Source organism: Lipotes vexillifer, unplaced genomic scaffold (genome assembly GCF_000442215.2).
Source record: "Lipotes vexillifer unplaced genomic scaffold, Lipotes_vexillifer_v1.1 scaffold40, whole genome shotgun sequence".
Lineage (NCBI taxonomy): Eukaryota > Metazoa > Chordata > Mammalia > Artiodactyla > Lipotidae > Lipotes > Lipotes vexillifer.
In genome coordinates this window covers 4,266,197-4,335,696 of record NW_006771578.1, presented here as the reverse complement: position 1 = coordinate 4,335,696, position 69,500 = coordinate 4,266,197, and the positions used below count along the sequence as shown (strand labels likewise).

The window sequence follows — 69,500 nt, the reverse complement described above, 5'->3', positions numbered from 1 at the left end:
CGTACCGAAAAAAAAAAAAAAAAAAGGCAGAAAGAACTGAATGCATATTTCAGCTCCTGCCCATCATAGAATAGACAGAGTTTGGAGTTTGAGTGCAACCAAGAAAACTCCTTCCTAAAATGAAAATCACCAATCTTTGGAGGAAAATAAGAAAATCTAGAGTTTCAATCATGTGTCATCCATAAAGTTCAGTATACAATTATATCTTACCAGACAATATGAGGAAACAGGAAAATGTGAACCATAGCTAAGAAAAAAACAATCAGTCAGTATCATCTGACTCTGAGATGACACTGGAATTACCAATTAAGGACTTTAAAGCCACTATTATATTTTCAAACACTTAAAGGTAAATATAAAAATAGATGGACAGAGGAGGATCCTCTGCAGAGAAATGGAAACTATGTAAAAGAACCAAATAGAAAATTAAAAACTAAAAAGTATAATATCTGACATGAAACTTTTCTGGATAGGCTTAACGGCAAATTGGGAATAGCAGAAGAAAGAGTCATTGAAGTTGAAAGAGATCAGTATCAGTTTTCCAATGTGAAGAGCATGGAGAACAAGGAATTTTTTTTAATGAAAGGGTCACAGTGTCCTATGGGACAATAACAAGCAAATGCAGTCCCAGAAGGAGAGGAGACGGACAATGGGGAAGAAAAGGACATTTGAAAAACTGATGGCAGAATTTTTTTCAAATTTGGTTAACATAAATTTGTAGATCCCGAGGCTCAGAGAAACCAAAACAAAACAAATACTAAGAAAATCAGAGCTAGGCATGCCATGGTCAAACGGCTGAATTCCAAAGATAGGTGAAAATCTCAAAAGCAGTCACAGAAAACAACACACTAGATTAAGGGGAAAAATATATGAATAATGGCCAGTTCTCTTTAAAAACAACCAAGATCAAAGTACAAAAAAGTGGTATCTTTAAAGTGCTGAAAGGAAAAATTCAGAATTCTATAGCCTGTGGAAAATATTCCCCCCCAAAATAAAAGTGAACAAAGACATTTTTAGATAAATTAAGATTGAGAACATTTGCTGTCATGAGAATAATACTTCAAGAAATGCTAAATGAGGTTCTTCAGACTAAAAGGAGCTGATATCAGATAGAAATTCAAATCTACACAGAAAGGCTGAAGAGAACTGAAGTAAAGATGTGTGTAAATACAAGATATTATACAAATCTTAATTTCTTTAAAAGGCACATGACTAAAACAAAAAATATAACACTGTTTTGCAGGCTTTTAACATGTGTAAATATAATATATAAGAATAGGACTTCCCTGGTGGCACAGTGGTTGAGAGTCCGCCTACCGATGCAGGGGACACGGGTTCGTGCCCCGGTCCAGGAGGATCCCACATGCCGCGGAGTGGCTGGGCCTGTGAGCCATGGGCTCTGAGCATGCGCATCCGGAGCCTGTGCTCTGCAACGGGAGAGGCCACAACAGTGAGAGGCCCGTGTCCCACAAAAAAAAAAAAAAAAAAAAAAGAATAGCACAAAGGACTGGGGGTAAAATAGAACAAAACTGTTATAATAATCTTACTAAAGAAGTTAAGTATAATACCAAAAACTGTTTGATTAATCCAAAAAAAGATAAGAAAGAGAGAACAAAGGATAAAAACAACAGATGGGGCAAATAGAAAACAATAAGATACTATAATTAAATCCAACTTCAATAATTGCATTAAATATAAATGGACTAAGAAAATACAACAAACTAGTGAATATAACAAAAAAGAAGCAGCCTCAAAAATATAGAGAACAAACTAGTGGTTACCAGTGGGAAAGGGAAGGAGGGAGGGGCTATATAGGGTTAAAGGATTAAGAGGTACAAACTATTAGGTATAAAATAAGCTACAAGGATATATTGTACAGCACAGGGAATATAGCAAATATTTTATAATAACTATAAATGGAGTATAACCTTTAAAATTGTGCATCACTATATTGTATGCCTGTAACTTATATAACATTAAACATCAACTATACCTCAATTTTTAAAAAGTCAGAGGTTGTCAGACTGAATAAAAATGCAAGAACCAACTATATGCTGTCAACATGAGATGAACTTTAAATATAAAGGAAAAATAAGTTAAAAGCAAAAAAATACTCCATCAAATACTCCATCAAATACATAAATACAAACATTTAAAAATTGGTGGTTAATTAATATGATGGAATCATATTTTTAAAAATACCTATTACAGGGAGCTCCCTGGTGGCGCACTGGTTAAGAATTCACCTGCCAATGCAGGGGACACAGGTTTGAGCCCTTGTCCGGGAAGATCGCACGTGCCGCGGAGCAACTAAGCCTGTGAGCCACAACCAATGAGCCTGCGGGTTGCAACTACTGAAGCCCGCGTGCCTAGAGCCTGTGCTCAGCAGCGAGAGAAGCCACCGCAATGAGGAGGCCGCGCACGGCAACAAAGAGTAGCCCCCGCTCACCGCGCAGCTAGAGAAAGCCCACACGCGGCAACAAAGACCCAACACAGCCAAAAATAAAAATAAATAAATAAATATACCTATTGCAGAAAAAAGAGAGCTAAAAGAACCAATTCATTAGGCACTAATATATATGTATGTGCCTAATATCTGAGCTTCCAAAATAAAGCAAAATCTGACAGAAGTAAAGAAATAAATAGATAAAACCACAATTATAGTTGGAAATTTTCAACACACCTCTCTGAGTAATTTATAGAAGAACTAGTCAAAAAAATCACTAAAAATACAGATGATAAGAACATTATCAAGTGCCTTGGACTAATGAATATTTATAGACAACTGAAGAATGAACATGGGATGTTCTCCAATCTAGACCATATGTTGGATCATATAAGGCTTAAGACATTTCAAAAAATTGAAATCTTACAGAGTACATTCTTGACCACCATACAATAAAAAATAAGAATAGAAATGAATAAAATTGAAAACAAATACTAAGTAACATCAATAAAACCAAGGTTTTTTTATTAATAAATTAAAAAATCCCTAGTAAGAATGACAAGAAAAAATAGAAACAAATACAAAATACCAATTTCAGAAGTTGAAGCACAAACATCACTACAAATCTTGTAAATACTAAATAATAAGAGATTATGAATACTATGCCAATATATTCAACAAGTTAAAAAAAATAGATAAGTTCCTTTAGAAACACAACCTACCAAAACTGACAAGACTTAATATATAATATGAATAGCCCTGTAACTATTAGAGACATTGAATCTGTAGTAAAAAAAAAAAAAAAAAAAAAAAAAAAAATTTCCTGCAATGAAAACTCATAGGACAGATGGTCTCATTTGTGAATTAAGAACATTTTTAAAAATACCATTTGATTGTCTCAATAAAAGCAGAAAATTATTTGATAAAGTAACATCCATTAATAATTTTAAAACTATGAACAGAAGGAACTTATGAAAGGAATATAATTTAAAAGCTACAATCAATATCAATAAAACTACAGTCAGCATCACTCTCAAGGGTAAAAGATAGAATACTTTTCCCCTATGATTGGGAACAAAGCAAGCATGTCCACTATCACCACCTCTGTTCAGCATTGTACTGGAATTCTCAGCCATTGCAATAAGTAAGAAAAAATATGAAAAGGAAAAAGTAAAGTATTTATGCACAGATGACATGATTGTGTAGAAAATCTTAAGAAATCTACAATGAAATTATTAGGATTAATAAGTGAATTTAGCAAGTTCATAGCATACGAATTCAATACTCTAAAATCAAGTTCAGCAGAAAACAAATGGAAAATGAAATTTAAATTTTCAGTTACAGTGCAGTCAACAAACTTATTCTTTCAGGAATAAAGTTAACATAAGACGTGAATACCATCTCCATTTTAATGGCTCCATTATTTTAATGGAAATAATGGGATCTGGAAATAGCAGAGAGACCAGGTGGTAGAAATTAATCACCAGGAACAAGGTTGGTGTAACCAACATGCTGAGAAACTTAGATACAGTGGCTATCAAAGTTTTGACTCCATGGGACTTCGGGCAATGGATAATTGATCACAGCATCCCTCGGACTGAAAAAGGTTGACAACCTACTGAAGAATTAATGTATCTAGATAGCTGCAAGTACTCTAGGTTGGGCAGGATGAAGCATGATGAATCAACTCACAGAAGGTTAGAGCCTACATTGATTCAGAGACAGTGGCTAAAGGTTTGGCTATAAGGTCAGTGTTTGGAAAGAAAAGAATTGGTGACCAGGAAGTCTGGAGGGAAAGTGTGTGGATGGACCTCTAAAAATGGACATAACATCTGGATATGTGTATCTATCTGATTGCTCATTCAAAGGAGGTTGTTATTATCAGGGTGACAAAATAGAACCTGTTGATGTCAGTCAACCTCTTGCCCCAGTCACTGCAGTGCTTTCTCAACGAGCCCCTGAATGTAGTGACAGGGATGGAGACTATACGTGAGCTCAAAATGGACCTCCCCCACCAATTCTAACCTGCCTAACCACTGCTGAGTGGTGACCTGCCAATAGCAGAGATCAATGCTGGAAGCCCAACCTGGCACCACTCCCTGGGGAGCCATCCAGTCACCTGGTGGTACAGTGATTACCGTGCCACCCTTCCATCCTAGAGGAGCAACAGTGTAACTTCACTGAAATCGGTCCTACTGAGCGCACAGCCATCCGTGAACTTAAATGTTTATTCACTGTCTCATTACCCCTCACAACACTGTTTCTGACCAAATAACTCATTTTCACGGCAAAAGAAGTATAGCACTGGCTCACACTCATGGAATTCCAACCCATCCTACCACCTACCCCATCACCTAGAAGCAACTGGACTCATAGAATCAGAGAACAGCCTTCTGAAGACTCAGCACAGAGCCAGTTGGGAAACAATACCTTGCAAGATTGGGGTACTCTCCTAAAGGATGTTTTTGAACCTATATTCAATATATGGTAGTTTTCCCTAGAGCTAGTGTACATGTGTCTGAGAATCACAAGGTGAAAATAGGAGTAGCCCTTCTCATGATTACACCTGACAATCCACTTGCAGAATTTTTACTTGCTGTCTCTATACCTTTGGGCTCTACTAGTTTTACAAGTCTTAGATCCAAGAGGGAAGTCTTGCCACTGGATGACTTGACACTGGAAGTCCTTTGAATTGAAAGTCAAGATTGAGAGCTGGTCAAGTTGGACTCTGCGTGCTAGTCATCCAACAAGCAAAGAAGTGGATTACTCTTCTGCCTGGGATGATTAATCCTAACTGTTGAGGGGAAATTTGGTTGCTACAGGGAGTGTTGATGCCTGGAACCCAACTACTGAACCCTTTCTACCCAGTGAAGACAGGATTCGCCGGGCTGGCAAGGATTCAGATTGTTCAAGTAAATGACATTGACCAGTTACTGTTAAGCTAACTCAGGGCTGTCATAAAATGAGAGTTCTGAATAATAAGGCTAATGTTCCCTGTCATATAATTAGCACAAGAGAAATATGAGATTTTGAATGTAGCTTGGAGCTAATACAAATTAAATAGGTTGTTTACTTAATCCATTCAAGAAATTACTTATTTTCCTGTGGAATTCAAAAATCTTTTACTGAAAATTAAGCATGTGAATATGTCATAGAAAAAAAAAATGTGTCTACCATTTGGGAGTATAAATGTCCCCCAAATTGATTAATGAATAAAAATCAACCAAAATGATTTCATAAGAAGAAAGTAATACATTGAAGAACCTTGTTCCCAACCCTGAGATATAGCTCCTGTCTTAGTCCATTCACACTGCCACGGGCAGAGTGGATTAAACAAAAAAATTTATCTTGTCACAGTTCTGGAGGCTGGGAAGTTCAAGATCAAGGTACAGATTTGGGATCTGGTGAGGACCCATTCCTGGTTTATCAATGGAAGTCTTCTTGCTGGGTCCCCGCATGGCAGAAGGGGCAAAGAATTCTTTGGGTCTCTTTTTTTTTTTTTTTTTTTGCGGTACGCGGGCCTCTCACTGTTGTGGCCTCTCCCGTTGTGGAGCGCAGGCTCCAGACGCGCAGGCTCAGCGGACATGGCTTACGAGCCTAGCCACTCCGCGGCATGTGGGATCTTCCCGGACCAGGGCATGAACCCATGTACCCTGCATCGGCAGGCGGACTCTCAACCACTGCACCACCAGGGAAGCCCTGGGTCTCTTCATTAAGGCCACTAATCCCGCTCATGAGAGCTCCACTCTCATGATCTAATCACCTCCCAAAGACCCCATTTCCAAATACCATCCCACTGGAGATTAGGTTTCCACACATGAACTTTGGCAGGCACACAAATATTCAGTCTTGAGCAGTTCCAGACTGACTCTGTTTCCTTGAGTCTTACTGCATATTGACTCAAGAGCTTCCCAAGAACTAGGGATCTCCCAAACTGAACTGAAATGGGCTTCCTCAGGCAGAAGGAAGAAGCTTCCCAACACCAGAGAAGTGCGAGGAGAGGCTGAGGGTGCATGCGTCGAGGTTGTTGGTGGAGTGTTGCTGTATCAACAGTGTCTGGAGCAGATGACCGTCAGGTCTGTTCCAATCCTGCTGGTATGACCCTCTTATCAGATGCTCGAGCCAGCTGCCAGACCTCTTCTGCTCCCAAAATGTGCTAACTGCTAGTAAGATTTAGTACTGAGACAAACAGGTAGTAGGTTGTGGTCTGGAAACCAAAGATCCATCTAATACCTTGGTTTGAAGCAGGTGCATGGAAATAGCTTTCCTTATCCCAAACCGTCATATTAGTTTTATTTACCACAGCCTTGCTGCTTATGGACAGCAGGCTCTAGAAAATCCTAATAGTGATTTCTCACATGCCAGACATGGTGAGAGACCCTGCAGCATCTCACTGATATATAAAAATGACCCATAAATTGGGTCCTCCTATGGTATCCTTCCCATTTCACAGATGAACAAACAGCAACTTTGAGAAAGTGATTTTATCCAAAGCCACATAGCTAATTAGTAACCACACTGAAACTTGAACCCAACCAGACTGACTCCAAAGCCCCCAAACTGGAGTGTGCTGAGGCTGCTGGTCCAAGGACTACACTTGGCCTTCAAGTCACATCTCTATTCTGCCTCCCAATAGAGTGGATCACTATTTAGCACCTACTAGAGCCAGGCATGGTGGACGATGCCCTATAGCCTTTACTCCCTTAATTCCCACAACCGGCCTACGAGGTAGATATTATAATTCCCATTTAACCAAAGAGAAAAATGAGGCATCGAGAACTAAAGTGCTTACCCCAAGTAAGACAGATCTAAGAGGCAGACAGAACGCACACCCAGATCTGGCGAACCCCAAAATTATCCTCTTTACCCTTCACCAGGTTACTCTGATCCACTTGTCCCCATGGGAACTGGCAGGTTTATTTACAGTGCAGTAGTTCGTGGATCAAGAAATGAAATATTCTCCCAGAAAATTAGGAGGCCACAGCCAACAATGACTCCAGAAGAAATATTACTACAAACTGTGGTACAATCCTGTGCTTTTGACAATTCTCTGAAGAGAAGATGCATTATGTTAGTTTATCACTTTAAATAAATTCTCAACAAGCTATTTACCTGCCAGTTTGTATCTGTGGAGACTGTTTTTGTAACATCAGATAAATGAGCAATTAGAGACTTTAAAAGGCTCTTAAATGCGGTGGAGCTTATAAACCTGAACTTCCAGGGACGGTAAATGTCACATCAAATGTCTTCAGCGCTCATTTCCTGTCTACCCTTTGTTTCAACAGCTGTGATATGGCACTCCTTACCCTAGTCTGAGGACACCTGCCTTCCAGCAAGATGTAATGGGAAAATTGGGGACCTGGGATATAGGTCGCTTGGATTCTAGACTCAGCTGTTCTTGGATGACCTCGACCAAGTCAACATTTCTCTCAGTTATTTGTAAATAAAACGAGAGGGTTGAAACTAGAATATTGTTACGAGCTCTCCAGGCTCCAGCATGAATGACTTCACGAATCTATGACTATGAATAGATTCATTCTTTATAATCCTAGGCAGGATCCTAAACACTGGCAAGTTTAGCCCTCAATTAATATTAGTTATCATTGTCATCATCATTATTATTTGATGAAGTAAAAAAATCTATTTGTAGCAAAACAAGCAGAACCATGATCTAAAATTCCATGGTTAGAGATTCATTTCTTTGGAGTTAGAGGGTTTTAAAATATCTCAGACAGGAGAAATGCTGTAAGACAATGCGTTATTTTTAAGAAGCAGGAATCTTCTTGCTTTTAAATAAAACTCTTTAATGATCCCCTCTATACAAACCATAGATATTTAATTTTCTGGAAAAGTGGGCAATGAAGCAGAGGCAGGGAGGAATGGGTGGGAATACCTGAGAGTTCCTCCATTTAGGATTTCCTGCACCCTCACATGGCCCCAAGGCACTGCCTCCAAAACCTAGGATTCATTGGACAACCATTCAAAACATTTGTTTAAGCCACTACCAGCTCACATTCTTTTTTTTTTTTTTGCGATATGTGGCCTTTCCCATTGCCGGACGCGCAAGCTCAGCGGCCATGGCTCACGGGCCCAGCCGCTCTGCGGCATGTGGGATCCTCCCGGACCGGGGCACGAACCTGTATCCCCTGCATCGGCAGGCAGACTCTCAACCACCGCGCCACCAGGGAGGCCCCCAGCTCACATTCTTTAAGGATTAAAGAACCAATAGAGATTAAGATGAGTGATGGGGAATGGAGAACAGTGGGGTGGGTGTAGAGGATGCCAGTCTTATCTCAGTCATCTCCCACCTGGGTCACAGCCACGACTTCCTAACCACTTCCCCACCCATTCACAGTGTCCTATCAACATAGCCACTCTGCCCAGAACCACCGATAGATATGCTCTGATAAAAGCCAAAGTCCTTCACGGGCCTCCAAGGGCTGCATGACCTGGGCCTGATCCCATCTGACTTCATCTCCTGGTTCACTTCACATACTCTCTGCTGCAGCCATGCTGCCTTCCTGCTGCTACTGGAAAATCTCAAGCACATTCCTGCCAAGGTGCCTTTGCACTGGTTGCCCCCTCTACTTGGGACACCTTCTTTTCTCCAGATATCTACATGGCTCACTCCCTACCTCCTTCAAACCTTCTCTCCAGTGTCCCCTTCTCAACAAGTTTCCTATTTAACACTGCAGGCTGCTCAACCCCTTGGACACTTCAATCTCCCTTCCTGTTCTGTAAATCCATGTTAAAGTACCAACCCCCAATAACTCCAAATCTGACCTTATTTGGAAATAAGGTCATTGTCAGTGTAATTAGTTAAGATGAGGTCATACTGGAGTAGGGTGGCCTCCAGTCTAATATGACTGGTCTCCTTATAGACAGGTAAAATTTGGACATTGAGACACACATGCAGAGAGGGAGAATGTCATGTGAAGACTGAAGTTAAGATGCCACAGGAATTACCAGGGAACTACCAGAAGCTAGGAGAGGTGCCTGGTACAAATCCTCCCCTAGAGCCTGCAGGGGAGCCTGGTCTTGAACCCAGACCTCCAGCCCCCAGACCTATGGGGCCCCCAGCCCCCAGACCTGTGAGACAATACATTTCTACTGTTTATGCCACCCAGTCTGTGATATTTTGTTACAGCAGCCCTAGCTAACTAATACACTTCCCCTGCTCTGCTTTTCCTCTTTCCCACAGAACTTTAATGTATCACAGATTTACTCATTTATTCCTTTTAATGTCTATTGTCTGTCTCCCCTTTTTGGATTATTACCTCTGAAGGGGCACAGATCTTGGTCTATTTTGTTCACTGCTGTATAAGGTAGTAAGCATGAAGTGAATGCTTTCAAGTGAAGGATAAATGCACACATTTGGCTCCTTTTTTCTGTGTTCTCAAGAAACCATCATACAGTTCTACCTCACTCTTCTGTCTTAGCTCTCTGCCTTTCCCTGACCGAAGCCCCTGCCCCACCTTACCCACTTTCAGTGTCCATCTTCCCGCCCTTGGAGGAGATATCAGCAGGTTGCAGAAGACTGTGGCCCAAGATGGTGCAGTGAGACTCATGTTGCATGTATTTAAACCTCAGAGTTACCCTGTGAAGCAGATGTTGTAACTCATTTTATGGATAAGGAAACTGAGGTTCATAAAAGTTAAGCAATATGCCCATTGCACCCTGTGCAACTTATACATGTCAACCTTTCTCCTTCCCTCATTAGCATGGCAGCTTCCAAGGGACAGGAACTGCATCTTTACTGCCGTATCACCAGCTCCTAGGCCAGCCAGGCACACAGGAGGTGCTACATGAGCACTGTTGAACTCTCCACGGTGACACCACTGGTAAGGGGCAAAGCTGAACCGGAATGCAGCCTGATCCCACAACCCATGCTCGTGCTATAGAGCCCACCAGCCAGTGACAGGGGCCACGTCATAGCTTCCTCATATTTTTACCAGCGTTTTTCAGCAGCCTCATCTCTCCACCATCCACCGAAAACACTTTCCCACTTCCCCGACCCCAAGGAACCCACGTCAACACCCCTCTGGACTCCCTCTCATATACACATAGTACACAAAAATGCACAGGTAGAGTTTTTGTCTTTATTTTTTTTAAATAATGAGGGTTTTTTTTTTTTTAAATAACGACCCAACAATGTCTGGTGGTCTCTGTTTGGCTCTATTAGTAGTCCCTGGGTCGTTGGGTCTCTGTTGCTGTGCAAGGGCTTTCTCTATTTGCGGCGGGCAGGGGTTACTCTTCATTGTGTTTCGCGGGCATCTCATTGCAGTGCCTTTTGTTGCGGAGCATGGGCTCTAAGTGCATGGGCTTCAGTAGTTGTGACACACGGGCTCGGTAGTTGTGGCTCACGGGCTTTGTTGCTCCGCGGCATGTGGGATCTTCCCGAACCAGGGCTAGAACCCGTGTCCCCTGCATTGACAGGTGGACTCCCAACCACTGCGCCACCAGGGAAGCCCGAATTCATAGGTTTTTAAATGTGAATGAAGGGTTAACAAACTCTTTCTCTTTCTCTATGAAAAAAATGACCTTGAGTTAACTTCCTAGCTCTGTTCCCCTGGAAACATAATAAAGGTGGAAGTCATCTATGTTACCAGGCAACCTTGCTTACAAAATGACTTCTAGTAGTAAACTACACCTTGCCTAGAGGACTATGAATTAACTATAAATAAATACCTAGGGGAAATCCATAGTTTGAGCTTCTCTGAATGCAGTGCATTCTTGTAACTGTGCATGCCCCTTGCGAGGACCCCTGGAAGTTATTCCCCTGGGAGGAAATTAAACATATTGGCTTATATGGGAGTGGGGCTTATGAGCCAGTATGGCTCCCATACCCATCTCCTGGGCCAGGTTCCCCAAGAAACAAACTACTAGATGGAGATTTATGCACAAGAGGTTTATTGGGGAGGGTTCTTAGGGAGTGAAGAAAACAGGATTGTGCAGCGGGAAGAGCTAAACTATAATATAGTTACAACCAGAATCCTCAGCCATTCCAATAGGACTTCCTCAGTCGCTGGGATGGCCCTTTAAAGTGGTCCCAATTTAGGCAGGACTGCTCCCTGAATAGGTGTGTAATCTTTGGTAAGGCAGCTCTCCCCCACTGAAAGCAATTTCCAGAGAAAGATTCAGGCGTGCGCTGCGAGCAGCCAACACTGCAGACAACAAGAGGAGTGAGTATCTCAGACTTAACAAGGATACCTGGATGGTGCACTACAGCATCACTATACCCACTCATTTGGTCTCATTCCTTTATACCTGAGCTGTCACGCCTTCCCCTGCCCTGCTGGCATGCTGTTCTTCTTGTCCTATATTCTCTAGCAAAGCTAAAAGAACTAGTGCCAAAAGGGACCTGTGGAATTTTGTAAAATGTAGATCTAAACCCACATTTGTCTTGTACATTTCCTGCCCCAGACCTGGGATCACCCATTTCTCCAAAGAGCCCCGGTTGGTTTTGCTGAAATTCAGAGACCACAAGGGGGTTCATTATTAGTGGATAAGTCGTAGTTTCTTGACCTTTTCAGTGGCCAGAGTTAAGAATTTTTTTTTTTTCAGGTAAAATACATCGTGAGTTGATATTGGTATTTTTAATTGAAATCAGGACTACTGATTTTCTTAACTTCAGCAGTCACCCATCTGTATGTTTTCTCCCATGCCAAAAATTGTGATTCTCATTGACATCAACAAAATTTCTCATTTATTTTATTGAAAAATACACACACAACCCTTTCAGAATAACAATACCAACACTACCATTAACAATATGATTACTGAAAGAACATAAGATTTCTCTTTGTTTTGTTTTGCTTCTAATTAGGGATAAACCCCACTGGGAACGTGCAATCAAATTACCGTGTTTTAAACTAACTTAGAGAATGGACTTGAGGACACGAGGAGGGGGAAGGATAAGCTGGGACGAAGTGAGAGAGTGGCATGGACTTATATATACTACCAAACATAAAATAGCTAGTGGGAAGCAGCCACATAGCACAGGGAGATCATCTCGGTGCTTTGTGACCACCTCGAGGGCTGGGATAGGGAGGGTGGGAGGGAGACGCAAGAGGGAGGAAATATGGGGATACATGTATATGTATAGCTGATTCACTTTGTTAGAAAGCAGAAACTAACACACCATTGTAAAGCAATTATACTCCAGTAAAGATGTTAAAAAAATTTTTTAATAAAAAAATAAACTAACTTAAGATAATTCCTCTTTGTATGGCTATGCCACCAACTCAAGTCACAGGCTCATTTTTTCATTTTGCTTTTAGTATTAGGGTTACTCTTTTTAGTTTAATTTTGTGCTATAATTATTTAAAATATTTAAGTGGTTTCTAAATCAATTCTGTAAATTAAGATATATTTGCCCCTCAACCTTATTCTTGCACTCCCTCATAAATCTAAATTTTTGGTTTATCCTTCTATCTCATATGTCAGGATAAACCAATGACTTAAGACCTTTTCTGAGATGAATGGTAGGATATTATACGTACATTTCTACACCTTTTTGCATTGAGAAAAATACCTTGGAAATCATTATCAAACAGTCAACAGAGGTCTTTTCTCATTCTTTTATATAACTGCATTAGATACCACTGTGTGGATGTACCTCAGTTTATCAATTCCTCGATGATGGACATTTGGATTGTTTCTAGTCTTGGGCTATTACAAATAGTGCTGTAATAAATAACACCACAAACGAATCTTTACTGTATTTTTGTCAGTATATCTTTGGGAGAAAGTCTTAGAACTGGAATTGCTGAGTTAACAGGTAGAAGAGATTTCGAGAATTATGTCAAATTCCCCTCCCTAGTGTTTGTGCCATTTGTAACATTCTCACCAATAATATGTGAGAACTTCCATTCATCTAGAGCTTTGCCAAGAGAGTATATTCTCAATTTTTTGCAATTTTGGTAACCTGATGGGTGGAAAATGGTATCTCAGTGTTGATTTATTTTGCATTTCACTTATGATGAACAAAGGTAAGAACCTTTCTATTGATTAAAGGCTAATAACACTTTTTCTATAAACTTCATATTTTTAGCTCATTTTTCTGAAGGAAACCTGATCTCTTCCATCTACAATATTTAGAAGCTCCTTAGAGGTTAAAGATATCAAATCTTTGCCCATAGTTTACACATTGTTTTCAATTTTTCATTGTCTTTCTACTTTGTTAATGGTGGGTGGGTTTGGTACTTTTGTGAGGGTTTTGTTTCACTTTTTTTGTTGTGTTTTCTGTCCTTTAAAATATTTTTAGTTATGTAATCAATCAATCTTCTCCTTTATTGCTTTTGCATTTTTGTCATAATTAGGAAGGTTTTCCCCATGCCCAAGTTATAAAGCCATTAATCCATGTTTCCTGTTATTATTTGTATGAATTAATTTTTTTTTTTTTTTTTTTTTTTTGTGGTACGTGGGCCTCTCACTGCCGTGGCCTCTCCCGTTGCGGAGCACGCGCAGGCTCAGCGGCCATGGCCCACGGGCCCAGCCGCTCCGCGACACGTGGGATCTTCCCGGACCGGGGCACGAACCCGTATCCCCTGCATCGGCAGGCGGACTCTCAACCACTGCGCCACCAGGGAAGCCCTGATTTAATTTTTCACCACATTTAAATCTCTTATCCATTCAGCATTTATCTTGGTGTGAAGAATGGATTAAATTTTATTTTTTTACAGAAGACTATCTAATTCTCCAAACCACATAGCTTAAATACCTTGTCTTTTCCCCACTGACCTGAGATGCTGCCTTTATATACATATTAAATTTCCATATGCAATTTGGTCTATTTGGATTTTTCTATTTCTCTTTCATTGTCAGTCTATTTCTTCACCAACACCAATGCTGTTTAATTATAGAGACATTAAATTTTAAAAAAATATTTAGTACAAGTACACCCCTTATTTCTATTCCCCATCAGAATTTCCCTGACTATTCTTGCTTATCTGTTTTTTAAGTAAACATTATAAGCAACATTTCTAGCTTCAGAAAAAAATTCTATTTTTATCAGAATTGCATTGAATGTGTTAATTTAGGGAGACTGACATCTTTAAGATGTTGAGTTTTCCTATCCATAAATATGGTACATATTTCCATTTGCTCAAGTCTCCATTTAAGTTTTTCAAGGGCGTTTTAGAGCTTTCCTGATATAGATTTTGAACTTTTCTGGTCAAGTTTATATCTATATACTTTGTTTTTTGCTTTTGTTTTTTTTTTGAATGTAAATGGGTATTTTTTTCTTTTACCTCTTCTGTTTTTGTTTGTATATATGAAGGTCATTGATTTTGGTATGTTGATTTTTTTTCCCCAGCTTTACTAAGGAATAATTAAGAGGTAAAATTGTATATATTTAAAGTATACAACTTGATGACTTGATATACATATAAACTGTGAAACGATTACTACAATCAAGTTAATTAATACAGCCATAACCTTTGGTATGATGAGAATGCTTAAGATCTACTCTCTTAGCGAATTTCAAGTCTATAATATTAACTCTATTCACCATGCTGTACATAAGATCCCTAGAACTTATACACCTTATAAATGGAGGTTGTACCCCCTAACCAACATCTGTCCATATCCCCCCACCGCTACGGAAACCACCATTCTACTCTCTGTTTCTATGAGTTTGACTTTTTTTTTCCAATTCCACATATAAGTGAGATCATACAGTAATTGTCTTTCTCTGTCTGACTTATTTCACATAGCATAATATCCTGCAGGCTCATCCATGCTGTCACACAAATGGCAGGATTTCCTTTTTTATGACTGAATATTCCAGTACGAGTGTGTGTGTGCGGATCACATTTTCTTTTCCAACTCACCTGTCAGTGAACACTTAAGTTGTTTCCATATCTTGACTATTGTGACTGATGCTGCAATGAACATAGAAGGGCAGACATCTCTTCAAGACACTGATTTCTTTTCCTTTAGCTATATAACCAGAAGTGGGATTTCTGGATCATATGTTAGTTCTATTTTTAATTTTTTGACAAACTGCCATACTGTTTCGACAGTGGCTATATCATTTTACAGTCCCACCAACAGTGCACAAGGCTTCCCTTTTCTCCACTTCCTGAGGTGATATCTCATTGTGGATTTAATTGGCATTTCCCTGATGATCAGTGATGTTGAGCACCTTTTTATGTACCTGTTGACTGTCTGTATGTCTTCTTTGGAAAAAGAATGTTCATTAGGGTCTTCTGCCCACTTTTTAGTTGGACAATCTGGGTCTTATTTTTTTTGGTTCTTGAGTTGTATGAGTTCTTCATATATTTTAGAAATTAACCCCTTATCAAATATATGGTTTGCAAATATTTTCTCCCATTTCATAGGTTGCCTCTTCACGCTATTGATTATTTCCTTTGCTGTGCAGAAGTTTTTAGTTTGATGTAGTCCCACTCATCTATTTTTGATTTTGTTGCCTATGCTTTTGGTGTCATATTCAAAAACATCATTTAAAAGTATCTCTATTCACAGATGGCATGAAGTTTAAAAAAATTTTTTTAATGTTTTTAAAGATTAGAGCTAATAATGAATTCATCAACATTGTGGGATACAAGACCAATATAGAAAAATCAGTTATATTTCTATGCACTAAAAATGAAACAATCAGTTATATTTCTATGCACTAACAATTAAGAAACAATTTCATTTACGGTAGTATCCAAAAAAGATACTTAGGAATAAACTTAACCATATAAGTGCCAGATTTGTACACTGAAAACTAAAAAATATTGTTGACAGAAATCTTAAAAGACCTAAATAAATGGAAGAGCATCCTGTGTTCAAGGATTGGAAAACTTAATATTGTTAAGATGGCAGTACTCCCCAGAGTCATCTAAAGATTAAATGCAATCCCTGTCAAGATTCTAATGGCCTTTTGTGAAAAATAGAAAAGCTGATCCTAAAATTTATACTGAAATACATGAGGTTCAGAATATCCAAGATAATCTTTACAATAAAAAAAAATGTGGAGAGCTCACATTTCCCAATTTTAAAACTTACTACAAAGCTGCAATGTCAAAACAGTGTGGTCGACATAAGGATAGACATATAGATCAAAGGAATAGAGTCCAGTAGTAAACTGTACATCTATGGTCAATGGATTTTCTCAAATCAAATTAAAAAATTAATTCAAAATGGATCAAAGATCTAAGTGTAATAGCTCAAACTATAAAATGTTAAGAGAGAACATAGGTGTTAATCTTCATGATCTTGCATTAGGCAAAGGTTTCGTAAATGACACCAAAAGAGCAAGCAATAACAACAAAAATATAGATAAATTAGACTTCATCAGAATTAAAGCTTTTGCCCGTCAAAGGACACTATGAACTTGCTGTACACCTGAAACTAACACAATATTGTAAATCAACTATACTCCAATGAAAATTTTTTTTGGCTTCGCTGGTGGTACGGTGGTTGGGAGTCCGCCTGTAGCTGCAGGGGACATGGGTTCATGCCCCGGTCTGGGAGGATCCCACATGCCGTGGAGCGGCTGGGCCTGTGAGCCATGGCCACCAAGCCTGCGCGTCCAGAGCCTGTGCTCTGGAGAGGCCACAACAGTGAGAGGCCTGCGTACCACAAAAAAAGAAAATAAATTTTTAAAAGGACACTGTGAAAAAAAGTGAAAAGACTAAAAACAGAATGGAAAAAAATATTTACAAATTATATATCTGGTAATAGTGTAGTATCTATATTATTCAAAGAACTCTGTTACAACCCAACAATAAAAAAGACAACTCAATTTTAAAATGGGCAAAGGGGGACTTCGCTCGTGGCAAAGTGGTTAAGAATCTGCCTGCCTGTGCAGGGGACACAGGTTCGAGCCCTGGTCAGGGAAGATCCCACATGCCACGGAGCAAATAAGCCCATGCACCACAACTATGGAGCCTGTGCCCTAGAGCCCACGAGCCACAACTACTGAAGCCCACGTGCCTAGAGCCCATGCTCCACAACAAGACAAGCCACTGCAATGAGAAGCCCATGCACTGCAACGAAATAGAGCCCGCTCACCGCAACTAGAGAAAGCCCATGTGCAGCAACGAAGACCCAATGCAGCCAAAAATTAATTAATTAATTAATTAATTAAAATAAAATGGACAAAGGATTTGAGTAGACATTTCTCCAAAGAAGATCTACAAATGGCCAATAAGCACATCAAAATGTTCTCAACATCATTAGTCATCAGGGAAATTCAAGTCTAAACCACAATGAGATTCTACTTAATACCCACCATGATGGCTATAATAATTATTATTTTTAAAAAATGATAACAAGTTTTGGTAAGGATGTAGAGGAATTGTAACCCTCATAATATTGTTGGTGGGAATGTAAGATGGTGCAGCTGTTTTGGAAAGAGTTTGGAATTTCCTCAAAAAGTTAAACATAGAGTCACCATATAACCCAGCAATTCCACTGCTAGGTATATACTCAAGAGAAATGAAAACACATGTTCATACAAAAACTTGTATACAAGTGTTCACAGTAACATTATTCGTATTGGCCAAAAAGTGGAAACAGTCCAATGTCCAACAATTGATAACGGGTAAACAAAATGAGGTATATCCATACAATATTATTCAGTCATAAAAAAGGGAAATACCGATACATGCATGAACCTTGAAAACATTATGTTAAGTGAAAGAAACCAGATTCAAACGACCACATGTTATACGATTCCATTTATATGAAATGTCCAAAATAGACAAATCTATAGACACAGAAAGTAGATTAACATCTGCCAGAGGCTGTGGGGATCGGGAGTAGAGAATGATATCTAATGAGTACAGTGTGTCGTTTTGGGGTGATAAAAATGTCCTGGAAATAAATCATGGTGATAGTTACACAAGCTTGTGAATATATTAAAAACCATTGAACTGTTCACTTTAAAACAGTGGGTTTAATAGTCAATGAATTATGGGACTTCCCTGGTGGTGCAGTGGTTAAGAATCCACCTGCCAATGCAGGGGACACGGGTTCAAGCCCTGGTCCAGGAAGATCCCACATACCGCGGAGCAGCTAAGCCTGTGTGCCACAGCTACTGAGCCTGCGCTCTGGAGCCCGAGAGCCACAGCTACTGAAGCCCACAAGCTCTGCAACAAGAGAAGCCACCGCAATGAGAAGCCTGTGCATCGCAACAAAGAGTATCCCCGCTCGCTGCAACTAGAGAAAAGCTCTCGTGCAACAACGAAGACACAACGCAGCCAAAAATTTAAAAATTAATTAATTAAAATAAATAAATTTTTTAAAATAGTGAATTATATCTTAATAAAAATTTTGGGCTTCCCTGGTGGCGCAGTGGTCCGCCTGCCGATGCAGGGGACGCGGGTTCATGCCCCGGTCTGGGAGGATCCCGCGTGCCGCGGATGGCCAATAAGCACATCAAAATGTTCTCAACATCATTAGTCATCAGGGAAATTCAAGTCTAAACCACAATGAGATTCTACTTAATACCCACCATGATGGCTATAATAATTATTATTTTTAAAAAATGATAACAAGTTTTGGTAAGGATGTAGAGGAATTGTAACCCTCATAATATTGTTGGTGGGAATGTAAGATGGTGCAGCTGTTTTGGAAAGAGTTTGGAATTTCCTCAAAAAGTTAAACATAGAGTCACCATATAACCCAGCAATTCCACTGCTAGGTATATACTCAAGAGAAATGAAAACACATGTTCATACAAAAACTTGTATACAAGTGTTCACAGTAACATTATTCGTATTGGCCAAAAAGTGGAAACAGTCCAATGTCCAACAATTGATAACGGGTAAACAAAATGAGGTATATCCATACAATATTATTCAGTCATAAAAAAGGGAAATACCGATACATGCATGAACCTTGAAAACATTATGTTAAGTGAAAGAAACCAGATTCAAACGACCACATGTTATACGATTCCATTTATATGAAATGTCCAAAATAGACAAATCTATAGACACAGAAAGTAGATTAACATCTGCCAGAGGCTGTGGGGATCGGGAGTAGAGAATGATATCTAATGAGTACAGTGTGTCGTTTTGGGGTGATAAAAATGTCCTGGAAATAAATCATGGTGATAGTTACACAAGCTTGTGAATATATTAAAGACCATTGAACTGTTCACTTTAAAACAGTGGGTTTAATAGTCAATGAATTATGGGACTTCCCTGGTGGTGCAGTGGTTAAGAATCCACCTGCCAATGCAGGGGACACGGGTTCAAGCCCTGGTCCAGGAAGATCCCACATACCGCGGAGCAGCTAAGCCTGTGTGCCACAGCTACTGAGCCTGCGCTCTGGAGCCCGAGAGCCACAGCTACTGAAGCCCACAAGCTCTGCAACAAGAGAAGCCACCGCAATGAGAAGCCTGTGCATCGCAACAAAGAGTATCCCCGCTCGCTGCAACTAGAGAAAAGCTCTCGTGCAACAACGAAGACACAACGCAGCCAAAAATTTAAAAATTAATTAATTAAAATAAATAAATTTTTTAAAATAGTGAATTATATCTTAATAAAAATTTTGGGCTTCCCTGGTGGCGCAGTGGTCCGCCTGCCGATGCAGGGGACGCGGGTTCATGCCCCGGTCTGGGAGGATCCCGCGTGCCGCGGAGCGGCTGGGCCCGTGAGCCATGGCTGCTGAGCCTGCGCGTCCGGAGCCTGTGCTCCGCAACGGGAGAGGCCACGACAGTGAGAGGCCCGCGTACTGCAAAAAAAAAAAAAAAAAATTTTATTTTTCTTTTTAAAAAGAGGAAGTCTTGCACAGACCAATGATGAAAATAAATTCAGGAGTGAAACTCAAACCTCTGTGTCTAGAGAACAGATAGGAATATTGATAAAATTCTGTTTGAGAAAGCATGTGTGGAAAAAGTGTCTCTCATACACCACTGCTGTCAGTATGAACTGTCACATTCATTTAAGTAAGCAATTTAGTAATTATAAATAAATACATAAATAAAGTACATAGCCTATGATCCAAAATTTTCATCTGTAGGAATCTAAAATCAAAGTGTGGCTGGAACAGTTAGCACTCAGTGAATGTTCTTTCTTATTTTAAAGGTGATAATCATAGAAAGAGAGAATATATTATGCAATAAATTCCTACAGCCGAATTCAGCTCCCACCTCTGCTTCTTTCTGGAAAAAAATAAGACAGTGTTCATATCATATATATGGTATGATAATGAAATTTCTGCTCTTTCAATCTTTGCAAGCTGCATAAAGTGGAAAGCAAAATTCTCTCCTAAAATAGACGGTCATTTCTAGAGATGCTGGGCATATACTAAAAGAAGAGATACAGAGTTTCGTGTATAGTTCCAGCCTCTTGATAAAAGGGATACAGTGAGATAGGACTGGGGAAGAGTGCAGGGGCGTAGGAAACAGAGCTTGAGTCTCAGCCTAACCCCATGAGGCTGCAAAAAACGCCAAGAAATATTCACAGTGACTAACGCCTGAAGCCTCATAAAAATCAGCAGTGACTATGCAGCAGGTGACAAACTCAATCACTACTGACAGAAGTGCCTTAAAGAACCTATATCTGTTTTTCCTTTAATTCTTTCTCCAAATGGTGATTCCCTTGATATACGGCATTATTGTTTGTAAACTCTGCACTTTGTTCATCAAATAAAGAGTTCTATCAATACAAAAAAAAAAAAAAAGCCCAAGAAGAGGAATATCATGTCAGTCTGTATTTTCCAATGCATCATACCCAGGCTTTCAGCCCATGAAGACATACCCTGAAGTCAACTTGCCCAAGTTGCAGGAAAAGGACCAAGCAGAGAGAAATAGCTTCGGAAATCCAGCCAATAACCCAAAGTGTGTTACAGGACAGGATGCTCTTTTCATTGACACTCCTCTGGAGCTGGTCCTCTGGAAGCAGGGAGTATCTGTCAGCCCACCTGCCACTACCCCCCAGATCCCACCCTCCCTCCTATCCTGTGTGGTGAGATATGGTGGGGAGACAGGGATTGTGACATAAGCAAATGGCCTGGAACTGATCTATGTAAATGCCAGCCGTGAGCTTCCTAGCAGAGACACCGCCTGTGAAGGCCTCACAACAGCCAACTTCTTGAAACCTCCAAGCTGACTCCTTCATCCAGGGGAGGAGGGACCCCTCCACGGGAGAACTGACAGCAGGACCCTGGTAGAGGAGGCACCAAGAGCTCCAGGGAGCGGGTGGCAATCGTGTAGGCGCCATGGAGACTGCCATGTGTGTTTGCTCTCCATGTTGTACATGGCACAGGTGTCCCCGCTTATGCTCCTGTCTGTGCTGCAAGTTCCTCTTCACCTCGGAGCGGAACTGCACCTGCTTTCCCTGCCCTTACAAGGATGAGCGCGACTGCCAATGCTGCCACTGCACCTGCTCCGAGAGCCCCAACTGCCACTTCTGCTGCTGCTCCTGGGCCAATGACCCTGACTGTAAGTGCTGCTGTACAGCCAGCAGCAACCTCAAGTGCCACTACTACGAGAGCCGCTGCTGCCGCAATGTCACCATCACGTTCCGCAGGAGCCGCCTCCAGAGCATCCGTAACTTGTAAGTGCCGCGCGGGGGGGCCCCCCCACCAGTTTTCCTGAGCCCCGGCACCCCCTGCCAGCTGTGGGAACAGGGCAGGTCAGAAGCCCCACCCCAATTCCACCTCTTTATCTGAAAAAAGGAGGCCAGGAACTTGGGAGCAATTAACTCTAGTTGCAATATGTCTTGGTGCAAATATATTATATAGTCATTGTATGGTGAGAGTTGGTAACTAGACATCGTGATGATCTTTTTGAAATGTATAGAAATAGCAACTCACTACGTTGTGTAACAGGAACTAACACAGTGTTGTAGGTCAATTACTCTTCAAAAACAAACAAACTCATAGGAAAAGATCAGATGTGTGATTACCAGAGGCAGGGGGTAGGGGTGGGGCATTGGATGAGGGCAGCCAAAAGGTACAGACTTCCAGTTATGATAGATAGGTTACTAGAGATGTGATGTACCACAGGATATATATAATGAACGCTGCTGTCAGTTATATATGAAAGTTAAGAGAATAAATCCTTATTATAATTTATTTCTTAGCCCAAGAAAAAAAATTTTAATTTTTTATTTTTTTCTATTTCTTTAATTTTGTATCTGTATGAGTTGATAGATGTTCATTAAACTTACTGTGATAATCACTGTGTGGTGTTTGTAAATCAAATCATTATGTTGTACACCTTAAACTTATACAGTGCTATATGTCAATTATATCTCAATAAAACTAGAAGAAAAAAGAGCTAAAAAATAATATAAAGTCTGTTTTGCACTTAATGTAACACTAAAAACATATATTCAATGGTGATATTATTTTAAATATTTTTTGTGTTTCAAAATGTAGCAAAAAAATTTACCTCAACTGTAAAAAAAAAAAAAAAAACCCTACACTTTGTAGCAATTAAGTGTACATGTCCTAAACAGTCACTAATCAGTATAGACCTGAGTTGCAAATCCAAGCTCCCCCAGCTGTGTGAGTGAGTGCTGAGCTCTCCTGAACCCCACCACTCTCACCTCTACAAAATACTAATAGCTAATACTTAGCGCATAAGCAACTTGCCGGGAACCACATGCGTGACCCCAGGTAACCCCTACCTCATGCCCATCACACCAGTGAAGAAACTGAGCATTTGAGAGGTTGAGTGGCCCAAGATCACACAACTAGTAAGATGCAGTCAGAATTTGAACCCAGAGTCTGTGTGCTTAAATTAAAATGCTGTCCTGCAAAATAGAGAGTATGGTACCTGCAATGATTCAGGGGCTTAATATTGCTTTGAAACCTGTTATGTGATATAAAAATATAAATTGCCCTTCCTCCTCTGAACCCTTGATATCTGCAACACTCATTGGAAAAGCAGTAACTTCCACAGGCCGCTTTCGACCCCTATGGCCTGTGTAAGTACCCCAGGTGGCCATGAGCTCCTGCCAGCCTTCTCTTTGTTCCTACCCAGAAGTCATGGCACTGAGGGTCTCAATTTCTCACTTAGGGCATTAACCCTCTGTGTCAGGCACTGCATAGCCTCTTCCTGCCCTGACCAAGGTCACACATGAGGGGCATCTGGAATAGCAGAGGCAGACTTCTTAGAGGGGAAAGACCAAAACTCAGCACTCTAAGATGACAGCACCTGGAGAGGCGGAAAGATGAGAGGCAGATTGGAAGCCTTTCAAGGCTGGAAAAACAATTCTGTGAGCAAACGCTCCGTGAATTCAGGGGAAGAATATGATCTCTCTCACAGTTCAGCACTTTGTAGCTGGTTAATAAAAATTACTCTCAGCTCATGGACCTCACGTGGTGTTTGCACGAACAGAGAACCCAGGGGTTCTGGATGCAAGTGCAGAAGTTCTAAGGTGCAGAAAGTAACTCACACACCCCTCTCTCCTCTCAACTGCCCCATTTCCTGCACATCAGTAATGAAGAGTCACCAAGCCCATTTCAACAGGGGAAGGATGACACTGGTGCTTTGGAGATGCTTAGACCAGTAGCTGCCAAACGTTGTTTTGCATTAGAATCACCTGGGGATCTTTAAAAACTACTGATGCCTGGCCCCCACCCCCAGACATTCTGATTTCATTGGCTTCAGGTATGTCCTGGGCATCAGAATTTTAAAAAAATCTCTCCTGCCCCCAGGTGACGCTAAAGTGCAGAATGGCCTGGAGGGAACAAGAAGGGAAGCCAGGAGACTTGCCAGGTGATATATGGGAACCCAAGTACAAGGGGAACAGCCCTAAATTTGGGAGGAGGCTGCCACTGTACAGAGGAGCAGAGGCCAGTTATCTCAACAAAAAGACAAGGCTGCTGAGCTTGGTGATGGTTTTGGCGTGGAATCATGACCACTGAATGCCCAAGTCCAAGCCTGAGGCCTTCTGATGCTGGTCAGAGATGCTATTGCAAGTGTCAGGGGGTTGGCGCTGGGTACGCTGAGGCTTATCTTCCACCTGGCCTCTCTCCTGGTGTCTGGGCCCACCGCCTCCCCCATTCCTCGTCACTGCTTCCTTCTCAGCATTTTCCTCATCCTGCCTCACTCTGATCTCATTCATCCCCCTTTGCTTTACTCATCTCTTTTTCTCACTTCCTTTTTCACCTTCACCCCAACTCCCTGGGCCATTAACACCTGTCTCTTCTCCCTGTTCTCTCTTTCTCTTTCCCCAGCACCCTCCTCCCTCCCTCCTTCTTTCTGATTTCCCATGCTGTCTCCCTTTATATTACACACTGATTCCCATAGCCCCACCTTATGAAACTAGAGAAATCCACCCAGCTCTCATGTATACACCTGCCCTTCCCCTCCAGATGACCCCTCCAAAGCTGGAGCAGGAGAAAGCAGAGAGGCTGGGAAAGCAGAGAAGGAACAAAGCTGAGAACATTGAGTCTGGCAGGCTTGGACAGCAGCATGCAAATCTCTAAGGGATGAGCTTTCCAGGTGCCCGAGTCTCCATAACCGGCACTGTCCCCATGGTGCCACTCCCTTCCAACATGTTTGAGTATCACCCTTGACTACCTGGGCTCTGAGACCTGGGTCCCTGGCCAAGGGAATGGGGAAGGATCCAGAGGCATATAGGGACTGCAGGAAGGCAAAAGAGAACACAGGCACAATGTCAAACACAACCCCTAGACATCACTAATACAACCAGAGAAGAAGGGATAGGAATAGTCACAAAATCAGTATGTTTTTTTTAACATCTTTATTGGAGTATAATTGCTTTACAATGGTGTGTTAGTTTCTGCTGTATAACAACGTGAATCAGCTATACATATACATATATCCCCATATGCCTTCCCTCTTGCGTCTCCCTCCCACCCTCCCTATCCCACCCCTCTAGGTGGTCACAAAGCACCGAGCTGATCTCCCTGTGCTATGCGGCTGCTTCCCACTAGCTATCTATTTTACATGTGATAGTGTATATATGTCCTTGCCACTCTCTCACTTCGTCCCAGCTTACCCTGCTGCCTCCCCATATCCTCAAGTCCATTCTCTACATCTGCGTCTTTATTCCTGTGCTGCCCCTAGGTTCTTCAGAACCATTGTTTTTTTCTGGATCCCATATATATGTGTTAGCATACGGTATTTGTTTTCCTCTTTCTGACTTACTTCACTCTGTATGACAGACTCTAGGTCCAAATAAGTATGTTTTATACCTCCATCCCCATGGCTAATTCATTTATTTTCATAAACTGCTTTTGCCCTGATTGTAGCTTCTTAGAACATGCACTTGAAATTTTACAAGTATGTACTTACTTCATCCATAGTTCTTACAATATATGAAATCAGCCTCAGATATTAGACAAAGATTCAACACACACACACACACACACACACACACACACACACACACACACACACACCGTACAAGCACATACTTTTCATAGACTTGACCACTGTTTTCCCCTGCTGTGGACATGAGCTGGCTAGGAACACAGGGGAGTCACTATAGTGGCCATTTATTGAATGCTTACTATGTCCAGGCACTTAAGCACTTATCGTGGATTATCTCATGGAGACTTTAAAATCCTCATGAAGGAAGCAATATTGTGAGCTTTGATTTACTGAGGATGAGAGAGGTGAAGAAACTTATCTCCAAAGCGCAACTCTAAAGCAGCGCATTTCACCATGTGCAACCTGCCCCTAGCACCTAGCCCCTTAAGTCATAGCTGAGGTCTGGTGATCAGAGCACACGGGTTCTGGGCTTGGCTGGGCAACTAACCTCCTGGTGTCCTGTGAAGAACACTTTGCCCATCTTCTTCTATGTTCCATCTCACACACAATAAACATGTCAGTGCCCAGAGGAGACTGGATTAACTGGCCCAGTGCGACAAGTGAGAGATACACCACGAGCAAGTGTGAGGTGTCTCTGTAAGAAGGCATCACTAAGTTATTACAGGATTTAGGCTCATGTTAGGTGAGGACACAGGGGTAAATCTCCTATTAGGTATCTTAATAAATCTTGCCCAGAAGGTGGGAAGAACAGAGTAGAGCCTGATGCTGCAACCGGTGAAAAAGCAGCAGTCACTGTCCTTAACCAGGACAGGGGATGTTTGATCATTTTTGTGGTTTGGACAATGTTCTTGCTTTTGTGTGAAGCAAGCATGAGGAAGTGGTCTTGTTTCTGTTTTGCTCCATCACAGTCCCAGAATGGCCTTGTCTGCTGTGGGTGTTCTGTGATGTTATCCAGGGCCAACAGAACCCCAAGACCCAGCTGACAGTGCCAGCCCCTCTGGACTGTTTTTCTCTTGCTCAAGAAATAACAAGCAGTTGTATCGCACTTACTGTGTTCCAGGAACTGCTCTAAGGCCGTGAAGGTATTTAATTCAATTTTAATTTTCTCAAGAAACTCTTATCAGGTGAGTACTAATTTTATAATGAGGAGAGAGGCAGAGAGAGGTTAATTAACTTACCTGGCGTCGCCCAGCTAAAGGATGGTGGAGGGGGGGGTTAGAACCCAGGCACCATCCCCCCGCTCCCGCCCCCACCCCGGCACAGCCATGCCCCTCCCCATCACACCACAAAGCGGCTCAGTGACACCCCGGTTCCTTCCGAGGTGGAGAAACGGAGCTCTCCGCCTGAGGTCCCGTGTTTGCTTCCCCTTGCAGCTCCAAGACGGCCCTGCGCATCGGGATCAGCGACGCGCAGCTGGATAAGGTGAAGATGATGCCCGCGAAAAGCAACCTGGTCAGCCACCTGTCGTGCCCCATCTGCAGCCGGCTGCGCCTGCACTCCTTCATTCTACCCTGCCACCACAGCCTGTGCGAGAAGTGCCTGCGGCAGCTGCAGAAACACGCCGAGGTCACCGAGAATTTCTTCATCCTCATCTGCCCCGTGTGCAACCGCTCGCACTGCATGCCCTACAGCCACAAGATGCTGCTGCCCGAGAACTACCTGCGCGGACGCCTCACCAAGCGCTACATGCAGCAGCATGGCTACCTCAGGTGGCGCTTCGACCGCTCCAGCGGGCCTATCGTCTGCCAGGTCTGCCGCAACCGCCGCATCGCCTACAAGCGCTGCATCACCTGCCGCCTCAACCTGTGCAACGAGTGCCTCAAGACCTTCCACTCGGACGTGACCATGCAGGACCACGTGTTCGTGGACACCAGCACCGAGGACCAGGACGAGAAGATCTGCATCCACCACCCGTCCAGCCGCATCATTGAGTACTGCCGGAACGACGACGAGTTGCTCTGCAGCTTCTGCAAGACTGCCTTACACAATGGCCACGACACCATCAGCCTCATGGATGCCTGCTCCGAGAGGGCTGCCGCGCTCTTCAGCGCCATCGCCAAGTTCAAAGCAGGTCCTGGTCCCCTCTTCTCCCTCCACCACTCCTAGCTCAGGAACTGATGGGGAAGGTGATTTGGGAGGATCTGTTTAGAGAGCCTTACCTCCACCTGGTGGGGCAGTCCAAGCCCTGGGAGACACTGAGCCAGGCTGCAAGTCAGTGGCCTGGAATCCACATCTGGCAACTACCGCCAGCCACTTAACCTCCCTGTGCCTTGGTTTTCTCATCTATAAAATGGGGATAATGGTGTTACCCAATGCAAGTTCGTGTGCCCGGCACACAGTGGGGCCAAACAAACTGACAATAGGTTGGAGTTTGGAGCAGAGAAAGATTTATTGCAGGGTCAGGCAAGGAGACAGGTGGCTCCTGTCCCCCAAAACCCCAAGCTCTGGGAGGGGTTTCAGCAAGGCACTTTTAAAAGCAAGGTGAGGGAGGGGTCAGGTTGGTTGCTGCAAGCTTCTTGGTGTCTGTATCCTTTGTTCTTGCAGCTGTCCACATAGGTCAGGTCACGATGTTCCTGCAAACCTCCAACAAGACAAATGTTATTCTCTGTTCTGCAACTTTTTATCTCTATGTGAATGGACTTTTAAAGATGGGACCCTTGAGAATAGGCTACCCTGAATATTTCAGGCTATAGGCAACATTCTTTTACAAAAGGTGCAGAGCCTGCAGGACTAACCACATGTTAACAAAGCACAAAGGTTAAAGCAAAAGGAACAGATCTAATACGATGTCAGATTTGTTCTTCCCTGAACAATTTGTTCTTTCCTCATTGGGTGGTTGTGAGGATTAAATGAGATACTCTAACTGAGGCATGCAAAAAACGATCTAGCACATCATAAGTACATAAAGATTCTATAATCTTGGTTATAATTTTCATGACCTTGGGCCTCATTTCCTCCTTTGGAGAAGTAAGAGCTTGATCCTGTAGTACCCTGAAGTTCTGTGAGCCTTTCTAAGGTGTTTTGTCCCTAAAGATGGATTTCTTCAGTATCTTCCCAATTTAAAGGGGAAAAGAATCAAGTCGATGCTGAGAGTTACCTCAGTTTTAAATATCCCCTGAAGGTGCAAGCAGCACAGTAAAGGAACTGATAGCAAACACATAATAATGGGAAAACCCAGAAATAGCCAGTAATGTTGTAGTCAACAGCTCGCTTTTCCTCTGCATGCCTGCCCATGGTTATTTTATGTTGGCTACATATAATATAGTTATAGTTTCTATAAGGGAAACTGACTCAGGTTTTCATGATGGAACCCAGTACAGTGATATTTTACAGGGTTCAGCAAGGAGCCCAATAATTTCTGGGTGTATATCCACCAGTTTAGACATGAGGATCTCAGGGATCCTTTTAGGCTCTTTGCCCCTGGGAATAGCTTCCTTGAACAGAGGCCTAGTTTACCGGGGCCTTTTAGAGGACTTATGTCTAATCCTCTCCATAATCCTACAGTACAGGCACTAATATTCCCCTCCAGGATAGACAACTGGGATTCCAAGAAGGAACTGGCACAAGTCCCCTAGTAAATGGCAGAGCCGGTCTCTCTGACTCCAAAGCCCATGTTAATTCCACAACATTCATTTGACAAACTATTCTGCTAAACAGTGACCAGAATCTAAAGATAAAGAGATTGAAAAACAATGGGAACCACCACCACACCTGTGGTCTGTTTCCCTACGTGGTGGCCTAGAGTCAAATGACCAGCATGCTCCAGATCAACCCAGCCTCTCCCCTGTCAGAAATTTCAGTGTCCATACAAACAGGTCTGAACAGATTGACAAGGGGGCAGCTTTCCGTTGAGCTGCACAGGAAGGTCCCATTGGCCATAGAAGTGGGTCAGGGACAGACTTTGCTAAATATGTCCCCCAGGACCTCTCACCAGCATGCATATTTCAGAAAAAACTTGATTTCTCAATTGCTCCATGCCTAGAAACATTGTTTGTCAATTGACACTTATTCAATTTGGGAACAGCACCAGGGAAGCCCCTATATTAAAGAAAGCCTACAGGAGCCGTGTTGCCAGGCCAATGGAAGCCCCCATTGGTTCCTAGAGGGTTTTCTTAAGGCGGGACCCATGGCCTGAGCTTGGCTGGATCCTTTTTTAAGTACCCCAGGTGATTCTGGGGTCACAGAGGACTGAGAAGGGCAACTGGAGCAATTAAGAACATAGGCTCTGGAGTTAGATAAATAGAATTAGGGCCAGGCCCTGGGTCCTTCTAGTTACTTGCTGTGTGACACTGGGCAGTCATTTAACCTCTCTGAGCCTTAGTGTCCTCATCTATAACTGGAAACAACATCTTCCTCTTCTGAAGTTATATGTAATGTATTGATAATATATAGATACGATCCATATGTGTGATACATGATAATGTATGGATTGGATCTATATAAACGTTTAATAAATAGTAGCTAGTTTTGGGCTTCCCTGGTGGCGCAGTGGCTGAGAGTCTGCCTGCCAATGCAGGGGACATGGGCTCGTGCCCCAGTCCGGGAAGATCCCACATGCCGCGGAGCGGCTGGGCCTGTGAGCCACGGCCGCTGAGCCTGCGCGTCCGGAGCCTGTGCTCCACCACGGGAGAGGCCACAGCAGTGAGGGGCCCGTGTACCGCAAAAAAAAAAAAAAAAAAAAAAAATAGTAGCTAGTTTTAAATATAGTGCCTGAAAGAGACCTTGCTTTGGCTTTGTTCTAAGACCAGCTCTTGCAAAACTGCTGTATTTGTAAGGGGCATCTTCCCCCTCATCTAAGACATTTTTATCCTACCTCTCCAGACTCAGCTCTAAGGAGCCTAACTAATCCCTAATAAAGCAAAGAATTTCCTATTCAGATTTCTTCTAACAGTGAGTAACTATTGAAGAGTCAAAGGAATTAATGTATAACATGGAATTTCAGGGGCCCTAGGTCACAGCAGGGCTTGCACGTGGAGAGGGCAGGGAGCATTTCTCAGCACCACTGCAATCACATCCTGACAGTCTCCTGTTCAGCCCCCATCTGTATTGCCTCCCCATCCCTTCTGGGTCAGTGTGAGGGAGGAGGTGAGCAGAGGAAATGGGGGCTTCAGAAAGCAGGCCAGAGAGCAGCACTGCTGACGTTCACCCCAAAGATGTTAGAAAACAGGGCAGAATGGCTTTCACTCAACAAACACCATTCTAGCACGTCTACACATCCTAGTCACGGTGGTAACTGAGACAGCTGTGGCCCTGTTCTCATGGTCTGCCAGAACCCGAGGGTTTCTCTTACTGTAATGCACATCTCTGTGCCACCACCCACGGAGATCCAACTTACTGTGGACCCAGGGCTATGTTAAGAAACATGACTTGGTCACCCCCACTGCTGAGTAAAATTTGGAGAGGATTATAGCCCATCAAATCACTGCAGAGTCAGCCTTTCATGGGGAGGACCTTACCGCTAGAGTAGGCCACAGAAGGTTGACATGTCTTGAAATCACTGCCTAATGCCTAAGACCCTATAACTGGCAACTGTGAAGTTGCCATTTCACAGACAGAGGTGGCCCACATGCTCATCCTGCCCCAGCATCTTCCACACTGCAGTATCGTTGGGTTTATGCGTGCCTGGAACATCAGTGGCCTCTCACACTCATATCTGTATCCCTAGAGCCTAGAAAAGCACGTGACATGGAACAGGTGTCACATGTTTGTTGAATGACTGAGTGAACTTAAAATCCAAATGCCATGTGAGAGGCGGTAGGATAAACACGGTTTTCCTTGAAGTGTAACAGCAGATGCTTTCTGGAAAGTAAGTGGGGAGTAAGAAAGAGAAGGAGCCCAGCTGAACCCAAGAGAGTCAAAGTCCCCAGCAGAGAAAAAAAACATGTCAAAGAGCAGCCACAATGAAGGGGAACTTTGCTGATCTGCCACCATTGTCTAGGGCTGGGTTTTGGTGAACAAGGCAAGGCAGTATTTAGAAGTAGTCATCAGAAATTTAGTTCTTTCTCCCACCCCTGCAAAAGCTTAAGTTTTCACACAGGGAAAATCCACCACTTTGTGACATCATCTCTTCTCAAGTCCAACTTGCTGACAAGTGAAGTCTGGTGAAAACTAATATCAAAGGTGGTCTTGAACTCCCAACTTTAGACCCAAGGCTGCAGGGATTACTAGATAGAAGTATGCCAGGGAAGGATGGTTGTCCTACCCAAGGGAAGAATTACACAAGGAGAAAGAGAGGGGTGTATAGAGAGAGGCCACATTCATTTTATAAACCTATGCTAGCATCTTTCAGCCCAGCAACAAGTGGTTTCCCTCCCTTTCCACTCACATCTTTGAAGCCCAAGTTAGTTTGCTCCAGTTTGCCACTGGCTCTGACATCTGGGTAAATGAAAAATTTAACTGAAGTAACTCACTTGGTTGTTTTGCAGTCCGATATGAAATTGATAATGACCTCATGGAATTCAACATTTTAAAAAACAGCTTTAAAGCTGACAAGGAGGTAAAGCGAAAAGAGATCAGAAATGGATTCCTCAAGCTGCGCAGCATTCTCCAGGAGAAAGAGAAAACCATCATGGAGCAGATAGAGAATCTGGAAGTGTCCAGGCAGAAGGAGATTGAAAAATATGTGTACGTCACCACCATGAAAGTGAACGAAATGGGTGGCCTGATCGCCTACTCCAAGGAAGCACTGAAGGAGACAGGCCAAGTGGCGTTCCTGCAGTCGGCCAAGATTCTGGTGGACCAGATCGAGGACGGCATCCAGAGCACCTACAGGCCAGACCCACAGCTCCGGCTACACTCCTTGAACTGCATGCCCTTGGACTTTGCTGAGCTCTCCAATGCCATCCACGAACTCTTCCCCACAGGGCCCAAGAAGGTGTGCTCCTCAGGGAACTCCCTGCCATCACCCTATCCCCTGCACTCAGAAATGATGATTACCAGGAAGGTCACTTTCAGCACCCACAGCTTCGGCAACCAGCAGATATACCAGCGAAGCTCCTCCTTATTGTCCTTTAATGCCCCCAGCTGTGAGAAGACCAAAATGGGTCTGGAGGCCTATGGGCGAGCCCAGTCAGCTGAACCTGCCAAGCCCACAGACAGCCTCTACACTTACTGGAGTGCAGGGGTAGAAAACCAGCCTGTGCAGAACAGCAGCAGCTTCCACAACTGGTACTCGTTCAATGATAGCTCCCTGAAGACTCCAGGCCCAATTCTTATCTACCAGACTCTGGTGTATCCGAGAGCTGCCAAGGTAAGAAAGGCTCTGGGCCCTGTAGGGAAGATAGGAGGGTGTGGGCTATGGAATGGAGCGGGGTAGTCAGGAAAGGTTGCACTTGCTTGTTTGCCCTCTAGGGTCCGGTCACTCAAATCTGTTCCTCTAGACTCTGTGGTCAGTCCATTCAAAAGGGATAAGTTCCCGAAATCTTAAGTAGCCCAAGATTGTTTTAAACCAAACAATGTATTTAACTCACAGCCAGAAGTACATCTGAAAGCCCCAACTCCACTTCAAAGGCAGCTTCTCTATTGAAAGAGAACACAATTTGGGAAACAAAGTAATTTGAAGAGACTTCTTGGAGAGGGTAATATTTCCCAGAGGAAAACCTGTAACAGTAGAGGGAGCACAGAAATTGGAATTAGAAAAGCAGGCTCCGTTGTCTATCAGCTGTGATTCCTCTAAACTGCTACTTCTTCTAAGAAAATATCCAGACTCTTCATGATTTGGAAAGATTAGAAGGATAATCCCCAATGGAATTCCAATTCTTATCTCCCGAGATTCAGCTTTTTGGGGAAGGGGGGTGTGGCATTGGAGGTGTGTGGATGTCTCACAGACCTCTACATCTGCCATCACCCAGCTTCAGGGGACATGACTCTTCTTTGACCTTCTAGGCCTAACATGAACAAATGGTGCATCTCTTAACATTCCTTTCAAATCCAGCTGAACCTAAATTGAATTGTTTATAGAATGTTTTATTAAAGTCCAGGGAGGAAAAAAGATATTCTATCAGATCATATCTTGCCTCCTCTTGGGGTCCTACAGGGATATCTCCCAAGCCAACCCACTGCCTGCTTCCATGTGGCAGAGCCCATCTTTTGTCTCCATGATCCAAGAACACTCACAAAGACTTTTAGCATCCTTGAATCCTAAACTAGTGGTTCTCAAACATTAATATGCACCTGAGGATCTTGTTAAAATGCAGATTCTGCTTCAGTGGGTCTCGGTGGGGCCTGAGATTCTACGCTTCTAACAAACTTCCAGATGTTGGCATTGCTGCCGGTCTGCAGACCACAATTTAGTATCAAGGGTCTAAAAACAAGAAAATGAAAGCCAGACACTGACCAAGCCTTACTTTTCTATTTTCCTGAGACATTATAATCTATGTCTTGGCATTTATAATTGACCCCAAGAATGACCTTATGTTGCAAGGTAGAACATATACAACACACGCTCCCATAGGCTGTCAGACACAGCAAAAGCATCTCTGCCCTTCACATAGCAGATGCCCGCAACGGAGCAGCTGAACCTACATTTCTAAATGATCTCAGATCAGCAAAACCTGCAGTGTATGTGATATTATATCAGGGATGGCATTAGGTCTCATCTCACACAACTCAGACCACTTGGGAGGTGGGCAGGATCTTGCTCTGCAGGGGAAGGACTGGTGATACCTACTCTGTACTTGGGCTTGGAGAACAGTCACCCTATGCCACCTATAAATGGTCTCTTGATGAGCTCAAGAAAGGACCCTACACAGAAAAAATCCTGTCAAGTTATTGACTCTCGAGATAGGACACCTAAACCTACTGCCAAACAGTGGTATTCAATGTAAAAATATCATTGATCCGTATTTCAGGATCATGGGATGTAATTCACACAGGAATCATAGTACTCAGTAATGCAGGAGACGAAATCTGTGTTGGCATCTCTCTCAAGTGATAGTTGACTAACAGTGCTCTTTTGGCATGGGAAATATTCTTTAATTTAGCCTTATACTTGTCACTCTGTACCTTAAAAATCCTGAAGAGTTTTTTCATAAAAACTCAACTTTATTTCTAGAACTTGTTCCCAAGGAAGTGATTAAAAATTCAGTGAAGATTCATGCCCCAAAGTGTTCAATGCATCATTATTTATTAGAGTGTAAAATTAGAAACAACCTAAATGTTCAGCTATAGAAGGAGTAAATCACTTATAGGGCAGTTATTAAAATGGTGCTTTGCTGAATTTTTAATGATATAGGGACATATATAAAATGTAATAAGTGAAAGAAAGCAAGAATCAGAGCAATAATAATCCAATTTATATGTATTTGTGTGCTTGTGTATATTCCAAAATTGGAAAGAAATATAATGAATTATTAACTGAATTGTGGGATTAAAAGAGACGTTTATTTTCTTTCTTTCCTTATAATTTTTCTGTATTTTCCAGGTATGTATTTTAAATGAGTATGTTTTGATCATCAGAAAAGATAAGTTAATTTTTATTAACAAGTCCTGTAAATGTACAGTTTTAAAAGTGTAAATTCATAAAAAAATTATAAATTAATTATACAAATCCATGCAAATTTTAAAATTTATATACTTACGAGTAATTATAAATTAACTTTATACACAATAACATTTAAATTTATTAAAATTTAAATAAAGCATGCAATATCTGTTTAAAAATGCAATTATTATAAAATATTCATATGTCAGGCACAATCTGCTAATTGACACTTGTTAATATACCTCTTCCCAAGAGGTGACATTTTATGCTTTGAGTGTGAACATATATTCTCCATGACTTGGATAAGTCACTTCACCTTTTTGGGACTCTACTTCCTTGTGTATGAAACAGAGAGTTGAAATACATACACTGTTCAACTTTAGTAGTCTGTGGTTCCATTGGAATTGCTGAATGTAAGCCTTCTGAGCCTCCACTGTAAAATGGGATAATGAAATCTCCCTCCTAGGGAACTGTGAGGACTAAACGAGGCAGGCAATGTCTGACACAGAATCTGATGCATAATATGTGTTCAATAAATGGTAGCCACTTTGGTTAGTGGTGTCAGGAGGACAAGTTCACCTCCACATTGACAGGAACAGAAGCCAGAGGAGCATTCTTCTGTTCTTGAAACACATGGAAAGCCTCACGTCAGGATTCATCCCAAAGCCTTTCAGGACTGTTGCACAAGGTCTAATTCAAAGTCTTCAGCAGCTAGAGGGGATGATCAGCTTAAACTCACCCCAGAGAGTCCACGACACAGATATTCATGGGAAAGAAAGCTGAATGGCATGTGCTAGTGCCCCACTGACATGTTCATTTCTTCCTAGGTTTACTGGACATGCCCAATAGAAGACGTGGACTCTTTTGAGATGGAATTCTATGAACTCATTAGTTCCCCTCCTAACAATGTGCAGATAGAGCTCTGTGGACAAATTCGGGATATAATGCAGCAGAACCTGGAGCTGCACAACCTGACCCCCAACACCGAGTATCTGCTTAAAGTGAGAGCCATCAACGAGAACGGTCCTGGGCAGTGGAGTGATATCTGCAAGGTACCATGCACTTTATTTCTCAGTTGGAAGTTCTTCATCCACTATGGATGCAGCTCTGTTAGGATTGATCATGAGGTCCTGGAACCCACCATATGACCTCCCCCTCTACTCCCAGAAAACTCATTAACTCAAGGGCACAGAGAGGGCCTCTGGCCTCAACCAACTTTACAAATGAGAATTGTCAGTTCGCTTTGATTCAGAAAACATTTGTGCCAGGTATTGTGTTAGTATGTAGAGTTCCGAGGAAAATAAGACGTAATTCTTGCCTTCAAGGAGCTCAGGGCCTAGCAAACAAATAATTGTGGTGTGAGAAGGACAAAAAAAGAGTTAAGTATTAGTGTCAGTGGTGAATCAAAGCAAGGATAGGGTATCAGATTTAAGCAATATAAATTATAATTAATATAAATTTAATTATAAATTTAAATTTATAATTATACACATGCAGTGAATAAATTTTTAGTGTTAGTATATCACATGCAATGAATAAATTTTTAGTGTTAGTATGCCTCATGCAGTATTTAGGATATACTTATAATACTAAAAAAATTTATTTGTTGTTTATCTGAAAGTTAAGGAATAGCCAGTGAGTAAGCCAGGATGGACTCCAAATAAAGGAAGGGACAAGATTATTCCTATCTTTTTTGTGATGCAAGGTTGATTCTGCTTTATATCCCCAGGGGAAATACATTCATGGGTATAATTTTATTGATATTCAAAGGAGAAAGGGAAGAAAAATGTCAAGACTGCCTAGAGCTATCTTACTGTACAGCCATGATGGTGTTCTTAGGAATCAGAGTAGATTGAGTCTTAATCAGAGACTCTTTAGAAGTAAAGAGAATAAATCCATTCATTTCAGCTATTGAAAAGCCGAGAGAGAAGGGAGTCTCATGAGACCCCTTCCAGCCAGGACATACATCTGATACCCCAAAAAACTGGAAAGTCGTCAGTTTCTCTCAATCTCTCAATCACTCTCTCTCTCTCTGTTCCCTCCCTCTGTGTCTCCCACACCCCCTCCTTCCATTTCTGCTTCTCTCTAAATCTGCACCATTTTCCGCTAAGCCCATTGTTTCTCCTCCCCTAAAGTCAGCTTGCATGTGGTTTTGGAGGTTCCTGGCCCATGCTCTGTGCGACCACCACAGTCTGACTAGCTTCACGCCCTTGGGCTCTGGTCACATGTTTGCAGAAGAGAATCTGTCTGGTTGCTACCTCTGGTGATAAAGGGAAGCGGGAGGTAGAGTTATGCTCTTGGTCATTATACCAGAAACAGGTCTCCTGGAGGGGGGCGGAGGGGGCTCTCTACTCCATCCCCGTGCTCTGCTCCTGGAGCCTGGCACCCATGTGCATCCCCTCCCCCTCCACGGAGGTCAGACACTCACACGGGAAGGACGTGGGATGAGAAAGTCGCCTGGCTGCTCCTCCTGTTAGACCCCAGCCAGGTACCCTGTCCGTCCGTTGCCCCATAGACCAATTCTTGTTGATACTCTTCTCTCCAGAGCACGGAACACCCACAGTTGCTACCATGTTTGACAGCAGGTCCTTTTGACCATGGATTTTTCCTTCAATCTAATTCCATCTGCCTTCTCATTTTTTTAAAACTCCTCATGAAGGGCGCACTCAGTGCTGTTACTAATTTTTTTTACATGTATCTTAAGTCATTTTTAGATGCTAGGGCCAAGGATGGGGGTGCAGAGACGGAAGTGTGTCAGCCTTTCTCAGGTAGATATTTTGTCATCCCTCTTAAACTTTGAACCCCTTGAAAACAAAATTCACGTCCGATTCATCTTTCCTTCTGCCACAATGCTTTACCAGCACTGTGCACATAGCTTAATGGTTCTTAATGGTTATTGAATTAATACATGAGTGAAAATGTGACCAAACAAATGAATCTATGAACGAACGTCTAAATAAATAAAATTAATAATTACAAAGTACCGTAAGATGCCTGAGAGCTGTTAAGTGTTTTTTACCATCGATCAAGAAATAACAATCCCCCTGAAATTGTGTTTATGTGATGAATTTGCGCTCCCTATAAGGGAAGGAAACTCATTCCAGTTTCTTTGCTTTTTAACACAATTTCTTAATGAGCAGAGCGCTAACTAATGAGGTTTTCTGGAAGCTTCATTTTCATCTGACTCACAGAGCTGCAATATAGATTTTTCCTTCAGAAGTAATTCTTCCTCCCTCTTTGTGATTATATTAGCATTCCAGGGGAAGCTTGGCTTTCCTTCACATTTGTCATGATTTGCATAAGTAAAGGCTTCAATAGCAAATGAAAAGAAGACGGTGTGTTTGAATGACATTTATAAAGCTTCATAAAAGTAATGACTTTAGCTCCTTCCTATAAAATCGAAATATTTTTCCTTCAGCATCAGTTCTAAGCAGGTATTCCTGAAAGGTTTCATTTAAAATGCTGTAACAAGGCAGCAGAATCATTTCTTACCCAAAATGCAATATTTCTACCATACATCCTTTTGTAAAGGAAGTGAAATAGCACCTTTTATATTTGATTTTCATAGTCTGTCGCTTGATTTTTTTTAAGGGATTTTATACGTAGTCTAATAGACAAAGCATGAAAATTAACTTTAATGCTTTTTAAAGGTCTCATTTATTGAAGGCCGACTCTGTGTCAGACACTGTATATTCATTGTCACTGATCATCCCAACCGCTCGGAAGGCAGGGAGTTATTGCCTCCATTTTACAGATGAGGAAACTGAGGCTCAGAGAGGAAAAGAGTCTGGCCTCGTGCAACTCGAAGGAGTTGAGTGGGAACCTAGGTCTCATCCAAGGCAGGAGCTCTTCGTTCCCTGTACCATAATCAGATAATCAGATGCAGCAAAGTCTAGGCAGAGTGGGCTCAGCCTTAGGGACCTGACACCACACTCTGGGAGAATGTTGTCAGAGCAACAGCCGTGAGAGCGGCACTTTTATTTTTCTTGCAAGGCAAGATCATGCGTTGGGAAGATCTTTGGACTTGGGCGGGTGTACCTGGGTCCAAGCCCCCAGTCTGCTAGGCGGCAAGCTCAGCGAGGACAGGCATCGTGCTGGCCTTCCTAACCTCTCTTGGCTCCCAAGTCCCCAGCTGAGAGCTTCTAACTCCCCAGCGCCTTGTTGATATTTTTTGAAGGAATGGAGATGTGTTTTTAGGCAAATCACATACCCTGTGACCTCAGTTCCTCCTCCTGCTTTTCATCTAAACCTCAGTTTACCTGATGACCACGGCCCCCATTTTTGAAAACAGCCTCCTCACCTTGATGTCTCCCTCTGACTGCAAATCTCTGCTAACTTCCAGGAAGTCTTCCTATGAAATATCTAACTTTCCACATGCGCACTGGTTTCCTGTTGCCGCTGTAACAAATTAGTAGCTTACACAATACAATTTTACCTATTAACTTACAATTCTGGAGATCAGAAATCTAAGGTGAGAGCAGGGCTGTGTGCTTTCCGGAGGCTCTAGGGGAAAGTTCATTTCCTCGCCTTTTCCGGCTTCACTCAGCTGCCCACATTCCTTAGCTCCTGGCCTCTTCTTCCATATCCAAAGCCAATAACATTAGGCTGAGTCCTTCTCACACCATCATCTCTCTGGTTCGATTCTGCCTCCTCTTCGACTTTGAAGGACTCTTGGGGTCATACTGGATCCACCTGATGATTCAGGATAATCTCCCTATCTTCAAGCCAGCTGACTAGCAACACTTAATCCCCCTTTGCCATGTAACATAAAATGTTCACCTGTTCCTGGGAAGAGGACATGGACTTGGGGGGGCCATTATTCTGCCTGCCACAATCTGAGGTAGACCAGATGTCCCAGGTTACATCAGACTTGGAGGTAAATATTCAGGCCCCAGAATAGTCACAAGCTGGAACTGTTCTGGGTCTTCCCCTATAGCTCTTCAGGAAAGGCACCCACCCTTCGCCCCACCCATCCTCTCAAATTCCTTCTCAATCTATACTGGGTCCCACCCCCCAACAGTGCCTCACGTGTGCTCAGGAAGTGGTCCTGCCAGATAAACTGAGCATCTGCACTACTGCTTCCTACCTGCTCAGGCCACACTCAGGCTGGAACTCCAGCCACGGAGCAGGGCTGCTTGGCCTTCCTGGGCACCTTACCTCGGTTTCATGAGATCCCCCTCTGGTTTTTCCTTCTGTCCCTACCGCAGACACTCTGCCTTAGGCTGAGACACACATCTTCAGGGGTTGGGGTTAGAGGAATTTGAGTGACCAACACTAGTCCACATTCGGAATAACTACCCCAAAACTACCCACTCACCTACCCACATACTCACCGTGACTCCATGCCCTGAAACGAAATCAAAGTGGTTTGCATTCATCTCCTTAGAATTCATTCTTTTCCCAAAGGCCTCTTGATCGTTCACATAAATAGAACCCTATTGGTCCCTCCCTACCAATAGGTTAGAACCCTGGAATGAGTCTAATTCAGGCTCAAGCTGGACCTATCATTTTTAACCTCATACACAGAAGGTTGAATTAGTCAGACACCTCAATTCATGGTCCTTTACCAGTACTGGTGCATGCAAGGCCCTTTTCTTGTTTATGTATTTGTTTCCTTTTGTGACCCTCCCTAGATATCCATTCTAATATGTTTTATGTGCATCTTGCTGCTTTTATGTGTTCTTACATGGAGTGCATTGTTTTGAATGTGTTATTAATTTGCACAAATACTAGTATTGTTACATAACTTACTGTGTCTTACCATTTTCCCCTGAACACTGTGTTTTTAATGATCCATCCATGTCACTGGGCACATTTAGTCCCTAACTCCTAATGCTGCCTCATCCTTTACAGTGTGCGTTTGTTCCCCACGTTTTACCTGTCTATTCAGCCAGGATGGACACCCAGGTGACCTCCAATAAAGCTGCAGTAAACAGCCTCATTCCTGACATTTTGTGGGTGGGATAGGGACGTGGGACTTTCTCTGGGACATTGTATTAGTTTGCTAGGGCTGCCACATCAAAATGCTACAGACTCAGCGGCATAAACAACAGAAATGTATTTTCTCACAGTTCTGGAGGCCAGGAATCTAAGGTCAAGGTTTTGGTGGGTCTGCTTTCTTCTGAGGCTTCTCCCCTTGGCTTGCAGACATCTGCCTTCTCCCTGTGCCCTCACAGGGCCCTTTCTTGTGTGAGTACACCTCTGGTGTGTCTCTGTGTGTCCAAACTTCCTCTTCTTATAAGGACAACAGTAAGACTGGATTGGGACCCTCCATAATGACCTCATTTTAACTTAATCACCTCTTTAAAGGCACTATCTCTAAATAGGTCACATTCTGAAGTACTGGGAATAGGACTTCAACACATGAATTTGGGGAGGACCCAATTCAGCCCTTATCAGACGTACACCATGAGTGAAATTGCTGGGGGGTAGAGTGTGTGCGTACTTGATTGGACTGCACGCATGTACACTTCCATAAGGAATGAATGAGGACCCCATATCTTAAGCCCCACCTACATTTGACATGATCCAGCTTTTACTATTTTGCTAGCCCAATAGGTATAAAGTGCTATCTCCTTATTGTTTAAAATTTCATTTCGTATGGTTGTTTTCAGGATTTCCTCTTCTGTAAATAGACTGCTAAATACCCTTTGCCCATTTTCCTATTGCATTTTTCTTTTCCTAGGTGATTTGCAGTATTACCTTATATATTCTAGATAATGGCTTTAGACAGAAATCTTCAATTTTGATGTTATCAAAGTCATCAATTATTTTTTTCATGGTCTGACCTTTTGAAGTTTTGTTTTAAAAATCCTTAAAATGGAGAATTTCTGAAGATGGCGGAAGAGTAAGACGTGGAGATCACCTTCCTCCCCACAGATACACCAGAAATACATCTACAAGTGGAACAACTCCTACAGAACACCTGCTGAGCGCTGGCAGAAGACCTCAGACCTCGCAAAAGGCAAGAAACTCCCCACGTACCTGGGTAGAGCAAAAGGAAGATTAGAGACAAAAGAATAGGGACGGCACCTGCACCAGTGGGAGGGAGCTGTGAAGGAGGAAAGGTTTCCACACACTAGAAGCCCCTTCACTGGCGGAGAGGGAGGCGGAGCGGGGAGCTTCGGACCACGGAGGAGAGCGCAGCCACGGGGGTGCGGAGGGCAAAGCCGGAGAGATTCCCGCACAGAGGATCGGTGCCGACCGGCACTCACCAGCCCGAGAGGCCTGTCTGCTCCCCCGCCGGGGTGGGCGGGGCTGGGAGCTGAGGCTCGGGCTTCGGTCGGAGCGCAGGGAGAGGACTGGGGTTTGCGGCGTGAACACAGCCTGCAGGGGGTTAGTGCACCACGGCTAGCCGGCAGGGAGTCCGGGGAAAAGTCTGGACCTGCCGAAGAGGCAAGAGACTTTTTCTTCCCTCTTTGTTTCCTGGTGCGTGAGGAGAGGGGATTAAGAGCGCTGCTTAAACGAGCTCCAGGGACGGGCGCGAGCCGCAGCTATCAGCGCGGACCCCAGAGACTGGCATGGGACGCTCAGGCTGCTGCTGCCGCCACCAAGAAGCCTGTGTGCGAGCACAGGTCACTCTCCACACCCCCTTTCCGGGGAGCCTGTGCAGCCCGCCACTGCCAGGGTCCCGGTATCCAGGGACAACTTCCCCGGGAGAACGTACAGTGGGCCTCACGCTGCTGCAACGTCACGTCGGCCTCTGCTCGCCCCGCATCCTTACCCCTCCCTCCCCCTGGCCTGAGTGAGCCAGAGCCCCCGAATCAGTGGCTCCTTTAACCCGTCCTGTCTGAGCGAAGAACAGACGCCCTCCGGCGACCTACAGGCAGAGGCGGGTCCAAATCCAAAGCTGAACCCGGGGAACTGTGAGAACAAAGAAGAGAAAGGGAAATCTCTCCCAGCAGCCTCAAAAGCAGCGGATTAAATCGCCACAATCAACTTGATGTACCCTGCAACTGTGGAATACCTGAAGAGACAACAAATCATCCCAAATTGAGGAGGTGGACTTTGGGAGCAACGATACATTTTTTTGTCCCCTTTTCCTCTTTTTGTGAGTGTGTATGTGTATGCTTCTGAGTGTGATTTTGTCTGTATAGCTTTGCTTTTACCATTTGTCCTAGGGTTCTGTCTGTCCGTCTTTTTTTTTGTTTATGTGGTTTTCTTGTTTTGTTTGTTTTGTTTAGTATAGTTTTTACCGCTTGTTCTCATTGGTGGACTTGTGTTTTGGTTTGGTTGCTCTCTTCTTTCTTTCTTTCTTTCTGTTTTTTTTTTAAATTACTTAAAAAATTATTTTAATAATTATTTTTAATTTAATAACTTTATTTTATTTTATATTCTTTTCTTTCTTTCCTTCTTTCTTTCTTTCTTTCTTTCTTTCTTTCTTTCTTTCTTTCTTTCTTTCTTCTTTCTTTCTTTCTTTTTCTCCCTTTTATTCTGAGCCGTGTGGATGACAGGCTCTTGGTGCTCCAGTCAGGTGTCAGGGCTGTGCCTCTGAGGTGGGAGAGCCAAGTTCAGGACATTGGTCCACCAGAGACCTCCCAGCTCCGCTTAATATCAAATGGCGATAATCTCCCAGAGATCTCCATCTCAATGCCAAGATCCAGCCCCACTCAATGACCAGCAAGCTCCAGTGCGGGACACCCTATGCCAAACAACTAGCAAGACAAGAACACAATCCACCCATTAGCAGAGAGGCTGCCTAAAATCATAATAAGCCCACAAATACTCCAAGACACACCACCAGACATGGATCTGCCCACCAGAAAGACAAGATCCAGCCTCATCCACCAGAACACAGGCACCAGTCCCCTCCACCAGGAAGCCTACACAACCCACAGAACCAACCTTAGCCACTGGGGGCAGACAGTAAAAACAACGGGAACTACGAACCTGCAGCCTGCGAAAGGGAGACCCCAAACACCGTAAGTTAAGCAAAATGAGAAGACAGAGAAACACACAGCAGATGAAGGAGCAAGGTAAAAACCCACCAGACTTAACAAATGAAGAGGAAATAGGCAGTCTACATGAAAAAGAATTCAGAATAATGATAGTAAAAATGATCCCAAATCTTGGAAATAGAATGGAGAAAATACCAGAAACGTTCAACAAGGACCTAGAAGAACTAAAGAACAAACAAACAGTGATGAACAACACAATAAATGAAATTAAAAATTATCTAGAAGGGGGCTTCCCTGGTGGCGCAGTTGTTGAGAGTCCGCCTGCCGCTGCAGGGGACACGGGTTCGTGCCCCGGTCGGGGAAGATCCCACATGCCGCGGAGCGGCTGGGCCCGTGGGCCATGGCTGCTGAGCCTGCGCGTCCGGAGCCTGTGCTCCGCAACGGGAGAGGCCACAACAGTGAGAGGCCCGCGTACTGCAAAAAAAAAAAAAAAAAAATTATCTAGAAGGGACCAATAGCAGAATAACTGAGACAGAAGAACGGATAAGTAACCTGGAAGATAAAATAGTGGAAGTAACTACTGCAGAGCAGAATAAAGAAAAAAGAATGAAAAGAACTGAGGACAGTCTCAGAGACCTCTGGGACAACATTAAATGCACCAACATTCAAATTATAGGGGTTCCAGAAGAAGAAGAGAAAAAGAAAGGGACTGAGAAAATATTTGAAGAGATTATAGTTGAAAACTTACCTAATATGAGAAAGGAAATAGTTAATCAAGTCCAGGAAGCACAGAGAGTCCCATACAGGATAAATCCAAGGACAAACACGCCAAGACACGTAGTAATCAAACTATCAAAAATTAAATACAAAGAAAAAATATTAAAAGTAGCAAGGGAAAAACAACAAATAACATACAAGGGAATCACCATACGGTTAACACCTGATCTTTCAGGAGAAACTCTGCAAGCCAGAAGGGAGTGGCAGGACATATTTAAAGTGATGAAGGAGAAAAACCTACAACCAAGATCACTCTATCCAGCAAGAATCTCATTCAGATTTGACAGAGAAACTAAAACCTTTACAGGCAAGCAAAAGCTAAAAGAATTCAGCACCACCAAACCAGCTTTACAGTAAATGCTAAAGGAACTTCTCTAGGCAGGAAACACAAGAGAAAGAAAAGACAATAACAAACCCAAAACAATTAAGAAAATGGTAATAGGAGCATACATATTGATAATTTCCTTAAATGTAAATGGAATAAATACTCCAACCAAAAGACATAGACTGCCTGAATGTATACAAAAACAAGACCCGTATATATGCTGTCTACAAGAGACCCACTTCAGACCTAGGAACACATACAGACTGAAAGTGAGGGGATGGAAAAAGGTACCATGCAGATGGAAATCAAAAGAAAGCTGGAGTAGCAATTCTCATATCAGACAAAATAGACTTTAAAAAAAAGACTATTATGGGCTTCCCTGGTGGCGCAGTGCTTGAGAGTCCGCCTGCCGATGCAGGAGACGCGGGTTCGTGCCCCGTTTCGGGAAGATCCCACGTGCCGCGGAGCGGCTGGGCCCGTGGGCCATGGCCACTGAGCCTGCGCGTCCGGAGCCTGTGCTCTGCAAATGGGGGAGGCCACAACAGTGAGAGGCCCGCATAACGCAAGGAAAAAAAAAAAAAAAAGACTATTACAAGAGACAAAGAAGGATACTATATAATGATCAAGGGATCAATCCAAGAAGAAGATATAACAATTGTAAATATTTATGCACCCAACATAGGAGCACCTCAATACATAAGGCAAATACTAACAGCCATAAAAAGGGGAAATTGACAGTAACACAATCGTAGTAGGGGACTTGAACACTCTACTTTCGCCAATGGACAGATCATCCAAAATGAAAATAAATAAGGAAACACAAGCTTTAAATGATACAATAAACAAGATGGACTTAATTGATATTTATAGGACATTCCATCCAAAAACAACAGAATACACTTTCTTCTCAAGTATTTATGGAACATTCTCCAGGATAGATCATATCTTGGGTCATAAATCAAGCCCTGGTAAATTTAAGAAAATTGAAATCATATCAAGTATCTTTTCCGACCACAACGCTATGAGACTAGATATCAATTACAGGAAAAAATCTGTAAAAACTACAAACACATGGAGGCTAAACAATACACTACTTAATAACCAAGAGGTTACTGAAGAAATCAAAGAGGAAATCAAAAAATACCTAGAAACAAATGACAATGAAAACACGATGACCCAAAGCCTATGGGATGCAGCAAAAACAGTTTTATCAGGGAAGTTTGTAGCAATACAATCCTACCTTAAGAAACAAGAAACATCTCAAAAAAACAACCTAACCTTACAGCTAAAGCAATTAGAGAAAGAAGAACAAAAAAAACCCCAAAGTTAGCAGAAGGAAGGAAATCATAAAGATCAGATCAGAAGTAAATGAAAAAGAAATGAAGGAAATGATAGCAAAGATCAATAAGACTAAAAGCTGGTTCTTTGAGAAGATAAACAAAATTGATAAAACATTAGCCAGACTCATCAAGAATAAAACGGAGAAGATTCAAATCAATAGAATTAGAAATGAAAAAGGAGAAGTAATAACTGACACTGCAGAAATAAAAAAGATCATGAGAGATTACTACAAGCAACTCTATGCCAATAAAATGGACAACCTGGAAGAAATGGAAAAATTCTTAGGAATGCACAACTCTCTGAGACTGAACTAGGAAGAAACAGAAAATATGAACAGACCAATCACAAGCACTGAAATTGAAACTGTGATTAAAAATCTTCCAAGAAACAAAAGCCAAGGACCAGATGGCTTCACAGTGTATTCTTTTTTGTTTGTTTGTTTGCTTTTTTCTTTTTTCTTTTTGCGGTACGCGGGCCTCTCACCACTGTGGCCTCTCCCGCTGCGGAGCACAGGCTCCAGACGTGCAGGTTCAGCGGCCATGGCCCACGGGCCCAGCCGCTCCGCGGCACGCGGGATCCTCCCATACCGGGACACGAACCCGCGCCCCCCGCATCGGCAGGCAGATTCTCAACCACTGCACCACGAGGGAAGCCCATCACAGTGCATTCTATCAAACATTTAGAGAAGAGCTAACACCTATTTTCTCAAACTCTTCCAAAATATAGCAGAGAGAGGAACACTCCCAAACTCATTCTACAAGGCCACCATCACCCTGATACCAAAACCAGACAAAGATGTCACAAAGAAAGAAAACTACAGGCCAATATCACTGATGAACATAGATGCAAAAATCCTCAACAAAATACTAGCAAACAGAATCCAGCAGCACATTAAAAGGATCATGCACCATGATCAAGTGGGGTTTATCCCAGGAATGCAAGGATTCTTCAGTATACTCAAATCAATCAATGTGATACACCATATTAACAGACTGAAGTAGAAAAACCATATGATCATCTCAATAGATGCAGAGAAAGCTTTTGACAAAATTCAAAACCCATTTATGATAAAAACCCTCCAGAAAGTAGGCAAAGAGGGAATTTACCTCAACATAATAAAGGCCATATATGACAAACCTACAGCCAACATCATCCTCAATGGTGAAAAACTGAAAGCATTTCCACTAAGATCAGGAACAAGACAAGGTTGCCCACTCTCACCACTATTATTCAACATAGTTTTGGAAGTTTTACCCACAGCAATAAGAGAAGAAAAAGAAATGAAGGGAATCCAAATCGGAAAAGAAGTAAAGCTGCCACTGTTTGTAGATGACATGATACTATACATGGAGAATCCGAAAGGTGCTACCAGAAAACTACTAGAGCTAATCAATGAATTTGGTAAAGTTGCAGGATACAAAATAAATGCATGGAAATCTCGTGCATTCCGATACACTAATGATGAAAAATCTGAAAGAGAAATTAAGGAGACACTCCCATTTACCACTGCAACAAAAAGAATAAAATATCTAGGAACAAACCTACCTAAGGAGACAAAAGACCTGTATGCGGAAAATTATAAGACACTGATGAAAGAAATTAAAGATGATACAAATAGATGGAAAGATATACCATGTTCCTGGCTTGGAAGAATCAACATTGTGAAAATGACTATACTACCCAAACCAATCTACAGATTCAGTACAATCCCTATCAAACTACCACTGGCATTTTTCACAGGACTAGAACAAAAAGTCTCACAATTTGTATGGAAACACAAAAGACCCTGAATAGCCAAAGCAATCTTGAGAAAGAAAAACAGAGCTGGAGGAATCAGGTTCCCTGTCTTCAGACTATACTACAAAGCTACAGTAATCAAGAGAGTATGGTACTGGCACAAAAACAGAAATATAGATCAATGGAACAGGATAGAAAGCCCAGAGATAAACCCACACACATATGGACACCTTATCTTTGATAAAGGAGGCAAGGATATACAATGGAGAAAAGACAGTCTCTTCAATAAGTTGTTCTGGGAAAACTGGACAGCTACATGTAAAAGAATGAAATTAGAACACTCCCTACCACCATACAAAAAAATTAACTCAAAGTGGATTAGATACCTAAATATAAGGCCAGACACTTTAAAACTCTTAGAGGAAAACATATGTAGAACACTCTATGACATAAATCACAGCAAGATCCTTTTTGACCTACCTCCTAGAGAAATGGAAATAAAAACAAAAATAAACAAAATGGGACCTAATGAAACTTAAAAGCTTTTGCACAGCAAAAGAAACCGTAAACAAAATGAAAAGACAATCCTCAGAATGGAAGAAAATATTTGCAAATGAAGCAACTGACAAAGGATTAATCTCCAAAATTTACAAGCAGCTCATGCAGCTCAATATCAAAAAAACAAACAGCCCGATCCAAAAGTAAGCAGAAGACCTAAATAGACATTTCCCCAAAGAATATATACAGATTGCCAACAAACACATGAAAGAATGTTCCATGTCATTAATCATTAGAGAAATGCAAATCAAAACTACAATGAAATATCATTTCACACCAGTCAGAATGGCCATCAACATAAAATCTACAAACAATAAATGCTGGAGAGGGTGTGGAGAAAAGGGAACCCTCTTGCACTGTTGGTGGGAATGTAAATTGACGCAGCCACTATGGAGAGCAGTATGGAGCTTTTAAACTCTTCCCATAGAGGTACTATATATTCCTAGTTCAACCAGATATTTTACAGATTTAGTTGATATTATTAATGTTATTTTTATATCTGATTATACTTTCTAATGTACTGCTGGTTTAGAATAAAAACTACTGTGTTTGTAGGATAATCTTGATTCCAGCAATATCAATAATATCTCATTATTCTGAGAGTCTCTCTGTTGATTCTGCTTGTTTTTCCGGGCATATGATCCTATCATCTATAAATAATGATAGTTTTATCTCTTTCCTTACAATTCTTGAACCGCTATTTCTTTTTCTTTCCTTATAGCTTTGGCCAGGGCTATTGGTCCTACAGAAAATGGTGGCTGTGAGAGTTAATATCCTTGTCTTATTCCTGATCTTAATGTTTCTCCATTGAGCTATGATGATTTTTGATTTAGTTTTTTTTAACAGTGTTCTGACTTTTCATTTTTTATAAAAGCTTTATTGAAATATAGTTCACATACTAAGAAATTCACTCTTTTGAAGTGTCTAATTCAGTGGTAATTTTTTATATATAAACCTTATTAAGTTAAGGAAAATTCTTTCTACTTCTAAATTTCTGAGAGCTTGTGCAACTTTGTGAATTTCTTGTATTATTTGAGATAATCATATGATTTTTCTCCTTTAGGCATTAATGAAATTAATTACACTGATTTTTCTGATGTTAAACTCTACTTGCATTCATGGACTAAACCCTATGTGATCATGATGTATTATTTTTTTAATATACTTGGTTTTAGTTAGCTCATATTTTGTTTTGGAGTACTGCATCTCTCATCATTCGTGAACCAGACCTATAATATTTTGCTTATATTTCTTTTGTCTGGTTCTGGAATCAATATTTTACTAGCTTGAAAAATGAACTAAGAAACTATTGCTCTTTTTCTGTTTTGTAGAACAACTCTTTCTTAAAAGTTTGGTAGAATTCATTTGGAAAACCATCTGAGCCTTTTGGGCAGGGGAGGGAATGTCAACTATCATTTCAATTTCTTTGGTATCTCAAGTTCTGTTCTCTGTTTCTTCTGTCCTGTTTCATCTGATCCTCTGATTCACAGACACACCTCATTCCCCACTGCCCCATTCACATGTCACACTCAAGTCTTTATCTCTGGAGATCCTGACTATACTTTAAGGCAGAACTTAAATTCCCTATTTTTATGAGTCAATTCCCAACCCACCATAACACTGTTATTCCTTCCTCATTGCACCCTGATAGCTCTGTGTGTATATCTTACACATTTTTACCACCCTTATCAGGATTATCTCTATGTGTTATGTCCATTTTATCCAGCAATGAATAATCTAACATCGTAGGTATAACATAATCTTTATCTTGCATGAAGCCCTGTTTTCTCTAAAACTAAAAGTAAATTTTGTAAAACTAGAGAGCATAATAATAATGGTGTCTATTTTTTGCCCTTTCCCTTTGAAAACAAACATAAAAGTCTTTGCATATACTTTGTACAAACATTGCTCTTCCTCATCCAAACTGCACCCCTAGCCCCATCTGCCCCATGAATCCTGATTGATCCTGTGAGCTGTCTCTCATACCTGGATCTTGACCTCACTCCCTAAATGACTTCTCAGTAAATGTGTATTAGTAAGGAATAGGAATGCTGCCAGACCAGAGTTGTGGAGAAGTCCACCACCTTCAAGGTAAGGCACGGAGCTCCACATCTAAGCTGAGCTGGTGAGACCTCTAGGAGGGTTCTGCTACCCAATGTAAGCTGCCTTTTCTAGGGAGCATTGACTATTCACTGTGATCAGAGATAGTATGATGCTGCAAAGAGAAACAGTTGGCAGATGTACAAATAATGGTTCTATTCGCCTTTCATTCACTTTTCTAAGAAACTTCTCTGTACCATAACCACTGTTGGGATTACAGAGAGGAAAGACTGTCATTGCCTCCACACCCCATTTAAGGTGCTCACAGTCTGGTAAGAAAATTAATTAAACACATTCACTGAAATTTACAAATGATAAGAGCTGTGACAGAAGCAATTTCCAGGGACTGGGGGAGGACCCCGGGGGCTAATCTCTGGTGAAGCCCACCTGGGGTCACAACCACAACACAGTAATCAGCAGTCAGTCCTTGAACTGCCTTAAAGAAGTGGGACCTTGTCTGTGAAATCCCAACCCCACCACATATTAGCTGCGGGACTTCAGGAAAGCTACCTAGTTCTTCTGTGCCTTAGTTTTTTCATTGGTAAAATGGGGTCAATGGCACCGGCCTCATGTGGTTGTCGACATGAGGAGCTAATGCTGTGATGTGTGTAGCGCCTGGCCCGCAGCCGGGGCCGGGATCCTGGGAGCTGCTGTTTCCCTTGTGGCTGGTGCCATGGCTCTCTGCTTCTGATTGCAGGTGGTAACACCGGATGGGCGTGGGAAGAACCGAGCTAAGTGGAACCTGCTGAAGAATATCCAGACTGCCCTCCAGAAACGCTTCTGAGCGTCCCCCGCAGAGCAGGCAGCAACCTCAGAGACATACCGCAAAATAGACATATATAGACACACACACATGTGTATATGTATCTTTCTCACCACATTCTTCAATGAGGTTGTAGACGATGTTCCCGGGACATCTGAGCCATTTCAGCAGAAGTCTACTAAGAGCTAATAAAAGGAAATGCCTGATGTCATGGCTTGCTGCTTGCTCATTAAATAGAAACTAAGATACAAAAGTCAGCAGGTGGCTATGTTTCCATGAGCTCAGACCTAATCCTAGGCTCAGAATTCTGTGGTGTTTTGTATGAGGCAGTGTTGGTGGAAAAAAATTTTAAAGGCACTCTCTTTGAAGTCAGGCTCCCTGGGAATGCATGTTGACCCTGGTCTAACTAGCTCTGGGTGTTTGGGCAAGTCACTGATTGATGGGTAGCTCATTCCCTCACTATGCAGTCTATTTTAATATGAAAAGGCCAACATTGTTAGAATGCGCTTCCTAGTTATTGAGCCTGAACTTGCCTTCCCAATAACTTTAACCCCATGGTCTGAGGTCTGCCCCAGAGCCATAAGAAGGAGCGTACTCCCTGTTCTCACTCTTTCTGATCCCCAGGCAAAGGAAGAGCAGTAGAATGCCTGGTGGGAGGCACCCCGCTATGGTTCTTTTTTTGGTTTTTTTTGCGGTACGCGGGCCTCCCACTGCTGTGGCCTCTCCCATCGCGGAGCACAGGCTCCGGACGCGCAGGCCCAGCAGCCATGGCTCACGGGCCCAGCCGCTCCGCGGCACGTGGGATCTTCCCGGACCGGGGTACGAACCCGCGTCCCCTGCATCGGCAGGCGGACTCTCAACCACTGCACCACCAGGGATGCCCCCCCGCTATGGTTCTTTGAAGCATGGCAGGAAAGAATGGCAGAGTCGTGTGTCAGCTCCAGCCTCACTGAACTTGGCCAGGCCCTTCAGACAATGTGAAGTACCCAAGCTTGACAAGGACCCGTCTGCCTGGAACGACCCACTCCTGAACCCCACCCCACTGCTGCCTAGAAAATACCACCAGTCTTTCAAGACCCAGCTCAACCACTTCTGTGAAGCCTTTGCTGATTCTCCAGGTGGTCTTAGTGGGGATGATACCTCCTTCCTCTCCTGGGTTCTCACTAAACCCCAAGCCCTCCTCCCCCACACCATCCCCCACAGAGACATCTCTTCCAGCCCGTGATGCTCAGGAGCTCTCATTGGTCCCCAGTCTTTAGGACAGAGTTGGCATCTCATTCATTCTGTCCCAGTGGCTGGCTCAGTGAAACTCACATTGCACATTAATACCAGGGACAGAGGAACTACTGCTGGAAGGCAGGCACACAGAGTCACCCTCCTGTGAACCCACCCCCGACAAGTCAGTTTGCACCATGAGGGTCTACACACAGAAGTGGGAGTGGTCATGGGAGGGGACTGGTGGTCAGTGGTCTCCACCTCCTCTAATCCAATCCTTTTCATGAGCTGTCCCGTGGCAGGTGTGGCCAGCTCATCTGGCTTCACCTGGAGGACCATGGCTTTGCAACCCATTATTTTGCCCAGAGGCTCAGCATCAGAGCCAGAAAAGCCCCATTCCCTGTGAAAGATCCCTAGTGATGATCTTCTAATAATATGAGATGAAGCCAAGCAGATTCCTGCCCCGCCCCTCAACAGCATTACAAGAAGGAATACCCGAGGGAGCTTCATTATGATCCTATTACTATAAATGATGGCTTGAATCCACCATCAGATTTGGTATTACCATATAATAATATGGTAATATTATTTGAAGGCTTCTGTAAAAGCCTTCAAAATCATCATTAGCACGGGGAGCAAATTAAATGACATGGCAGCATGGATTTTACTACTGATAAACTAAAAGGAAATTAAACTAAAAAAAAAGAAGAATGATATGAATTTTGCATTACAATGATCACACCTACTCACAGAGCCAAGTAGGATGGCCAGAATCAAATAAGCACCAGCACCTGATCTTGCCTCTCTAGAGAATGGGTAAACTTGCATTCAGCAACGCAGAAGTTAGTGGGATTCTCTGAGAGGCCCGTTTAAGCGGTAGCTGAGCTGTTCGTCCAAACACAAGATGAAATTTCTTAATGATGCAGAAACCCTTGCACATCATTTGTTCCCTGGGGTTATGATTCACACAGAGTGTACCCTCCCAGGACCCTTCCTGTGGTATAAAAAGAGAGGCAAGGATCTGGTGTAATACCAGCACTTTATCTTTACTAACCAGTTGCATGGCCTTGAGCGAGTCCCTCTCTCACCCTGGATGTCAGTTTCTTTGTCTATATGATGACATGGTTTGATTAGGTATTTTAGAGCTGATCTTTAATTAAATAAGAATAATGTTTCTTTCCCTGCTTCTTTGGGTTGTTGTCAAATTCAAATGAGTAATATACACAAAAGCATGTTACAAAGTGGAAAATACTGTTAAAGAGGAAAGTTTTTTAATTGAAGTATAGTTAATGTACAATATTATGTAAGTTACAGACATACAATATAGTGATTTGTAATTCTGCATGTGCACAGTAGTACATATATGTTTGTGTGTGTGTGTATATATATATATTTATGTGCCAAATATAACAAAGATATTCATCTATATACACCACTGTGTCCAACCATAATCTCTCTGTATATCTATGTATTTCAGCATCTCTATCAGTCTTTCTTTAGAGAACAGTGTATGGCTATAGGAACAGATAATTAGTGGCAGTGTCTACTTGAAAAGAGCCTATAGTATATTAGTACAGTTGATAGCTAAGAAAATGGTAGTTTTCTGGCACCTCTCCTCTTCTTACTTTTTTTCCTTTTCTTTTTCTTTTTATATTCACTCTAGATTCATTCATTCATTTAACACATCTGTAATGAGACTTGGGTGCAAGGAACACAGTGGGAAATTCAACAGGCATGGTCCCTGCCCCACATATGTTATAGTCTAATGAGGAAGACAGATAAAGCTATAAGTATATAGATGACTAGAAATGATGAAAAGTGCTAGGGAGGAAAGGAGCATGGAGCTGGGAGGTATCGATTCTAAAGAGGGTGCAATGGCCTGAATGTTGTGTTCTCCAAAATCCATGTGTTGAAACCCTAACCCCAATGTGATGGTGTTTCCTAATTACCTTGGGAGGTAATTAGGTCATGAGAGTGGGGCCCTCAAGAATGGGATTAGTGCCTTTATAAGATGAAGCCAGAGAGCTAGCTCACTCTTTTTCCACCACAATGAGAAGATAGCCATCCGCACCCCAGAAGAGGGCCCTTGTCAGAACCTGATTATGCTGACACCCCATCTTGGACTTCCAGCCCCTAAAACTGTGAGAAATAAATTTCTGTTGCTATAAGACACCCAGTCTATGATACTTTGTTATAGCCAACCAAACGGACTAAAACAGAGGCTGTCAGTGAAGGGCTCCCTAGAGGTGAATTTAAACCTGTCTCCTTAAGAATGGAGAGGAACCAGTCATGTGACAAGCAGAGGAGAAAAGCATTTTTGGTAGAGCTGCAGCAGGTGCCAAGGTCCTGTGGCAGGAAGAAAAACAGGAACACAGCTCTGGAGGCTGCATTGGAAGAAACAAGGAGGAAAGAAGGATGGGTAAGTGGCCTTGGCAGAACTTGTGGGCCATCACAGAGGTCATGCATCTCAGGAAGCTGTAAGCCAGGAAATGTCACAACCCTATTTATATTTCAGTAGTGTTACTTTCGGTTCTGTATGGGCAGTGAGTTGCAGGGAACCAAGAGAAAAGGCAGGAGGACTGTTAGCACAAGTGTGTTTACTTGGGCTGAGGGGACAGATTCGAGGTGGAATCAAGAGCCCTTTCGGACCAGTGGGGTGTGTATGAGTGAGCAGGAGAGAGTAATCAAGGATGGTGTCGAAGATTCTGGGTTAAGCACTGGGTGGGTGACAGATCCAAACAGGAAAGAATGGACCAGTTTCAGTTTTGGGAAATATTAGAGTTCTGCCTTGGATGAATGGAGATACTTGAGGGACTAGTGATCAGAATCAAATAGCAGCAGCTGGTTATTGTATCAGCCTGATTCAATCTGGAAAACAGAAAACACACCAGTCCTTTTAACAGAGAGAACTGAATATGGGAATTGGTTCAATAGATGTTGGAGGACTCAGGACAGAAAAGGGACACTGGGATAACACAGAGGTGGCAACTATAATGCCTAGGAGCCACTGTCACCCCTAGGACTGGGGAAATGAAGGGAAGAGGATGGGGTTATCAGAACCAGAGGCTCAGAGGAGGAGCCCTGCTGAGCGAGGGTCGCTGCCAGACTGGTGCTGGTGTCTCTGGGAGAGTTCCAGGAGGCCAGTTCTAGGAGTGTGGGGAAAAGATCTGGAAACTGACAGTAACAGCTTAACTGCCACAGCCTGGGAAGGACCATCACTGGGAAGGGCAGTGATGCCACCCAGAAGAGGGAGCAAGACAGAAAGGAGCTCTTTCCTTCACCCCCTTCAAGGCATCCAGTCTTCCTCTGGTGTCCCCTAGTAGCAGAACCACATGGAGCCAGCTGGCAAAAAAAAAAAAAATGCTGTATCTGCAGAGCCCCAGCCTCAGCATCAGAGACTGAGTCCAGAAAGGCAGGGTAGGGGCTGGGAGACACCAGCTTAATAATTAGCAGAGTTTTGTAAGACTAGGACCCAAAGGATAGGCCTGGGCTTGGGACACAAACTCGAATCATCAGTGAATGTGACTCTGTGGTTTGCTAGAATGCTAATGGCATCAACTGTCCCCAGCTCAGCTAGGCTCTTCAGCAGAGGCCAGAGAGACATAAAGCTAGTTCCCATCTTCGGGCTGCTTCCTAACCACAAGGCCAACTGGAAAGCAACTGGGCATATTGCTTAGCCTCTGGAGCTACCCCCACCCCAAGTGAGCACTGGAATCACCGATGGAGCGTTTTAAAAATACAGATGCCCTTGGCCCACCCCGGAGCCACTGATCAGACTATATAGCATAGGGGCCTGGGCACTGGTGTTTCCTAAAAGCCTCTGGGTGACCGTGAGGAGCAGCGCTCTCCCAGACCAGCAAACATTTGGGACCCACTAGATGGTAGCCTGAGTTGTGGGAAGATGGTTCCTGGCTGCAGTAGGACCAGAGTTAGCCTTTGAAGAATGGGCAGGAATTGGACAAGGCACAGGCCAGAGGGAAGGACACCACAAGGACGGCTTGCAAAAGGGCAGGGAGACAGGAATGAATGGGGAGCTGGGCACCACAGGTCCTCAGAAAATGCTCATTGATTTGAGTTGTTAAACTCTGAGTTTACCCTGTGCTATATATCTCTCTTTTTGCTTTGAGAGATAATGAAAAACAGGGTATGTGGGGAAATGTTCATGTCATTTAAATTATCGATATCATTTCAATAGTTGCTCTGCTCCAAGATAAATAAAGGGGTATATGCAGGGAACAGAGAGATAATATGAACCCCAAAATGGCAGGAGCACTGCTACCCACAAGTACCCCTGTTTCTGCCCACTGCCATGTATTCCTGGTACAAACTCTCAGCAGCACCCAGACCCACACACTCAGCTGTGTCACATGCACACACACACACATACACTAATATACACACACTCACACTCATGCACACACATACATGCACACAAGTGCTCCACATTCACCACATATGAACCATGTCATCCGTTCCAAGGTCAGTGAAATTTTATACACACACACACGTACACACACACACACAATGTACTATATATGTGCGTATGTAATCAAATATTAATGGAATGGAATATTATTCAGCCATAAAAAAGAAGGAAATAATTCCATTTGCATCAACATGGGTGAACCTAGAAATTATCATACTGTACTAAGTGAAGTAAGTCAGACAGACAAAGACAAATATCATGATATCACTTATATGTGAAATCTTTAAAAATGATACAAATGGAGAGGCAGGGGATGTGAAGATAGAGGTTGGAGTGATACAACCATTGCCTGGAAGGGGGCCACAGAACACATAATGCGAGCATCCCCTAGAAGCTGGAAAAGCAGGGCATCATGCACGTGATCCCCATTTGACAGTCCCACACTACCTTCCATTTGGAACAAGCAGTTTAGGAGTCACCTGGTGGCAAAATATATAAGAAAGGCCTCAATAAGAATCAGTGAGAGATTAGGAACCAAGATGGTGGAGTAGAAGGACTTGCTCTCAATCCCTCTTGTGAGAACACCAGAATCACAACTAGCTGCTGGACAATCATCGACAGGAAGACACTGAACTCACCACCTGGTGGCAAAATATATAAGAAAGGCCTCAATAAGAATCAGTGAGAGATTAGGAACCAAGATGGTGGAGTAGAAGGACTTGCTCTCAATCCCTCTTGTGAGAACACCAGAATCACAACTAGCTGCTGGACAATCATCGACAGGAAGACACTGGAACTCACCAAAAAAGATACCCCACAGCCAAAGACAAAGGAGAAGCCACAGTGAGATGGTAGGAGGGGCGCAATCACAGTAAAATCAAGTCCCATAACTGCTGGGTGGGTGACTCACAGACTGGAGAACACTTATACCACATAAGTCCACCCACTGGGGTTAAGGTTCTCAGCCCCACATCAGGCTTCCCAACCTGGGGGTCCGGCAAAGGGAGGAGGATTTCCTAGAGAATCAGACTTTGAAGCCTAGTGGGATTTGACTGCAGGACTTCGATAGGACTGGGGGAAGCAGAGACTCCACTCTTGAATGGCACACACAAAGTAGTGTGTGCATTGGGACCCAGGGGAAGGAGCAGTGACCTCAGGGGAGACTGAACCAGACCTCCCTGCTAGTGTTGAAGGGTCTCCTGCAGAGGTGGGAGGTGGTTGTGGTTCACAGTGGGGACAAGGACACTGGCAGCAGAAGTTCTGGGAAGTACTCCTTGGCATGAGCCCTCCCAGAGTCTGTCATTAGCCCCACCAAAGAGCCCAGGTAGGCTCCAGTGTTGGGTTGCCTCAGGCCAAACAACCAACAGGGAGGGAACCCAGCCCCACCCATCAGCAGTCAAGCTGATTAAAGTTTTACTGAGCTCTGCCACCAGAGCAACAGTCAGCTCTACCCACCACCAGTCCCTCCCATCAGGAAACTTACACAAGCCTCTTAGATAGCCTCATCCACCAGAGGGCAGACAGCAGAAGCAAGAAGAACTACAATCCTGCAGCCTGTGGAACAAAAACCACATTCACAGAAAGATAGACAAGATGAAAAGGCAGAGGGTTATGTACCAGATGAAGGAACAAGATAAAACCCCAGAAAAACAACTAAATAAAGTGGAGATAGGCAACCTTCCAGAAAAAGAATTCAGAATGACAGTGAAGATGATCCAGGACCTTGGAAAAAGAATGGAGGCAAAGATCGAGAAGATGCAAGAAATGTTTAACAAAGACCTAGAAGAATTAAAGAACAAACAAACAGAGATGAACAATACAATAACTGAAATGAAAACTACACTACAAGGAATCAATAGCAGAGTAACTGAGGCAGAAGAACGGATAAGTGACCTGGAAGACAGAATGGTGCAATTCACTGCTGCAGAATAAAATAAAGAAAAAAGAATGAAAAGAAATGAAGACAGCCTACGAGACCTCTGGGACAATATTAAATGCAACAACATTCACATTATAGGGGTCCCAGAAGGAGAAGAAAGAGAGAAAGGACCCGAGAAAATATTTGAAGAGATTATAGTCAAAAACTTCCCTAACATGGGAAAGGAAATAGCCACCCAAGTCCAAGAAGCACAGAGAGTCCCATACAGGATAAACCCAAGGAGAAACATGCTGAGACACATAGTAATCAAACTGTCAAAAATTAAAGACAAAGAAAAATTATTGAAAGCAGCAAGGGAAAAATGACAAATAACATACAAGGGAACTCCCATAAGGTTAACAGCTGATTTCTCAGCAGAAAATGTACAAGCCAGAAGGAAGTGGCATGATATACTTAAAGTGATGAAAGGGAAGAACCTACAACCAAGATTACTCTACCCGGCAAGGGTCTCATTCAGATTCGATGGAGAAATCAAAAGCTTTACAGAGAAGCAAAAGCTAAGAGAATTCAGCACCACCAAACCAGCTCTACAACAAATGGTAAAGGAACTTTCTAAGTGGAAACACAAGAGAAGAAAAGGACCTACAAAAACAAACCCAAAACAATTAAGAAAATGGTCATAGGAACATACAAATCAATAATTACCTTAAACGTGAATGGACTAAATGCTCCAACCAAAAGACACAGGCTTGCTGAGTGGATACAAAAACAAGACCCATCTATATGCTGTCTACAAGAGACCCACTTCAGACCTCGGGACACATACAGACTGAAAGTGAGGGGATTGAAAAAGATATTCCATGCAAATGGAAATCAAAAGAAAGCTGGAATAGCAATACTTATATCAGATAAAATAGACTTTAAAATAAAGAATGTTACAAGAGACAAGGAAGGACACTACATAATGATCAAGGGATCAACCCAAGAAGAAGATATAACAATTATAAACGTATATGCACCCAACATAGGAGCACCTCAGTACATAAGGCAACTGTTAACAGTTATAAAAGAGGAAATTGTCAGTAACACAGTAATAGTGGGGCACTTTAGCACTTCACTTACACCAATAGACAGATCATCCAAAATGAAAATAAATAAAGAAACAGAAGCTTTAAATGACACAAAGACCAGATAGATTTAATTGATATTTATAGGACATTCCATCCAGAAACAGCAGATTACACTTTCTTCTCAAGTGCACACGGAACATTCTCCAGGATAGATCACATCTTGGGTCACAAATCAAGCCACAGTAAATTTGAGAAAATTGAAATCATATCAAGCATCTTTTCTGACCACAATGCTATGAGATTAGAAATGAATTATAGGGAAAAAAACATAAAAAACACAAACACATGGAAGCTAAACCATACATTACTAAATAACCAAGAGATCACTGAAGAAATCAAAGAGGAAATCAAAAAATACCTACAGACACATGACAATGAAAACATGATGATCCAAAACCTATGGGATGCAGCAAAAGCAGTTCTAAGAGGGAAGTTTATAGCTATACAAGCCTACCTCAAGAAACAAGTAAAATCCCTAATAAACAATCTAACCTTACACCTAAAGGAACTAGAGAAAGAAGAACAAACAAAACCCAAAGTTAGCAGAAGGAAAGAAATCATAAAGATCAGAGCAGAAATAAATGAAATAGAAACAAAGAAAACAATAGCAAAGATCAATAAAACTAAAAGCTGGTTCTTTGAGAAGATAAACAAAATTGATAAACCATTAGCCAGACTCATCAAGAAAAAGAGGGCGAGGACTCAAATCAATAAAATTAGAAATGAAAAAGGAGAAGTTACAACAGACACCACAGAAATACAAAGCATCCTAAGAGACTACTACAAGCAACTCTATGCCAATAAAATGGACAACCTGGAAGAAATGGACAAATTCTTAGAAAGGTATAACCTTCCAAGACTGAACCAGGAAGAAACAGAAAATATGAACAGACCAATCACAAGTAATGAAATTGAAACTGTGATTAAAAATCTTCCAACAAACAAAAGTCCAGGACCAGATGGCTTCACAGGTGAATTCTATCACACATTTAGAGAAGAGCTAACACCCATCCTTCTCAAACACTTCCAAAAAATTTCGGAGGAAGGAACACTCCCAAACTCATTCTATGAGGCCACCATCACCCTGATAACAAAACCAGACAAAGATACTACAAAAAAAGAAAATTACAGACCAATATCACTGATGAATATAGATGCAAAAATCCTCAACAAAATACTAGCAAACAGAATCCAACAACACATACACCATGATCAAGTGGGATTTATCCCAGGGATGCAAGGATTCTTCAATATACATAAATCAATCAGTATGATACACCATATTAACAAATTGAAGAATAAAAGCTATATGATCATCTCAATAGATGCAGAAAAAGCTTTTGACAAAATTCAACACCGATTTATGATAAAAACTCTCCAGAAAGTGGGAATAGAGGGAATCTACCTCAACATAATAAAGGCCATATACAACAAACCCACAGCAAGCATCATTATCAATGGTGAAAAACGGAAAGCATTTCCTCTAAGATCAGGAACAAGACAATGTTGTCCACTCTCACCACTATTATTCAACATAGTTTTGGAAGTCCTAGCCACGGCAATCAGGAAAGAAAAAGAAATAAAGGGAATACAAATTAGAAAAGAAGAAGTAAAACTGTCACTGTTTGCAGACGACATGATACTATACATAGAGAATCCTAAAGACGCCACCAGAAAAACTACTAGAGCTAATCAATGAATTTGGTAAAGTTGCAGGATACAAAATTAATGCACAGAAATCTCTTGCATTCCTATATACTAATGATGAAAATCTAAAAGAGAAATTAAGGAAACACTCCCATTTACCATTGCAACAAAAAGAATAAAATACCTAGGAATAAACCTACCTAGGGAGACAAAAGACCTGTATGCAGAAAACTATAAGACACTGATGAAAGAAATTAAACATGATACCAGCAGATGGAGAGATATACCATGTTCTTGGATTGGAAGAATCAATATTGTGAAAATGACTCTACTACGCAAAGCAATCTACAGATTCAATGCAATCCCTATCAAATTACCAATGTCATTTTTTACGGAACTAGAACAAAAAATCTTAAAGTTTGTTTGGAGACACAAAAGACCCCGAATAGTCAAAGCAGCCTTGAGGGGAAAAAATGGAGCTGGAGGAATCAGACTCCCTTACTTCAGACTACACTACAAAGATACAGTAATCAAGACAATATGGTACTGGCACAAAAACAGAAACATAGATCAATGGAACAAGATAGAAAGCCCAGAGATAAACCCACACACCTATGGTCAACTAATCTATGACAAAGGAGGCAAGGATATGCAATGGAGAAAAGACAGTCTCTTCCATAAGTGATGCTGGGAAAACTGGACAGCTGCATGTAAAAGAATGAAATTAGAACACTGCCTAACACCATACACAAAAATAAACTCAAAATGGATTAGAGACCTAAATGTAAGATCGGAAACTATAAAACTCTTAGAGGAAAACATAAGAACATGCTTTGACATAAATCACAGCAAGATCCTTTTTGATCCACCTCCTAGAGTAATGGAAATAAAAACAAAAATAAGCAAATGGGACCTAATGAAACTTCAAAGCTTTTGCACAGCAAAGGAAACCATAAACAGGACCACAAGACAACCCTCAGAATGGGAGAAAATATTTCCAAACGAATCAATGGACAAAATATTAATCTCCAAAATATATAAACAGCTCATGCAACTCCACATTAAAAAAGCAAACAACCCACTCCAAAATTGGGCAGAAGACCTAAATAGACATTTCTCCAAAGAAGACATACAGATGGCCGAGAAGCACATGAAAAGCTGCTAAACATCACTAATTATTAGAGAAATGCAAATCAAAACTACAATGAGGTATCACCTCACACCAGTTAGAATGGGCATCATCAGAAAATCTACAAACAACAAATGCTGGAGAAGGTGTGGAGAAAAGGGAACCCTCTTGCACTGTTGGCGGGAATGTAAATGGATACAACCACTATGGAGAACAGTATGGAGGTTCCTTAAAAAACGAAAAATTGAATTACCATATGACCCAGCAATCCCACTACTGGGCATATACCCAGAGAAAACCATAATTCAAAAGGACACATACGGGGCTTCCCTGGTGGCGCAATGGTTGAGAGTCCGCCTGCTGATGCAGGGGACATGGGTTCGTCCCCCAGTCTGGGAAGATCCCACATGCCATGGAGCGGCTGGGCCCGTGAGCCATGGCCGCTGAGCCTGCATGTCTGGAGCCTGTGCTCCGCAACGGGAGAGGCCACAGCAGTGAGAGGCCCGCGTACAGCCAAAAAAAAAAAAAAAGACACATGCACCCCAATATTCATTGCAGCACTATTTACAATAGCCAGGTCATGAAAGCCACCTACATGCCCATCAACAGAAGAATGGATAAGGATATGGTACATATATACAATGGAATACTACTCAGCCATAAAAAGGAACGAAATTGGGTCATTTGTTGAGACGTGGATGGATCTAGAGACTGTCATACAGAGTGAAATAAGTCAGAAAGAGAAAAACAAATATCGTATATTAACACATATATGTGGAACCTAGAAAAATGGTACAGATGAACTGGTTTGCAGGGCAGAAATTGAGACACAGATGTAGAGAACAAACGTATGGACACCAAGGAGGGAAAGCGGCGAGGGGGTGGTGGGGGTGGTGTGATGAATTGGGCGATTGGGATTGACATGTATCTACTGATGTGTATAAAATTGATGACTAATAAGGGCCTGCTGTATAAAAAAATAAATAAAATAAAATTCTAAATATTTTTAAAATGAACTTATTTACAAAACAAACGGACTCACAGACAGAAAACAAAGTTATGGCAACCAAAGGGGAAAGCTGGCGGGGGGTGGGGATAAATTAGGAGTTTGGGATTAGCAGATATACACTACTGTATATAAAATAGATAAACAACAAGGACCTACTGTATAGCACAGGGAACAGTATTCAATATCTTGTGATAACCTATAATGAAAAGAATCCGAAAAAAGAATATATACACATAGAACTGAATCATTTTGCTGTACACCTGAAATCAACACAACCTTGTAAATCAACTCTACTCCAATAAAAAATAAAGAGGCACAGCTCTGTGACAGGAAAGGAACAGGGAGGAAAGGAAGGGCTGACATGATGGAAGGGATAAGGTGGGACATTTCCCTGTCACCCTGGGTTCCAAATGATCTGTGCAGACATTCTGGCTTGAAATCAAAGGATTTCTTTGCCAGTGAACAACCGGGAGAGTCAGGTTGTGTAGAAGTTCTCAGAAAAACTAATGCACTCCAAGGCAAATGATTGACTGAATCTACGAAAACGTGCCATCTGGGGAGAAGCCCAAGGGACACGGGTTACTGCAAAGCTGAGCCAAGCCCAGAAGCTTGAATGTTTTTACCAAAGTGTAGAAGGTAGCAAAATAGAGTCCCAAACAGAGTTCTTCAGCTGCTGTGAATCTATGCATGACTACATTTTCATTCCTTTAATTCCACCAGGAGCTACAATTTCTAAATTTTCCTTTAGGAAAAAAATCATTTAGCTCAGAAATAATGCCTTTTATATAAAACTGTAGATGTTTCAGGGTTTATTTCTTTGATTTTTTTTTTTTTTTTACGGGTTACTGCAAAGCTGAGCCAAGCCCAGAAGCTTGAATGTTTTTACCAAAGTGTAGAAGGTAGCAAAATAGAGTCCCAAACAGAGTTCTTCAGCTGCTGTGAATCTATGCATGACTACATTTTCATTCCTTTAATTCCACCAGGAGCTACAATTTCTAAATTTTCCTTTAGGAAAAAAATCATTTAGCTCAGAAATAATGCCTTTTATATAAAACTGTAGATGTTTCAGGGTTTTTTTTTTTTTTTTTTTTTTTTTTTTTTTTTGCCTTCCAAGAAAATCAAGATAAAGGGAGCCTTTCATCTTAATAAAGCCAGGCCTAGGAAGTTTCTTTCTGAACACCAAAGCAGACCACAAATTCACTCCGTAAAAACTGACCAAGTATTGCACCAGCCAAACAGAGGAGCAGACAGAGGAGGCCCTCCATGGGCTTCCACACCTGAAGCAGTGGGAGAAAGTCAAGGCCACCCCTACTGGGCTCTGTGTCCAGACCAGGTTTCATGGAAGGCACGCAACATCCCTGGGGTCACAAAAGTTGAAGGGAATTAAAGGAGCAGAGAAACGAGAAGTAGGCAGGGGAACAGCACAGAGAAGGAGGTAGAAGCTGGACTAGTGTGTCAAATGCACGAGTGTGAAACAAAAAGAAATATATACATTAGTCTCTGCCCTCGGTTCCTGACACAGAACTTCTAAAACCCTTGTAAACAGGGGCTCTAGGAGAATCTTTTGTTCTAACATTTAGCCTTTGACCCCAGTTTCTGATGCAGACCTCCTAAAACTCTTGTAATTTCCTAATGGATGAGAGCATCTTTTGTTCTATTGAGGTGACTCTGGGTGGGCTCCTACGTGGCTCTTGGATGGGGGTTGGTCACCAGAAAGGCCAAACCATGACTGGAAGCTTGCAATTTTTCAGCACCAAACCTTCCATCCTCCAGAGAGGGGAGAGGGTCTGGAAATGGAGTTAACAATCAATCATGCCTTCATGATGACGCCTCATAAAAATCCCAATAGTACAGGTTCTAGGAGCTTCCGGGCTAGTGAATACATCAGTGTGCTTGGAGGGTGATGCACCCCATCTCCATGGGGACAGAAGCTCCTGAACTGGGGACCCTCCCAGACCTCACCTATTGTATCTCTTCATCTGGCTGTTCATCTGTATCCTTTATTATATAATAAACTAGTAAACATAGGTGATTGTTTCCCTGAGTTCTGTGAGCTGTTTTAGCAATGATCAAATCCAAGGAGGGGTTTTAGGAATGCTGATGTGTAGCCAGTGGCTCAGAAATGCAGGTAAAGACCTGGGTATTGTGACAGGTCTGAAGTGGGGACAGTCTTGTGGGACCAAGCCCTTCCCTGGTGGGATCTGAAGCTGACTCCTGGTAGACAATGTCAGATTTGAAGTGAACTAAAGAACACCCAGCTGGTGTCATGCACAATTGCCTGGTGTGGGAAAACCCTCACACATTTGGTGACCAGAAGTGTCAGAAGGAAAAATACACAGGAATGTTTTTCATCTCCAATGAGTGATAAGCCTAAGTGGGGATTTGTGGCCAGATTAGAGGGGTCAATGAGAAACAAATTTTAAGTTTATCCTGTGGTTAATGAGGAGCATATATAGGTTGTTGAGCTGAAAATGAATAATAATAGTAATTATAACCAAAAGAGCTAACATTTATGACTCTATTCCAGGCACTGTACCAAGCATTTTACATGCACGGGCTCATTTACTTTTCACAAAACCCTATGACATAGGCACTATTATTATCTCCATTTTACTGGTGAGGAAACTGAGACACAGAGAGGTTAAGTAACTTGCCCGAGGTCACGCAGCTTGTAAGTGGCACAGAGATGTTGAGACAGAATGCAGCCTTGCCCTGGAGGCTGTGGTAGGTGAGGGCTCTGCCTTCACCCAGCACCCTTTTCTCACGAACAGCTAGTCTGAGAATGAAGCTGAAAGGTGAGAGGTTGGCAGGGGGAGGGGGGATGGGGAGGGTGCTGGGGACACAGAGATGAGGGGCCACTGTCCCGCCCTCAGGAGAGAAACCTAGTGAAAAGGGCACAGCGTGTGCAGGGCTGGCTGGGTCGTGTTGGGAGGAGGGCTGAGATGTCCTGGGAGTGAGAAAAGGGTCCCAGAGGAGGTAGATGACACCCGAGGGATGGCATGGAGGGTGAGTGGAGTCTTCCAGGTGGCCTGCAGGACAAAGACACTGAAAGAGGGGCCCAGGTCCTCACCTGGACCCAGAGACACCCACCAAGACCCTGTGACAAGGTCCAGACAGGCTCTTCCCCTGTGCTGTTGTCTCATCTCAGCAGAGGCTTTGGGCACCTGTCCCCCACTGACAGAAGGGCCACTGATGTCCAGTGTCGGACATTAGCACCCTGAACTCAAGTGTTTTTTTCCCACTTTAAAAGCAGCTGAGGTCTTGTGTGGGCAAAATTGAATGGCTAAGCTTTAAAGAAATGAATGAGGCACCTTCCCTTGGGACCAGCCCAGCACTCTGTGGGTTTGCAGGTGAGAATCCACCTGCTGATTTCTTTTTAATTTTTTTTTTTTTTGGCTGCCTTGGGTCTTCGTTGCTGCGTGCGGGCTTTCTCTAGTTGTGGTGAGCGGGGGCTACTCTTTGTTGCGGTGCAAGGGCTTCTCATTGCGGTGCCTTATCTTGTTGCAGAGCACAGGCTCTAGGCATGCGGGCTTCAGAAGTTGTGGTGCACGGGCTCAGTAGTTGTGGCTCACGGGCTTAGTTGCTCCACGGCATGTGGGATCTCCCCAGACCAGGGCTCGAACCAGTGTCCCCTGCATTGGCAGGCAGATTCTTAACCACTGCGCCACCAGGGAAGTCCCCACCTGCTGATTGGAGGGACCTCACCTGAGACTTTGCCTGTGACGTGTGGATTTTCTCAGGAGATTGACACCAACTCTAAAAACAAGGTCTCCCTCCCAGCTCTCCAGGAAGAGACAGGATGGGAAGGCGAAGTCTCTCACACATTTGCAGGGATTCCCAGGAGGACACCTCATTTGAGCCGTTGTCACCTTCCCGGGGTGATTTCCCAGAGAGGCACCAGCATCAAGGCACCAGACCTGGGCCCCTGTCCAGTCTCTGCCACTGTGTCTCTGCAGGACCCTGGCGGGGTGTTGACACTCTCTGAGCCTCAGGAGTTCGCTCTGTGAAAGGGGAGAGTAACACCCACCGGGAAGGACACTCATGAGGACCACGGGTTACAGAAGGAGAATACGTCCCCACAGCCTCAAGCACAGTGCCAGACTGACGCAGATGCCCAGTAATTGGGAGTTGTTGCTACAATTGCAATGATAATCCACGCGATTGCCATCATTCCATTCAGCCGTGTCTTGATGAGACCTGCATCTTTTAAGGCAGAGCAGTTCCGAACTTTTCCCAAATTCGTAGACTCTCTTTGAGAATCTGGAGATATGACAGACCCCAGCGAAAAGCACACACACACAAGATCTGGTACAGGATTTCGATGCAGTCCAGAAGCCCCTCATCCAACCTCCATGCCCTGCCCTGCGGGAGTCCAGGGGTTCCAAGATCAAAGGCCCTGAGTTTAGGAGAATTTGCCCATCTATGAGCTCTTTAATTTTACACTGAGATGAGGGTAAGAGGGCCCCTTTGCAGTTTTTCCCAGGGCAGTCTTGGGAGGCCCGTCACCATCGCTGCCTTGAAAGGCTTACAGAGGTCTCCTGGCCTAGAAAGGCCCAGTATTGGGCCACAGAGCGACCAAAGAGCCCCTGGAATTGGCATGCTCACCAAGCAGTGAGTGCAGCCTAAGAAAGTAGCAGCACCTGTTCCACACACGAGCTTGCATTTTTCAAATTTGATGCTGCTGTGGCAATGAACAAATGCAACATAGAAAGAGCTTCTGAAAGCACAAGCACTAGCCTGTGGAGGTATCAGAAATAGCTCGACATTTAAGGAGACCCTCAAACTTGACAAGGTCAGAAATCCCTGCTATGGTCCAGCTGCCCTTCCCCAGCCCCCAGCGCAGCATCAGCATCTGTGACAGAGGGTTGCCTAGGCAATGCCTGAGCATTGGGCCTCCTGTGGTGACTAATATAATTAAAGTGGAAACCTTTTAGAGCATGGTTTAAATGGAAGAGAATCATGCCCCTTTTATTTAGCTCCTACAAATAAATCCCATTTCCAGGGTCCCCAGGTCACAGATTCTCCTCACAGCCACTTTGCCAGTTCTCTAATACCCAAAGAGAAAGGTTGTGGTTAGGTTGGTTGGTTTGTCTCTGTTACTTTTTTCTTTCATCTTGCTCTCTTAAAGTTATAGAAACTAACGTTAGAAAGATTAAATAGTTTTGCCTGATTTTCAAATGTGGGAAGCCTATGTTTCAATTTGCTCCCAAAGAGCTACTCAATCAAAACAGCAGGTCTTCCCTGGTCTGGTGGCGCAATGGTTGGGAGTCCGCCTGCTGCGATGCAGCGGACACGGGTTCGTGCCCCGGTCCGGGAGGATCCCACATGCCGCGGAGCGGCTGGGCCCGTGAGCCATGGCCGCTGGGCCTGCGCGTCCGGAGCCTGTGCTCCGCAGCGGGAGGGGCCGCAGCAGTGAGAGGCCCGC

The 69,500-nt window shown here is 42.8% G+C and overlaps 1 protein-coding gene across 1 annotated transcript; it reads left to right on the top strand.

Moving 5' to 3' along the window:
* Window positions 1-21,425: 21,425 nt before the first annotated feature.
* On the top strand, window positions 21,426-51,846 carry TRIM42 (tripartite motif containing 42). Its single transcript, XM_007446972.1, has 5 exons — window positions 21,426-21,966; window positions 27,035-27,732; window positions 32,087-32,910; window positions 35,970-36,194; window positions 51,575-51,846. The coding sequence occupies exons 1-5, from the start codon at window positions 21,629-21,631 to the stop codon at window positions 51,659-51,661; spliced, it is 2,172 nt and encodes a 723-aa protein (XP_007447034.1). The 5' UTR covers window positions 21,426-21,628; the 3' UTR covers window positions 51,662-51,846.
* Window positions 51,847-69,500: the final 17,654 nt, after the last annotated feature.

Excerpts from the sequence above, each read along its gene's own strand:
- TRIM42 (XM_007446972.1), top strand. The coding sequence starts at position 21,629 with ATGGAGACTGCCATGTGTGTTTGCTCTCCATGTTGTACATGGCACAGG. Across the intron at positions 27,733-32,086 it reads CATCGCCAAGTTCAAAGCAG|TCCGATATGAAATTGATAAT; the intron begins GTCCTGGTCCCC and ends GTTGTTTTGCAG. Across the intron at positions 36,195-51,574 it reads AGTGGAGTGATATCTGCAAG|GTGGTAACACCGGATGGGCG; the intron begins GTACCATGCACT and ends TTCTGATTGCAG.